The sequence below is a fragment of the Scyliorhinus canicula genome, chromosome 3 (assembly GCF_902713615.1).
Source record: "Scyliorhinus canicula chromosome 3, sScyCan1.1, whole genome shotgun sequence".
Taxonomy (NCBI): Eukaryota; Metazoa; Chordata; class Chondrichthyes; order Carcharhiniformes; family Scyliorhinidae; genus Scyliorhinus; species Scyliorhinus canicula.
Window position 1 is genome coordinate 26,483,602 of NC_052148.1, and position 65,561 is coordinate 26,549,162.

Sequence of the window (65,561 nt, forward strand, 5' to 3'; positions counted from 1 at the left end):
AAGTAGGACAGCTTGTACTCCACAAGGCTCACGGGGGAGATTTATCAGGTCGTCCCGTGGGTCTCGTGGGAATTATAATAACGTCCAATGCCTTGGGTCAGCCGTGATCCTATTGAAGGCAGAGCAGGCTTGAGAGGCTGAATTACCTACTCCTGTTCCTATTTCTTATGATCTTAACTAAGGTTCATGGTGATGTGTTGCAAAATGACAGTCACCTCCAATATCTTGGAAGATGTTTGAAAACTAGAGGTGGACCACTGAATGCTATCTCAGACGATGGCAAATTACATTCTGAAAATTGTGAAATCAGACACGAATCTAAACTCATCATCTCACCCATCTCTACAGTGCTCAGGGTTTGGACAACCTTTACACCCCATATCAAGGGTGTAGAGAAAGATCATCAATGGTGTCTTGGAAGGATCTTGAAAATCATTTAATTCCAAGGTTATGAAAATAGAGTTAGCCGATGTGAAGTGGGGAAATAAATTTATAAGTAAAACACTAGAGAGGCAGAGGGAAATATTTAAGGAGTTGTAAATTTAGGTGGGATAGTAAACGGTGAGAATGACACAAAGAATCTGCAGAGGGATGTAGGCAGGATGGGGAGGCAGTGGAGTTGTGGTATTATCACTGGACTAGTAATCCCGCGATCCAGAATAATGCTTTGGGCATCTGGGGCCTCACGGTAGCATGGTGGTTAGCATCAATGCTTCACAGCTCCAGGGTCCCAGGTTCGATTCCCGGCTGGGTCACTGTCTGTGTGGAGTCTGCACGTCCTCCCCGTGTGTGCGTGGGTTTCCTCCGGGTGCTCCGGTTTCCTCCCACAGTCCAAAGATGTGCGGGTTAGGTGGATTGGCCATGCTAAATTGCCCGTAGTGTAAGGTTAATGGGGGGATTGTTGGGTTACGGGTATACGGGTTACGTGGGTTTAAGTAGGGTGATCATTGCTCGGCACAACATCGAGGGCCGAAGGGCCTGTTCTGTGCTGTACTGTTCTATGTTCTATGTTCTATCTGGGTTCAAATCCCACCAGGGCAGTTGGTGGAATTTGTATTCAATAAAAATCTCTAATTAACAGTCCAATGTTGACCATGAAACCATTGCCAATTGTCCTAAAAAAAATACAACATTGGGCAGCACGGTGGCCTAGTGGTTAGCACAGCTGCCTCACGGCGCTGAGGTCCCAGGTTCAATCCCGGCCCTGGGTCACTGTCTGTGTGGAGTTTGCACATTCTCCCCGTGTCTGTGTAGGTTTCGCCCCCACAACCCAAAAATGTGCAGAGTAGGTGTATTGGCCACGCTAAATTGCCCCTTAATTGGAAAAAATAATTGGGTAATCTAAATTTATAAAAAAAAAATACAACATTAACATCTAGTTCACTAATGTCCTGTAGAGAAGGAAATCTGCCATCTTTATCTGGTCTGGCCTACACATGATACCCCACAACAATGTGGTTGCCGTTTAAATGCCCTCAGGGATGGGCAATAAATGCTGCTCCACCCAGTGGCCACATCCCATGAATGAAAAAAAGAAGGCATTTTGAAAAAGACTTGTTTATTTCTACTCTTTATTTCCTGTCTGCCATTTTCTATCCATCTCAATAAACTATCCCCAATCCCATGTGCTTTAATTTTACACACTAATCTGTTATGCGCTAGTTTGTCAAAAGTCCAAGTAAACCACATCCACTATCTTCCCCTCGTCAATCCACTATTTACATCCTCAAAGAATCCCAGTCGATTTGTCAAGCATGATTTCCCTTTCGATAATCCATGCTGACTCTGTCTATTAAGTTGTTTATCATTTTCCCCACTACTGATGTCAGGCTTACTTTTACCTCCCTCTTTAAATCGTGGGCTCCATTAGATACCCTCCAATCTGTAGGAACATTTCCAGAGTCTATAGAATCTTGGAAGATAACCACAAAGGGTGACTTCCTTACGCCCTCTGGGATGTTTTTTAAAATTCTTTTATGGGATCTGGGTGTGGTCAGGTGGGCCAGCATTTATTGGCTATCCTTAATTGCCCTTGAAGAGGCATTTAACCAAATTGCTGTGGACCTGGAGTTCACGTAGGCCAGGTCAGGTGAGGACAGTAGATTTCCTTCTCCAAAGGACATTAGTGAACCAGATGCATTTTTACAACAATTGACCATGGTCATCATTAGACTTAATTCCAGATTTTTATTCAATTCAACTTTCACCATGTGCCGTAGTGGGATTTTGAACCTGGGTCCCTGGAATATTAGTCCAGTGACAATGATATTACGCCACAGCCTCCCTCCTGGGGTTTTATCAGCCTTCAGTCCCATCAATTTCCCCAACATCATTTCCCTACTAATACTGATTTCCTTCAGTTCCTCCCTCTCACTAAACCCTTTGTTCCCCAACATTTATGGAACATTATTTGTGTCCTCATTTGTGACAAAGGGAAATGAAAAATGAAAAAGGGGCACTAGGTGGGGTGGTGGGGTTCCCATGTAAATGCTGCCCCTGTCCTTCTAGGTGGCAGTGGTCAAGGTTTTGGAAGGTGCAGTTGAAGGATTCTTGATGAGTTGCGACAGTGCTTCTTGTAGATGGTGCACACGGCTGCTACTGTGCGTCAGTGGAATCTGTTTGTGTGTGTTCTCAGACTTTTGTATCTCCTGCCCAATGGAAGAAATTGGAAGAGTGAGTAAGCTGGATGGGAGGGGTCTTTGATTATGCTGCCCGCTTTCCCCAGGCAACGGGAGGTGTAGACAGAGTCAATGGATGGGAGGCAAGTTTGTGTGATGGACTGGGCGATGTTCACGACTGTCTGTAGTTTCTCTGTAATGGTGCAGGAAGTGAATGTTAAGGTGGTGGATGGGATGCTGATCAAGCGGGCTGTTTATGTCCCGGATGGTACCGAGCGTTATGAGTTTGTTGGAGCTGCACTCGTGCAGGCAAGCGGTGAGTATTCCGTCACACTCTTGTGTGGTGCCTTGTAGCTGGTGAGGAGTCAGGAGGTGAGTTTTTCACCTCAGAATTTCAGCCATTGATCAACTCCAAGGCCAAAAGGGCTTTTAATATTCCCATTTACCAACTATTCAGGAAGGATAGAGAGGGAATAAGAGGAAATGTTGTGGTAGTGACGACAAATGATGATCCACAGAATCCTTCCAGTGCAGAAGGAGGCCATTCAGTTCACGCCCATGAAAAAGCACCCTCTCGAGGCCCACTCGCCACTCCTATCCCCATAACTTCGTAACTCCATTGAACCTGGGCAGCACGGTGGCCTAGTGGTTAGCACAGCTGCCTCGCGGCGCTGAGGTCCCAGGTTAGATCCCGGCTCTGGGTCACTGTCCGTGTGGAGTTTGTACATTCTCCCCGTGTCTGCGTGGGTTTCGCCCCCACAACCCAAAAATGTGCAGAGTAGGTGGATTGGCCACGCTAAATTGCCCCTTAATTGGAAAAAATAATTGGGTAATCTAAAATTTTTTTAAAAACTCCATTGAACCTGCACATGTTTGGACTGTGGAAGGAAATCCGCACAGACATGGCGGGAACGTAAAAACTCCACACAGTCACCCAAAGCCGGAATTGAACCCAACTCCGTGGTGCTGTGAGGCAGCAGTGCTAACCACCATGCCATGTGATGTTATAGTTCGAAACAGAAAGAATCTACTCATTGTTTTTGCCCTGAATCTATCTGACCTGAATTGGGGATCAAAGCAGGAGCCGTTACAGTGGTGGGAGTCGGCAAGCACCAACAGTAGCTAAATGGTCAAGTTATTTATTGCATCTCAAAGGCATGTAAGGGAAATATTGGGGCGGCACGGTGGCAGTGATTAGCACTGGGTTCGATCCTGGCCCAGGGTCACTGTCCGTGTGGAGTTCTCACATTTTCCCTGTGTCTGTGAGGATCTCACCCCAACAGCCCAAAGATATTGTCAAAGACATTGGGTAGCACGGTAGCATAGTGGTTAGCACTGTGGCTTCACAGCGCCAGGGTCCCAGGTTCAATTCCCTGCTGGGTCACTGTCTGTGCAGAGTCTGCACGTTCTCCCTGTGTCTGTGTGGGTTTCCTCCGGTGCTCCGGTTTCCTCCCACAGTCCAAAGACATGCAAGTTAGGTGGATTGGCCGTGCTAAATTGCCCTTAGTGTTCAAAAAAAGTAGGAGGGATTATTGGGTTGTGGGATTGGGTAGAAGTGAAGGTTTAAGTGGGTCGGTGCAGACTCAATGGGCCGAATGGCCTCCTTCTGCACTGTATGTTCTATGTCTAAGATGCACAGGGTATGTGGATGGGCCATGCTAAATTGCCCCTTAATTGGAAAAAAATAAACAAAATTTAATTTTAAAAATCTACAACAGAAAGTTAACAGAAATATTACCATTAGGAGAGGTTAATTGCCCTAATATAGATGGGGGGGGGGGGGGGGGGGTGTGGGTGATGTAATGCTGTGGGTAAGTACAGAGAAGAATTTTTAATATGTGAAGGGGAGCTTTCTTGATCAGTATCTCTCAGATTCAACAAGGAAAGAAGCAATTTTGAATCATCTTTCAGAAAGGAAGTAGGGTAAGTGGTGCATTATGGAGATGATCTCGCTCAGGGATTCTCAATTGTGGACCTGCGATCATGTTTCATTGGGCTGCCCAAGCCAAGTGTTCGACAAACTAAAGCTGTTCCTCAACATCCAGAATGGTGCTGTCACCCAGTGGCCCTGCCTAGAACTGCAGCCATAACGATGTCGCAATCTCAGCTTCTGAGCTTCAGTATGCTGATGACACTTGTATGTGTGCTCGTTCAGAAACTGAGCCCCAGGTCATTGGTGACTTCTTCTCCGAAGAACATATGAGGAAATGGGCCCTCCACTAAACAGCTGGAAAACTAAGGCTTTTTTCCAAGCAACGTTCATAGCCCAATGATTGAACAACCATCGAGGAAAATCAATGGCGGGAGATTGGAAATGTGGACTATTTTCTGTATCTCAGGAACCTTTTCTCGATGAAAGGGAATCTTTTCTCGAGTTATTCATGAAGGCCCCGCCTCCTCAACCTTGCCCCTTGCCTGTGAGGTGATACCCAGGTTAAATCACCACCAGTCAGCTCTCCCACTCAAAGGAGAGAGCAGCCTATGGGCATTTGGGACTATGGAAACTTTTGTTCAATTCAGTTTTCTTCCCCCAAGCCAATATGGTCAGCATTAAGGTGCAAATGATGGAAAACCACCTCCGCTGAGCAGTGCATGTCATTCATGTGCCTTATACCAGGTTCCTGAAAGTAACTGTTCTGCTCAGAATTCGGTCACACCAGAAGTCACCCAGGAGGACGGGTGGAAACATTTTTGGTACTCTGCAAAGTATCCCTGAAGAGATCAAATAGTGACTCAGGGGAAACCCTTGCTTGTGACCGGCCAAAATGGGAAGATTTTTTTCAGGAAGACAACAAACACACAAAGAGAATTTGAGTTTAGAAGAGTGAAAGGGGATCTCGTAGAAACTTACGAAATTCTAACAGAATTAGACAGGGTAGACTCAGAAAGAATGTTCCCGACAGTGGGGGATTCCAAAACTAGGGGTCATAGTTTGAGGATAAGGGGGAAACCTTTTAGGACTGAGGTGAGGAGAAATTTCTTCACCCAGAGAGTGGCGAATCTGTGGAATTCGCTACCACAGAAAGTAGCTAAGGCCAAATCGTTGTATAATTTCAAGAAGGAGTTAGATATAGCTCTTGGGACTAAGGAGATCAAGGGACATGGAGGAAGGTGGGATCAGGGTATTGAACTTGATGATCAGCCATGATCATAATGAATGGCGGAGGAGGCTTGAAGGGCCGAATGGCCTCCTCCTGCATCTATTTTCTATTTTTCTACGTTGGGGTCATGCAGAAGTGACATTGGTGCATTGGAGAGAGTGCATAAACCTCCAAACAACTCACTTACTCCCCATTTGGTAGGCTGGGAGGAAAGTGCTGCAAGAGAGTCCAACCTCAGTGGACCCTTAGAACTAATATTAAATGTGATGTGGTACATGGAAAGACAATATTTCCATACAAGTGTCATCAGACAAAGATCTTTAGACCCTTGTACGAACTGTGACAAATAAAGACAGAGGGCGGCATGATGGCACAGTGTTTAGCATGGCTGCCTCAAAACTCCCGGGCAATGGGTTCAATTCCAACCTCCGGTGACTGTCTGTGTGGAGTTTGCATTTACTCAACGTGTCTGCGTGGGTTTCCTCCGGTTTCCTCCCACAGTATGCAGGTTATGTGGATTGGCCACGCTAAATTGGCCCTTCGTGCCAAAAGGTTAGATGGGGTTAGATGTGGTTACGGGGTGAGGGATTTGGCCGAGGTAGGGGGCTCTTTCACAGGTTGTTTTAAACTCGAAGGGCCTAATGGCCTCCTTCTGCACTGTAGGGATTCTATGAGTTCTATAAGGGGCTGGTTTAGCTCACTGGGCTAAATCGCTGGCTTTTAAAGTAGGCCAGCAGCACGGTTCGATTCCCGTACCAGCCTCCCTGGACAGGCGCTGGAATGTGGCAACTAGGGGCTTTTCACAGTAACTTCATTGAAGCCTACTCGTGACAATAAGCAATTTAAATTTCATTTCAGTTGAGGATTTCTACCTCCACCATCAAACCAGGCAGAAAATTACTGGTAGGGTTACTGGGATAGGATGCAGGTGTGGGCTTAAGTAGGGTTCTCTTTCCTAGGGCCAGTGCAGACCTGACGGGACGAATGGCCTCCTGCACTAGGGATTTTATGATTTATAAAAAATATATAAATTTAGAGAACAGTTATTTTTTCCCAATTAAGGGGCAATTTAATGTGGGCAATCAACCTAGCCTGCACATCTTTGGGTTGTGGAGGTGAGACCCACGCAGACACGGGGAGAATGTGTAAACTCCACACGGACAGTAGAACATAGAACATAGAACGATACAGCGCAGTACAGGCCCTTCGGCCCTCAATGTTGCACCGACATGGAAAAAAAAACTAAAGGCCATCTAACCTACACTATGCCCTTATCATCCATATGCTTATCCAATAAACATTTAAATGCCCTCAATGTTGGCGAGTTCACTACTGTTGCAGGTAGGGCATTCCACGGCCTCACCACTCTTTGCGTAAAAAACCCACCTCTGACCTCTGTCCTATATCTATTACCCTTCAATTTAAGGCTATGTCCCCTCGTGATAGCCACCTCCATCCGCGGGAGAAGGCTCTCGCTGTCCACCCTATCTAACCCTCTGATCATTTTGTATGCCTCTATTAGGTCACCTCTTAACCTTCTTCTCTCTAACGAAAACAACCTCAAGTCCATCAGCCTTTCCTCATAAGATTTTCCCTCCATACCAGGCAACATCCTGGTAAATCTCCTCTGCACCCGTTCCAAAGCTTCTACGTCCTTCCTATAATGGGGCGACCAGAACTGTACGCAATACTCCAAATGCGGCCGTACTAGAGTTTTGTACAACTGCAACATGACCTCATGGCTCCGGAACTCAATCCCTCTACCAATAAAGGCCATCACACCATAGGCCTTCTTCACAACCCTATCAACCTGGGTGGCAACTTTCAGGGATCTATGTACATGGACACCGAGATCCCTCTGCTCATCCACACTACCAAGAATTTTACCATTAGCCAAATATTCCGCATTCCTGTTATTCTTTCCAAAGTGAATCACCTCACACTTCTCCACATTAAACTCCATTTGCCACCTCTCAGCCCAGCTCTGCAGCTTATCTATGTCCCTCTGTAACCTGCAACATCCTTCCGCACTGTCTACAACTCCACCGACTTTAGTGTCGTCTGCAAATTTACTTACCCATCCTTCTGCTCCCTCCTCTAGGTCATTATAAATATGACAAACAGCAACGGCCCCAGAACAGATCCTTGTGGTACGCCACTCGTAACTGAACTCCATTCTGAACATTTCCCATCAACCACCACTCTCTGTCTTCTTTCAACTAGCCAATTTCTGATCCACATCTCTAAATCACCCTCAATCCCCAGCCTCCGTATTTTCTGCAATAGCCGACCGTGGGGAACCTTATCAAACGCTTTACTGAAATCCATATACACCACATCAACTGCTTTACCCTCGTCCACCTGTTCAGTCACCTTCTCAAAGAACTCGATAAGGTTTGTGAGGCATGACCTACCCTTCACAAAACCATGCTGACTATCCCTAATCATATTATTCCTATCTAGATGATTATAAATCGTATCTTTTATAATCCTCTCCAAGACTTTACCCACCACAGATGTTAGGCTCACCGGCCTATAGTTACCGGGGTTATCTCTACTCCCCTTCTTGAACAAAGGGACCACATTTGCTATCCTCCAGTCCTCTGGCACTATTCCTGTAGCCAATGATGACCTAAAAATCAAAGCCAAAGGCTCAGCAATCTCTTCCCTGGCTTCCCAGAGAATCCTAGGATAAATCCCATCAGGCCCCGGGGACTTATCTATTTTCACCTTGTCCAGAATTGCCAACACTTCCTCCCTACTCACCTCAATGCCATCTATTCTAATAGCCTGGGTCTCAGCATTCTCCTCCACAATATTATCTTTTTCCTGAGTGAATACTGACAAAAAGTATTCATTTAGTATCTCGCTTATCTCCTCAGCCTCCACACACAACTTCCCACCACTGTCCTTGACTGGCCCTACTCTTACCCTAGTCATTCTTTTATTCCTGACATACCTATAGAAAGCTTTTGGGTTTTCCTTGATCCTACCTGCCAAAGACTTCTCATGTCCCCTCCTTGCTCGTCTTAGCTCTCTCTTTAGATCCTTCCTCGCTTCCCTGTAACTATCAAGCGCCCCAACTGAAACTTCACGCCTCATCTTCACATAGGCCTCCTTTTTCCTCTTAACAAGAGATTCCACTTCTTTGGTAAACCACGGTTCCCTCGCTCTACCCTTTCCTCCCTGTCTGACTGGTACGTACTGATCAAGAACACGCAATAGCTGTCCCTTGAACAAGCTCCACATATCCAGTGTGCCCAACCCTTGCAGCCTACTTCTCCAACCTACACATCCTAAGTCATGTCTAATGGCATCATAATTGCCCTTCCCCCAGCTATAACTCTTGCCCTGCGGGGTATACTTATCCCTTTCCATCACTAATGTAAAGGTCACCGAATTGTGGTCACTGTCTCCAAAGTGTTCACTTACCTCCAGATCTAACACCTGGCCTGGTTCATTACCCAAAACCAAATCCAAAGTGGCCTCACCTCTTGTTGGCCTGTCAACATATTGTGTCAGAAAACCCTCCTGCACACATTGTACAAAGAACGACCCATCCAATGTACTCGAACTATATCTTTTCCAGTCAATATTAGGAAAGTTAAAGTCTCCCATAACAACTACCCTGTTACTTTCGCTCTTTTCCAGAATCATCTTCGCCATCCTTTCCTCTACATCTCTAGAACTATTAGGTGGCCTATAGAAAACTCCCAGCAGGGTGACCTCTCCTTTCCTGTTTCTAACCTCAGCCCATACTACCTCGGAAGAAGAGTCCCCATCTTGCACCCTTTCTGCCACCGTAATACTGTCCTTGACTAGCAGTGCCACACCTCCCCCTCTTTTGCCCCCTTCTCTGACTTTACTAAAGCACCTAAACCCCGGAACCTGCAACAACCATTCCTGTCCCTGCTCTATCCATGTCTCTGAAATGGCCACAACATCGAAGTCCCAGGTACCAACCCATGCTGCCAGTTCCCCTACCTTATTTCGTATACTCCTGGCATTGAAATAGACACACTTCAAACCACCTACCTGAACACTGCCGCTTTCCTGCGAAGTCAAATCTGTGCTCCTGACCTCTCTACTCTCAATCTCTCGCACCCCAAAACTACAATCCAGGTTCCCATGCCCCTGCTGAATTAGTTTAAACCCCCCCAAAGAGTACTAACAAATCTCCCCCCCAGGATATTGGTGCCCCTTAGGTTCAGATGTAGACCATCCTGTCTATAGAGGTCCCACCTTCCCCAGAAAGAGCCCCTGGGGCCGGGGTCGAACCTGGGTAGCACAGTGGTTAGGACTGTGGCTTCACAGAGCCAGGCTCCCAAGTTCAATTCCTGCCTGGGTCACTCTCTGTGCGGAGTCTGTACGTTCTCCCTATGTCTGCGTGGGTTTCCTCCAGGTGCTCCGGTTTCCTCCCACAAGTCCCGAAAAATGTGCTTGTTAGGTAATTGAGACATTTTGAATTCTTCCTCAGTGTACCCTAACAGGCGCCGGAATGTGGCGACTAGGGGCTTTTCAAAGTAACTTCATTGCAATGTAAACCTACTTGTGACAATAAAGATTATTATTATATAATTCAGTTTCAAGTAAAGATTGAAAGAGAACAGAAATATCAGAGGTAAAAAAGCCCGACTGGGTAAGGGCAAATTTTAGCAATTTAAGAAGGGACACAGCACAGGTCAAATAGAAAAGGAGGTTTCCAGGATAAGGCAATATAGTAATGGAGAGCATCCAGGCAAAAGATTATTAGAAATTATTAAGTTGCCTGGTCCAGATGGAATGCATCTTTGGTTTCTCAAAGAAGCAAACATAGAAATAGCAGACACATTGGTCACTATCAAATTCATTTGATACAGGAATAGTATGGGCGGCACTGTAACACAGTGGTTAGCACTGTTGTTTCATTGTGCCAGGGATCCAGGTTCAATTCCCGGCTTGGTTCATTGTCTGTGCAGAGTCTGCACGTTCTCCCCGTGTCTGTGTGGGTTTCCTCCGGATTCTCCAGTTTCCTCCCACAAGTCCTGAAAAACGTGCTTGTTCGGTAATTTGGACGTTCTGAATTCTCCCTCTGTGTACCCGAACAGGCGCTAGAATATGGCAACTAGGGGCTTTTCACAGTAACTTCATTGTAGTGTTAATGTGGGCCTACTTGTGGCACTAATAAAGATTATTATTAGTACCAGAGGAGCTGAAGTTGGTGATTTTTATACACTGTTCAAGAAACGGGAGAGGAATAAACCATGAAACTTCAGGCCAACCAACCTGACATTATGTAGGGGAAGTTATTGGAAGCCTTGATCACAGACAAAACAACCTTCCATTGAAAAGGCATGGGTTCATCAAGGAAAGTTCATATAGATTTGTTAAAAGGTGACAAACTAATTTAATTATAACTCTTTGGTGAAAAAACAGAAAAGGATGATTTAAGAAGCACTTAGATGAACACTTGAAACACTACGGACCAAGTGTTGGAAAATAGGATTAGAATAGATGGGTGCTTGACGGCCAGCACAGTCACTTTGGGCAGAAGGATCTGTTTCTGTGCTGCAAAATGCTATGGGCGGCATTCTGCCGTAATCGGAGGGGCGGGCAACTCCGGCAGGAAGGAGTGACGTGAACCACTCTGGCGTTGGGCCGCCCCAAAGGTCCGGAATCCTCCACCCCTTCAGGGGCTCAGCCGGCCTTGGAGTGGTTTGCACCCCACTGGCCAGCGGGGAAGGGGCTTGGCGTCACGCCAACCGGCGGCCAGGAGACTCCCCGGCCAGCGTGGGTTGGCGCATGAACGGGAGCGCCAGCGTGTGTTGACGCCATCCCTGCGCTTGCACAGAGGGCTTTGTTTTCGCACCGGTCATGGCGGACCGCTACAGCCGCTGGTGCGGAAGAATAGAGTGCCCCCACGGCACAGGCCCGCCCGCGGATTGGTGGGCTCCGATCGCGGGCCAGGCCACCATGGGGGCACCTCCCGGGGCCAGATCCCCCAAGAACCCTGGAGGCCGCCCGCGCCGCCAGGTCCCGCTGGTAAGGACCTACTCTAATTTACACCCTTGGCCCATTGCGGGCCGGAGAATCGCCAGGGGGGCCGCTGCCAGCGGCTGCCAACCGGCCCAGTGCGATTCCCGCCCCCGCCAAATTTCCAGCGCCGGAGAATTTGGCAGCCGGCGGGGCGGGATTCACGCTGCCCCCCGGCGATTCTCCGATTCAGCGTGGGGTCGGAGAATCCTGCCCTATGTCTCTATGTTGATCAAGGTAGTATGGTAGGTGTTGTATGCATGGTCTTTATGAGGCACTGACAAAGTTCCAGACCGGAGTATGGAAACGCACGGAATTAAGGGAAAGGTTGTGGCATGTATGCAATATTACTGAGATGTGATAGAGTGAATATGGAAAAGATATTCCACCTGGTGAGTGTGGCAACAGTTAAAAGACATGGATTTCAAATCACTGGCAAAGGTGAGGCATTTTTTCGCTCAAATGTCGGGATCTGGAACGTTCTACCTGAAAAGTGGTGGCAGGTGATTCTATAAATTTTTTTTTTATAAATTTAGATTAGCCAATTATTTTTTCCAATTAAGGGGCAATTTAGCGTGGCCAATCCACCTACTCTGCACATTTTTGGGTTGTGTGGGCGAAACCCACGCAGACACGGGGAGAATGTGCAAACTCCACACGGACAGTGACCCAGAGCCGGGATCGAACCTGGGACCTCAGCGCCGTGAGGCGGTTGTGCTAACCACTAGGCCACCGTGCTGCCCCTCTATAAATAATTTTAAAAGTGATTTGGCCAGATAATTGAGGATAAGTAACTTAGAAGGGGATATGTGTTGTGTATTTATAGTATTTTCAGTGATTCCTCACCATCAACCTTGCAGCTGAACAGGGGCACTTTAAGAGAATGCTTGCGTGACATCATCGGCCGTTTGCGCGGGGAACTGGGCAGTGTAACATCGCAGCCTGCAGTGTTAACATCTCCTCAATCAAGCTCTTGGTTTCTCTTGAACCTACACAGCCTCCTCAAGTCAGTTCTGCAAACTCCAGCTTTGGTATACAGTTTAGTTCATTTCATCAATAAGTACCTCAAGATTTAAATTTTATTGAAATAAATTATCAGGTAAAGGTAATGTAAAGTCACCACAGTCCCAGATGACCATAGTCTACTTTCCCCTTTGAGGGGGAGAACTGACTGGCGGTGGTTTAACCTGAGGATCACCACACCTCAGGCAAGGGGTAAGTTTGAGAATTTCATGAATAATATGAAAATAATAATTATTAGGTAGGAAAGGCCTCACATATTTTAAAAAGCACCTGGATGATCTCTCGGCACGTCATACCATTCAAGGCTATGGGCCTAGTGCTGGTAAATGGGATTAGGTAGGCATGATGTGGAGATGCCGGCGTTGGACTGGGGTGAGCACAGTAAGAAGTCTTACAACACCAGGTTAAAGTCCAACAGGTTTGATTCAAACACGAGCTTTCGGAGCGCGGCTCCTTCCTCAGGTGAATGGCGAGGTATATTCCAGAAACATTTATATAGACAAAAGACAATAGGTAGGCAGGTCAGGTATTTTTCATGTGTCAGTGCAGACTCGATGGGCCGAAGAGCCTCTTCTGCGCTGTATTATTCTGTGATCCTGTGATAGTATGTGGCTGAAACATGAATAAGTTGTTCAAATTATTCTAATTGCCACAAGAATGCAAACTCATTGACTATTGCTCAGCAAGATGCATCAAAGCCTGAAAGGTACCCAGGAGCTTTGCTAATTGCTCGCCGGGTTTATAATTGAACCAGATTAAGTGAGTGCTGTATACAATTGCAGCTGGCCAACCAGTGTGATCAGATTGTTGATGGGCATTTGTGCTCCATACTGTCAAACCGTGAACATAGATCTTTCAGAGGATGCAGAGGAGATTAATGGAATGGTGCCAAGGACAAGGGGTTTCAGTTACGTCCCCTGCCTGACCCGAAAACATTGACAGACTTCAGAGCGGAATAGTGTTAATTTGTACTCGACTGCAAAACTCTGTGCTCAGAAGCATTCTTAAGTCATGCGAAATGATCAACGAGCTGAAACCACATCATTGACAAACATTGATCTGTTTGGAATTGTAGCAACCACAGCAATTGTGAACAGCAACCGTTCACCTGACACCGGTCATGGTAAAAACCTTGTAGACAGAGCTGAAATATATATATTCCAAAGTGTGTTTACAGCTGGAGTTGCATCTGGTTTCAGTGCTTATTAGTTGAAAAACGAATCGCAGATCGAGCTGCTCTACTTGGAAATGTTAAGTGCGCCTGCAGCAATATCAATATTAGGTAGAATTCCGATATAATTATAACCTTATGTTATAGAATTGATTAAATGGGTTTTAGTTTATTAATATGCAGGGTCCCCCTGTCACCCAACCTCCACCACCCCCGCCCCCAGTCTCCACTCTCTTCCCCCTCTCCTCCCCAGTCCTACTCTCTATCCCCCAGTCCCCCCTCGCCCCCGACCAGTCCCTTCTCTAACCCCAGTCCCCCCTCTCCCCCGACCAATCCCCTCTCTCCTCCCAAGTCCCGCCTCTCCCTCTACCAGTCCACACTCTCTCTCCCCCACCAGAGGGAGATGGCGCAGTCACTGGCTGATGTGACACAGCCCCAGAGAGAGAGGTGATCCACTCCCTGTGCTCCATGGCCGTGAGCATTGAGCCCCTGGTTGAGATGGGAATGGGTCTCCAGGACAGGCAGCACCAAGTGGCGGGGGAGCCTCAGGGGCTGGCTCCGCTCACACTCCCATCCCACGGAGTAGCCCGGGGGCCATTGGGCAACCCAAGGGAGGAGGAGATGATGGGGCCCGTGCCGGTGACTCCTGCAGAGGAAGTGCCAGAACATTGCAGCGCCTTGGATCCCCTCCACCTGTCCCTGGTACATCTGATGGGTGGAGGGCAGAACAGGGCGGCACCACACCACCTGGGATTCCCGAGCAGCAGCCGGGCCCATCAAGGCTCGGCCGCCAATGGGGACCCGGGATGCAGGGCGGGAACTGCAATAGGTCACTTCCACTCCTGACGTACCATCTGGGGATCCACTGAGGCATGGCGTTAGGGCCCGTAAGGCCAGAAAGGTGGACACCAGTTAGGTTGGCAGGGTGCAGCACACAGTATAGCGATGGGGCTGGAGCATAAACCTGTACATATATGTTCACCATTTCACAATAAATACCTGTTCACAATGTTTCAACCAGCCTCTGTGCTCTGCCAGACGGGTGTGAGGGATGGGCTGGGTGGCTGGTCAGGGGATGCTGAGGCGGGGAGGTGATGGGCAGAAGGTGGGAGTGGGCTTGGGCCAGGGACCCCAGTTCAGCCAGCACTCAATGCCCCAGTGCCCCTCCCCATCCCTTTCCAGTCTCTCCCCCCACTTTAACCCCCCACCCCACAATCCGCAACCCCCCCCACCCCAAGGAGTCGATGGGACCGTGTGATGGAATGGCCAGCTCGCATGCAGGGATCACCCAGGAGGACAGTGGAAAGTGCTACCGTGGGCAGGAAGCAGACATTGTCAAACGATGCGGAGCACCAGAGCTGATCGCAGAGTGGGTTGTCATCATCCTTTATCCCATCGACCAGACCCGGGATTACTGCAAACCCAACGCCCCCGGCGCGTAGTGCGGCAGGTAGGAATCACAGAGGGGGTTGCAAGGGGATTGGAGGGGGGTATTTTGCAGGGAAATACTGCCAGGGCTACCATTGACTGGCACTACCGATGCCAGCGATACGTTCCGTGAACCCGTCCAGCGCCCTCCTATAGGGGCTACTGTGGGTGTTGCCATTGCGTGGGCTGCATGCTATCCTGCCTGCGGGTGGCAGCTGTTTGGGGTGGAGAAGTTGTTGGGTGGAGGATGAGGAATGGAATACGGGGGTGGTGGGGTAGGGGCACCCATATGGCCGGTGTCACTCTCCACACCATGGGCTAAGGTGGGTGGTCAGTGGGGTGTGCAGCAAGATGGCTGCAATGCGGGCAGTGGCAATGGGTACCCTGGTCCTGTGGGGAGGGGGGGGTCACCCCGACACCATGGCCCATCACCTGGTTCACCCCCCGCTGCCCCCCCCCTGCTGCCCCCACACACCAGGACCAACCGGACCCCGCCCCCCCTGCCAGCTCTGCCAGTGGCATGACCGGCAGCCCACTATCATACTTCTGCATGTCCTACCTCCTTGTTCACCCTCAGCAGTCACGGCGCCCGCTGCCGATATTTGAAACCACAAATGAAGCACGCCATTGGTAATTCCTCCAAGTCAAGGCAGAGCATCACGGAGCCCCGGAGAATACCGGTCAGGCCCGTTAATGATATGCGAACTGCGTTTACTCTACGTACGGAGTAGAACACATTGATGCCACTGTTGAGGCACCGGAGCGGGAATTCTGGCGGGTGCCCGACACCAGCTAAGATTTGGCCTCCTGACCGATTCTCTGCCCAATCACATTCCCCGATTCTGGTATCGGCCGACAGAGAATCCCACCCTCTGTGTTTCTGTGTTAGGGGCTGGTTTAGCTCACCAGGCTAAACCGCTGGCTTTTAAAGCAGACCAAGCAGGCCAGCAGCACGGTTCGATTCCCGTACCAGCCTCCCCGGACAGGCGCCGGAATGTGGCGACTAGGGGCTTTTCACAGTAACTTCATTGAAGTCTACTCGTGACAATAAGCGATTTTCATTTCATTTCATTTTTCAATGGCAGATCAGATGTGCAATATTTATTCCAGCTCTTTCAGCTCCCGTAGAACGTTCCAGGCTTCTCCCTTTGAAAGTAGTTTCATGCAAATCTCTCACAGAAAAGAACATGCTATTCCTTCTTTGCCGATTGAGAATAGTCCCCCAGGCCATTGTGTCAGAGAGAATAACTCTATTGTTTCCAGTTATCCTGGGCATTAGTGTTAATGACTGGCTTTAGCAAACATTGTCCAAAAGGTTGATGGCTCTGGCCTTTTCTTTTCAAAGCTATACAGATCTATTTTACAGTTAATGGCCAACACTTTAAAAAGTTACATTGCCTTTCCCTCAATCCTTTGTGTGGAGTAAGAGTGAAAAAACTCCTCAAAACTCTTCAAAAATAAACTTAGATTTTATATGGCTGGTGAAGTACTTAATACGGACACTTTTGGAATGTTGCAACACACTGCAAAAATAATTCATCAACCATTAAAGGCCTGGTGAGTTGGAACACACAGAGAATATTAAATAAGGCTGTTCTATTTTGGAACTCATGACTGGGATCTGATGTGGTCAACATGCCCCCATTCCAAAATATCAGGTGAGTCCAGGCCAATAATTATCCCTCAAACAACATCACAAAAGCAGACTTTTAAAAATCATGCTTGCAGAGTATATGGTTCTCACTGGCATGGGCAGCATGTATTGCCCATCCCTAATTGCCCTTGGGAAGGTGGTGGTGAGCTGCCTTCTTCAACTGTTTCAGGTTTTGCTGCATTTGGACATGGACTGCTTCATTATCTGAGGAGTTGTGAATGGTGCTGAACATTGTGCAGTTATCCGCAAAAGTATCACTTCTGACCTTATGATGGAAGGGAGGTCATTGATGAAGCAGCTAAAGATGGTGGGGTCTGTACATCTTTGGACTGTGGGAGAAAAAACTGGAGCACCCGGAGGAAACCCATGCAGACACGGGAGAGAAAGCGCAAACTCCAAACAGTCACCCAAGGTCGGAATCGAACCCGGGTCCCTGGCAAAGTGAGGCAGCAATGCTAACCACTGTGTCACCATGCCGCCAAAGCAAACAACCACAACCCCTGTGACCTACCAGCCCCAGCCTGCTCAACTGCCTCTATTAGTAGTGTGGAGATAATGGCCAAGTTCGACGGGCCAAGATTGGCATTGCCAAATTAGATTAAGTTGGCTAGAAATCTTCACAATTAATGAAGGAGACCTTCATGACATCTTCAAAAAATACCAGGAGGTTTTCCAAAATGAGTAGGCAAGACGCAGGGCCTGAAAGCAAAGATCTATGTGGATCCTGAGGCCACGTCCAACTTTTACAGAGCCCGGCCAGTCCCCCATGCCTTACATGAGAAAGGGAGGAGCAGTGCTCTGAAAGCTAGTGATTCGAAACAAACCTGCTGGACTTTAACCTGCTGTTGTAAGACTTCTTAAATGAGAAGGTTAAGTCTGAACTCAAGCAGCTAGAAAGATTAGGCATCATCAAATCTGTACAGTTTTGGGAATGGGCAGCTCTCGTCGTGCCAGCGGTTAAATCAGATGGAACCATTAGGATACGTGGGAACTACAAGCTAACCGTGAATTGGGTGGCAACATTGGACTGATACCCAAACCAAGAACTGAAGATTTATATGTTAAATTAGCAGGAGGTTTTACTTGCCCTAAACTTGATATGGGCCATGATGGATCATGGTGCAGAAAGTCATATCACCTAATTCCTCGAGGACTCTGACCAATGCTGAACAGATTTACTCGCAAATCGACAAAAAAGGACTAGTATAATCTTTGGAATAAAAAAGTTCCATCAATAGATCTATGGACGAGATTTCATAATAGTTACCAATCACAAACCTCAATTGGGCTTATTTAGGGAAGATAAGACCATTTCTCCCAGGGCTTCAGCTAAGGTCCAACACGTTTGTTGGCAGCTACAAGTATACGTTTCAGCATTGGCTGGGCACACACACTTCAAACGTGGATGCTTTAAACCACCTTTCCCTACCCCAAAATATACCACCTTTGCCAGTACCATTGGAAATTGTTCTTCCTTTAAACTTTCTTGATACATTGTCAGTTCTGACCTTATGATGGAAGGGAGGTCATTGATGAAGCAGCTAAAGATGGTGGGGCCTGTACATCTTTGGACTGTGGGAGAAAAAACTGTCACAGGTCAAGTTTTGGACTCAAAAAGACCTCATATTATCTCGAGTTAAGCCATGGTCCTCCACAGCTGACATCATGGTTGGATTGGATTGGATTATGGGCAGCATGGCGGTGCAGTGGTTAGCACTGCTGCCTCATGGCGCCGAGGTCCCAGGTTCAATCCCGGCTCTGGTCACTGTTCGTGTGGAGTTTGCATATTCTCCCCGTATTTGCATGGGTTTCGCTCCCACAACCCAAAGATGTGCGGTGTAGGTTGGCCACGCTAAATTGCCCTGTAATTGGAAAAAATAAAAGAGAAAATGCTGGAAAATCTCAGCAAGTCTGGCAGCATCTGTCGGGAGAGAAAAGAGCTAACGTTTCGAATCCGATGACTCTTTGTCAACGCTGGGACTCAAAACGTTAGCTATTTTCTCTCCCTACAGATGCTGCCAGACTTGCCGAGATTTCCCAGCATTTTCTCTTTTGTTTCAGATTCCAGAATCTGCATAATTTGCCTTTATTGGAAAAAATGAATTGAGTACATTAAAAAAATTTTTTAAATGATTGGATTGAATTGGATTTGTTTATTGTCACGTGTACTGAGGTACAGTGAAATGTACTGTTGTACGTGACGCTCTGGACACAAGAAAATACGTAATCGAGCAAACATAAAATACACAATGTAAATACAGAGACACAGGCATCGGGTGAAGTATACAGAGTGTTGTACTACTCAATAGAGAAGATGTGTGAAGAAATTAGATCAGAATCACAACATATCTGAGCAGTTCGGACCCTTTCAGATGAGAAAAGACGAGTTAAGTTGTGAAGAAGGCATATTACGATGGGGAGCAAAGGTGGCCGTTCCCACTCCCTCTAGGCAGCTATTATTTTTTTAAATATAAATTTAGAGTACCTAATTATTTTTTATTTTATCCAATTAATGGGCAATTTAGTGTGGCCAATCCACCGAACCTACACAACCTTGGGTTGTGGGGGTGAAACCCATGCAGACATGGGAAGAATGTGCAAACTCCACACGGACAGTGACCCCGGGTCGGGATTCGAACCTGGGTCCTTAGCGCTGTAGTCCCAGTGCTAACCACTGCACCACATGTAGCCCTCAGACAGCTATTATTGCAAGGGCTGCATAGTGCCCATTCTGGGATTACAACGGTGAAATTGCTCATATGCAGTTATGTTTGGTGGCCTAGGCTGGACATCGAGTTAGACAAACCTGGTCAAACAATGTGACCAGTGTCAAATACAGTATAACTTGCCATCTGCATTCTTTAATGCACCTTGGGAGTGGCGAGGTCAACCATGGGTTCCGACTACAGGTCGATTTTACAGGTCCATCCATGGGCTCCATGTTCATCCTCATCTTTGATGCTCATTCCAAGTGGTTGGACATACACAAAATGTAGCCCATGACCACATCAGCAATGGCAGAAAAATTGCTTCACGTATTAGCCACCCATGGGTTGCCCGAGCTGCTGGTCTTAGATAATGGGACTGCTTTTACGAGTGATGAGTTGAAATGAAAATGAAATGAAATGAAAATTGCTTATTGTCACAAGTAGGCTTCAAATGAAGTTACTGTGAAAAGCCCCTCGTCGCCACATTCCGGCGCCTGTTCGGGGAGGCTGGTACGGAAATTGAACCGTGCTGCTGGCCTGCCTTGGTCTGCTTTAAAAGCCAGCGATTTAGCCCTGTGCTAAACCAGCCCCAATTCCAATTCCAATATTTCATGGGAACTAACAGCGAACCGTTCCCTACCACCCTGCTTCAACTAGACTGGCTGAGAGATCCATCCAAACAGTCAAAGCCACCATGAAGAAACAGTCATCAGCCTCTCTACAAACCAGATTGGCCTGTTTCTTGCTCGTCTATAAAATAAAACCTCTTGTCACCACAGGCGTTACACCCACTGAGTTGTTAATGGGCTGATGCATTAGAACACGGTTGGATCTGATATTTACGAATTTGGCGGAGAGGTCAAACAGAACGCACAGAAGAAACATCACAATTCGAGTGAACATTTGAGTTGGATGACTTGGTATAAGTAAAGAATTTTGGTGCTTGTCCCAATTGGATCCCTGGAAGGGTCAAGGCCAGAACAGGTCCAGTGTCCCAATAGTGGGGTCCAGTGCCTATTAGTGGGGTCCACTTCTGACGTTATGATGGAAGGAAGGTCATTAATGAAGCAGCTGAAGATGGTTGGGCCGAGGACACTACCCTGAGGAATTCCTGCAGTGATATCTTGAAACTGAGAGTATTGACCTCCAGCCATCACAACATCTTCCTTTGTGCTAGGTATGATTATAACCAGCGGATGGTTTCACCTCGATCCCATTGACTCCAATTTTGGTAGGGTTCCTTGATGCCATAATCCGTTAAATGCTGCCTTGACCACGTGATGAGGTGTGTAGATGAGGGTAGTGCAGTTGATGTAGTATACATGGATTTCAGCAGAGCCTTTGGCAAGGTTCCACATGGGAGACGAAAGAAGAAATCTCCAAGTCCGGACGAATTGTGTCCCAGGCTGCTGTGGGAGGCGAGGGAGGAGATTTCAGGGGCCCTGATCCAAATTTTTAATTCTTCTCTTGCCATGGGAGAGGTGTCAGAAGACTGGAGAACCACAAATGTGGTCCCACAATTTAAGAAAGGCTGTAGGTATAAACCATGGATCCACAGTCCAGTGAGTCTCAAGTCAGTGGTGAGGAAACTAATTGAGAACATTCTGAACAAAGAACAAAGAAAATTACAGCACAGGAACAGGCCCTTTGGCCTTTCCAGCCTGCGCCGATCCAGATCCTTTATCTAAACCTGTCTCCTATTTTCCAAAAGAAACTATCTCCACTTGGAGAGGCAAGGTTTGATCATGAACAGTCAGCATGGCTTTGTCACAGGGACATCATGCCGAACAAACTTGATTGAATTTTTTGAACACGTGACTAAGTGTGTAGATGAGGGTAGTGTAGTCGATATAGTTTACATGGATTTCAGCAAAGTCCCACATGGGATACAGGGTAACTTGATAAGGTGGATTCAAAATCGACTTATCTGTAGGAGACAGAGGGTGATGACAGACGACTGCTTTAGCGACTGAAAGCCAATACCCAGTGGCGTATGTCATTTATATAAATGACACAGATGATTATGTGGGGGATAGGATCAGTAAGTTTGCAGATGACACAAAGATTGGCCGGGTGGTTGACAGTTAGTTGAGGAAGGCATAGGCGGGATGGTCAAATAGACAGAAAAGGGAGGCAGCACGGTGGCGCAGTGGGTTAGCCCTGATGCCTCACGGCGCCGAAGTCCCAGGTTCGATCCCGGTTCTGGGTCACTGTCCGTGTGGAGTTTGCACATTCTCCCCGTGTTTGCGTAGGTTTTGCCCCCACAATCCAAAGATGTGCAGGGAAGGTGGATTGGCCACACTAAATTGGTCCTTAATTGGAAAAAATGAATTGGGTACTCTGAATGTAAAATAAAAGGCAGAAAAGTGGCAAATGGAATGTCACTCTGAAAAGTGTGAGGTGTTACACTCTGAAAGGAGTAATGTGACAAGGAAGTACAGTATTCAATGTATGGCCTGACACTGGGAAGTTCTGAGGAACAAAGGGACCTTGGTGGGTTTGTCCATAGATCTCTGAAGGCAGAAGGACAGGTTAATAGGGTAGTGAAAAAAGCATATGGTACGCTTGCCTTTATCAATTTTTTTTTTAATTTAAAAAAATTTAGTGCACCCCATTCCTTTTTTTCCAATTAAGAAGCAATTTAGCATGGCCAGTCCACCTACCTTGCACATCTTTGTGTTGTGGGGGCGAAACCCACGCAAACACAGGGAGAATGTGCAAACTCCACACGGACAGTGACCTAGAGCCGGGATCAAATCTGGGACCTTGGCACCGTGAGGCTGCAGGGCTAACCCACTGTGCTACCGTGCTGCCCTTGCCTTTATCAATTGAGGCATAGATTACAAAACAGGGAGATCATGTTGGAGTTGTATAGAACTTTTGTGAGGCCACAGCTGGAAGACTGTGTCCAATTCTGGTCACCACATTATAGGAAGGATGTGATTGTACTGGAGGGAGTGCAGAGGCGTTTCACCAGGATGTTGCCTGGGATGGAACATTTAAGTTATGAAGAGAGGTTGGATAGACTTGGGTAGTTTTCGCTGGAGCAGAGAAGATTGAGAGGTGACCTGATCGAGGTGTACAAGGTGATGAGTGGCAGGAACAGGGTGGATAGGGAGCAGCTGTTCCCCTTAGTTGAAGAGTCAGTTACAAGGGGAAACAAGTTCAAAGTGAGGGGCTGGAGTTTTAGGGGGAATTTGAGGAAAAACCTTTTTAATGAGAGTACCGACAGTCTGGAACGCGCTGCCTGGGGGAGTGGTGTTATGTTCTGTATTGTTGCCGTAGTAAAGAACAACACAGAACATCTAGTTCTTTGACCAGTAAGATGATTTATTAACAAGATGAACACATGGGTAGCATGTGGCACAGTGGTTAACATTGCTGCTTACGGCGCTGAGGACCCGGTTTGAATCCCAGCCCTAGGTCATTCTCAGTGTGGAGTTTGCGCATTCTCCCTGTGTCTGCATGGGTTTCACCCCCACAACCCAAAGATGTGCAGGATAGATGGATTGGCCATGCTAAATTGCTCTTAATTGGAAAAAAAATTGGGTACTCTAAATTTATATATATAAAAAAAACAAGATGGACACGTGGAAAGATAATCAATGAACGATACTCCAATCGGTAGCTATTGAATGAATTCAGTAAAATCTCCTGGAGCTACTGCTAGTCCTCCAGTATGACTCACTACCCAACTGCTGAATCTCTCAAGTCAAATGGTGGATCTCTATTGCCACCTGCTGGTCGGAGGTCATACCTATAACTATGTACATTGATAGATAACTTGCACATGCATATCACCACAGGTTGGAGACGCGGGTTGCCTCATATCCTTTAAAAAGTACCTGGATGAGCACTTGGCATGTCAGAACATTTAAGGCTATCTGCCAAGTGCTGGCAAAAGGGATTAGGTAGGCAGGTCAGGTGTATTTGATGTGTCGGTGCAGACTCGATGGGTCAAAGGGCCTCTTCTGCACTATTCTGTGTGATATCAAGGGCAATCACTCTCACCTCACCTCTGGAGTTCAGCTCTTTTGTCCATGTTTGGCCGAAGACTGTAACAAGGTCAGGAGCTGAGTGGCCCTGGTAGAACCCACTCTGAGCGTCAGTGAGCCGCTTAAATCTGAGTACATGCCGCTTAATAGCACTGCCGACGACACCTTCCGTCACTTTTCTGATGATCGAGAGTGGACCGATGAGGCGTTAATTGGCGGGGTTGGATTTTGTGGTCCTATCACTTTGCTGTCTGTGGCACAGTTTGCAGTGCCCAAATTGTGTGCGGCGTGTTGTATATTACAAGGGTAAAACACCATTTTAAAAACACTTGATTGGCTGCAAAATGCTTTTGGGATGATGTCTGGTGGGCGTGTTGCAATTGTCTATGCGTAACCTCCACCAACAAGAGTATCTTGTGTCTTTGGCAATATGTCTTTAAGGACGAGTGAATGGACCTTTAATGCAATGGGGTCTCAATAAATTCTCAGCACAGCCTTCCAGTTTAACCAGTCGGCAGGTTATCTAAATCTAAACAGTAGCAGTTCCAAAAAGAGTGTTGCCCGCAAGCATTCAACTTTAATGTTTAATACATTGGCGTTGAAAGAGGGTGCAGACTGGGAGCTGTAGTCCTGGCTGTTGTGCAGTGAGGACTACATTTCCCAGGTGGAAGGGAAGGGAGGGGAGTGGATTGAGAGTCACAGCTCCGTCCTTGCCCTGCCCGCTCTGGTCGGCGGTCGGGTGGGTGTGGCAATGTTACTGAGGCTTCCTGCACTCCTGTCCTGGGGGCTGCGGTGTGGCTCCGCGGCAGCTCCGCAGCGACTGGAACTGAAGAGGAAGTTCAGCAAAGGCATGGAGGAAGAGGCGAAAAGGAAAGCTGGTTACATGGCTGTGGATAATCACGTGCAAGTGAGCAGAGCTGCCAAGGAGTGTATCGCAGTGCATTCTGATTCACTGCAGAACTGCCTTTTAATGTTTGCTCCCAGATCCGCTTTGCTCTGGACATTCCGTGTGTTCTCTGCATGGGACGCTGTCCTGGGGTCGCGGGATAGCTTTGACAATGTGCTTCAGACTATTTACTGCTATTTCCATTAACTGAACTGTAGATTTATGGTTAGAAAAGGGGGGGGGGGGGGGGGGGGAGGAACAGGAGCATTGTGCCACTTGGCACACAGCAGATGTGGAAAAGTCAGTTGTGTGTATTTTGTGTGAAATTTTAACGTTCACCTCACCCACTTCCCCTCCTTTTACAGCTGGGTGATGTGCTGAAAGATGCCAGCCTAATATCCAGTCCAAAACTGCATTGGGGTGTCAGTCCCAGAGAGAGAGGGAGTGGGGCTTTACATGTGAAAATAAAATCGCTTATTGTCACGAGTAGGCTTCAATGAAGTTACTGTAAAAAGCCCCTAGTCGCCACATTCCGGCACCTGTTTGGGGAGGCTGGTACGGGAATTGAACCGTGCTGCTGGCCTGCTTGGTCTGCTTTAAAAGCCAGCGATTTAGCCCAGTGTGCTAAACCAGCCCCTTGTGTTCAGTCAGTGAAAACCCTCTCAACTTCAACCTTGGAATACACAAAAGGGGGATGGGGGTGGTTTATTCTGCTGAAATCTCTAGACCCACACTGCTCACAAGGGAAACTGGAATGGGGGTCGTTTGTTTACAGCCTTGAAAGATTGATTGCTTCTCTGAGCTATATTACCTCACTTTATGTAAGTTGTGTGAGTGATTTGGCTGAGGTGAATTATTCAGATGGAGCAGGCTTCTGTACTCTAGCTATCCCAGCCAGCAATTAGTGGCCCCTTATTTAAAAATATATATATATTTGCTAATTTGTGGGATGTGGGCATCATTAGTTAGGTCAGCATTTATTGCCCATCCCTAATTGCCCTTTAGAAGGTTGTGGTGAGCTCCCTTCTTGAACCATTGCAGTCCCTGAGGTGTAGGTACAGGTTCAGGATTTTGAACCAGCAACGATGAAGGAACAGCGATATATTTCCATGTCAGGATGGTGAGTGACCTGGAGGGGAACTTTCAGGTGGTGGGGTTCCCAGGTATCTGCTGCTCGTCCTTCTAGATGGCAGTGGTTGTGGGTTTGGAAGGTGCTGTTGAAGGAGTCTCGGTGAGTTCCTGCTTGCAGCACGGTAGCATTGTGGATAGCACAATTGCTTCACAGCTCCAGGGTCCCATGTTCGATTCCGGCTTGGGTCACTGTCTGTGTGGAGTCTGCACATCCTCCCCGTGTGTGTGTGGGTTTCCTCCGGGTGCTCCGGTTTCCTCCCACAGTCCAAAGATATGCAGGTTAGGTGGATTGGCCGTGATAAATTGCCCTTAGTGTCCAAAATTGGCCTTAGTGTTGGGTGGGGTTGCTGGGTTATGGGGATAAGGTGGAGGTGTTGACCTTGGGTAGGGTGCTCTTTCCAAGAGCCGATGCAGACTTAATGGGCCGAATGGCCTCCTTCTGCACTGTAAATTCTATGATATCTTGTGGATGGTACGCACATTGTCAATGTTCGTTAGTGGTGGAGAGAGCGAGCGTTTGTGGTTGGAGTGCCAAGCAAGTGGGCTGCTTTGTCCTGGATGGTGTTGAGTTGTTGTTGGAGCTGCGCACATCCAGGCACGTGCAGAGTGTTCGATCATGTTCCTAACTTGTGCCTTGCAGATGGTAAAACAGGTTTGAGGACTCGGGAGGTGAGTTACTCATTGCAGGATTCCTACCTCTGACCTGCTTTTGTGTCCACAGTATTAATATAGCTAGTCCAGTTCAGTTTCTGATCAATGGTAATCCCCAGGATGTTCATTGTGGGGATTCAGCGATGGTATTGCAATGAATGTCCAGGGGCGATGGTCATGAATGTAACTTGCCACTTAACAGTCCAAGCCAGGATATTGTCTAGGCCTTGCTGCATTTGGCCGTGGACTGCTTCATTATCTGAGGAGTCGTGAATAGTCCTGAACATTGTGTAATGATTGAACAAATAGAGTACAGCAAGGAACATGCCCTTTGGCCCTCCATGCCTGTGCCGATCATGATGCCCTAATTTTAAAAAAAACTTCGACCCTTACTCTGTCCGTATCCCTTGATTTTCTCCCTGTTCATGTGTCCATCCTGATGCCTCTTAAATGTTGCTGACGTGCCTGCTTCCAACACATCCTCTGGCAGCACGGTCCAGGAACCCCCACGTGTCAAAAACTTTCCCCCTCTCACCTTTAGCCTGTGCCCCCTTGTAATTGACACTTCCACCCTGGGAAAAAGCCCCTGACTGTCCACCATGGCTATGCCTCTCATCATTTTGTAGACCTCTGTCAGGTCTCCCCTCAGCCTCCATCTTTCCAGTGAAAACTCCTAGTTTATTCAACCTCTCCTCATTGCCAACATCTTTGAGACTGGGCAACATCCTGGTAAACCTTCTTTGCACTCTCTTCAAAGCTTTCACGTGCTTCTGATAATGTGGTGACCAGAACTGCCCGCAATGCTCCAAATGCGGCCGAATCAAGGTTTTAGATAGCAGCAACATGATTTCCCAACTCTTCTACTTGTGCCCCGGCTGATGAAGGCAAGCTTGCCGTATGCCTTCTTAATCACCCTGGCCACCTGTGTTGTCACTTTTAGAGTACTGTGGACCTGCAGACCCAGACCCCTCTATATGTTAATATTCCTAAGGGTTCTGCCATTTCCAGTATAATTCGTACCTCGATTTGATCCTCCAAAATGCATCACCTTGCATTTCATAGAATCATAGAAATTGCAGTGCAGAAAGAGGCCATTCGGCCCATCGAGTCTGCACCGGCCCTTGGAAAGATCACCCCATCCAAGCCCACACCTCCATCCTATCCCAGTAACCCTACCCAACCTTTTTGGATACTAAGGGCAATTTATCATGGTCAATCTACCTAACCTGTACATCTTTGGACTGTGGGAGGAAACCGGAGCACCGGAAAACCCATTTGTCCGGAATAACCTCCATCTGCCGTTTCTGTCCCCAAGTCTCCAATCTATCTTGTATCCACTGACAATCCTCGGCACTATCAGCAACTCTGCCAATCTTCGTGTCATCCGCAAACCTGTTAATCATATCACCCACATTTTCCTCCAGATCATTTATATATACTACAAACAACAGAGGTCCCAGTACTGATCCCTGCGGAACACCACTAGCTACAGATATCCATTCTGAAAACACCCTGTCACAGTTACTCTCTGTCTTCTATAACCAAGCCAGTTCTATATCCATCTAGCCAGCCCACCCAGAATCCCATGTGATTTTATTGTACCAGTTTGCCATGTGGTACCTTGTCAAATGCCTTACTAAAGTCCATATAAACTACATCCACAGCCCTGCCCACATCAATTTTATTTATTACCTCTTCAAAAACTCAATCAAGTAGGTGAGACATGACATTCCCTGTACAAAACCATGCTGCCTGTCACTAAGTAGTCCATTTTCCTTCAAATGTGCATATATCCTGTCCCTCAGTATCTTTTCCACCTATGTCAGACTCACCGGCCTATAATTTGTTGGATTATTCCTGCTTTATTTCTTAAACAAGGGAATAACATTGCCTGTTCTCCAGTCCTCTGGAACCTCGCCTGTGGTCAAAGAGGATGTGAAGATACCTGTTGAAGGCCCCAGCTATTTCTCCCCTTGCTTCCTGCAGTAGCCTGGGATTGATCCCATCTGGCTCTGGGGACTCGTCTACCTTAATGCAATTTAGGTTACACAACACTTCCTCCTTTGATGTACTGACATTCTCAAGAGCATTTACACACCTATCCCTGACCTCAACATCCGTCATGTCCTTCTCTCTGGTGAATACCGATACACAGTACTCATTAAGTATTTCACCCACTTCCTGTGGCTCTACGCATAACTTCCCTCCATTGTCCTTGAGTGGGCCTACTCTTTCATTTGCTATCCTCTTGCTCCTAATATATGCATAAAAAGCCTTGGGATTCTCCTTGACGAAGCTTGCTAAAGACATTTAATGAGGGGCAGCACGTTGGCACAGTGGTTTGCATTGCTGCCTCATGGCGCCGAGGTCCCAGATTCGATCCCGGCTCTGGGTCACTGTCCATGTGGAGCTTGCACATTCTCCCCATGTTTGCGTGGGTTTCGCCCCCACAACCCAAAGATGTGCAGGGTAGGTGGATTGGCTAACATGCCCCTTAATTGGGAAAAATGAATTGGGTACTCTAAATTTAAAAAAAAACATTTCATGGCTCTTTTTAGCCCTCCTAATTCCACATTTAAGTTCCTTCCTACTTTCACTGTACTCCTCAAGGGCTTTGTCAGTTTTTTAAGATGCCTAGACCTATCGTATGCTTCCTTTTGATTAAGCTTACAATTTTCCTTGTCATCCTTGGTTCCCGAATCCTGCCATTTCTATCCTTTATTTTTGCGGGGACATGCCTGTCCAGCACTTCAGTCAACTGGCCCTTAAAAGTTTCCCACATGTCAGATGTGAATTTGCCCTCAAATAGCTGATCCCAGTCCACATTCCCCAGTTCCTGACTAATTTGGATGTAATTGGCCCTCGCCCAATTAAGCTCCCTGACTGCGGGCCACTCTTGTCCTTTTCCATGACTACTCGAAATCTTATGGAATTATGGTCACTGAACCCAAAATGCTTCCCCACATCAATCACTTGGCCCGGCACATTTCCCAATACCAAGTCTATTATGGCCCCCTCCCTGTTGGATTGTCAGCATATTGCATCAAAAATCCCTCCTGGACACATCTAACAAATTGCTCTCTATCCAAACCCCTGGTTGTAAGGGATTTCCAATTATTTCTATTTCTGCTGTACCACACCTGCCGAGTGGGCCGTGTGCTCCCCATATCACAATCTATTAAAAGTTGTGGGTCAGGTGAACTCCATGATACACTTTGGGGTTCTCTAAACCCTGGCCCATAACAACACCTAACGGCAAGGAATATAACTTCACTTTAACCTGAACCTGTTGTTTTTATGTCCTAGAATAACCAAGCGTTGGGTATCGGCAGTGGATCCACAATAGTCTATGCTGTCGACAGAATAGGTGGGTGCTGCTGATTTTTAGGAAAACGTGAAGCTACTGAATTAACTGAAATTAACTGAATACTGTATACTGAATGTGGGAGGCACGGTAGCATAGTGGTTAGCACTGTTGCTGCACAGCGCCAGGGTCCCAGGTTTTATTCCCGTTTGGATCACTGTCTTTGTGGTGTTGGCAAGTTCTGCCCCTGTGTGCACGGGGTGCCTCTGGGTGCTCTGGTTTCCTCCCACAAGTCCCGAAAGAAGTGTTGTTAGGTAATTTGGACATTCTGAATTCTCCCTCGGTGTACCCAAACAGGTGCCGGAATGTGGCGACGAGGGAATTTTCACAGTAACTTCATTGCAGTGTTAATGTAAGCCTACTTGTGACAATAATAAAGATTATTATTAACTTTCTGTTTTTGTCTGCAGATTAATCTGCAAGAAACATTGTTTTATAATTCTGATCCCCACGATCCCTTGGTGAATTTACCCAGTGAGTTACTGAGCTACTGTTTAATTTTAGGGAAGTTTCAAGTTTGATCTGAGAGAGCTAGAATCGTATAGCACGGAGGGAGTCCGCCATGATCGTGCCAGCTCTTTTGAAAGTTCGAGCCAATTAGTCCTATTTCTCTGTTATTTCCCCATTGCCCAGCAGCATTTTTAATTGATAATTACTTGGGTAAGTGATAAGTACTTACCCAAGTAATTACTGTTGACTCTACTTCCATTCCTTTTCAGGCAGCGCATTTTAAATTGTAAGAAAAGATTCTCCCCCTCTCCCCTCTTGATTCTTTGGTCAATCATCTTACATCTGTGTCCCTCCTGCCCTTAGAAAAGGCTTTTCCTTATCGAACCCACAAAGTGTTTTGTGATGTTTCCACAACCAGCTCCTGCTGTAAGGAGAGCAGCCCGGGTTGCTCTGAATGCTTTTCCCGTCGTAACTGATGTTCCTCACTCTGGTGCCTGGTACGTTCTGGTGCTTGGCCGGTCAGAATAAGTGCACTGGAGCACGTCTAGTTCTTGACTAGACTAGTTAAATGTTTATTGTCAAACAATAAAGTGGGTTCGATAACCATAAGAAAATTATCAAAAACTACTAACTATTATAAATTATCCAAGAACTCCTACAAATATGACTATCTCCAGACTCCTTGAGGTAAATGTCACGTGGCTGTTCTCTACTGCCGCCTGCTGGTTGGAGGTTGTATACATTATTATTTACATGATTGCTTATGCATATCATCACAGTGCCATTCTGGTTAATCTCCTCGGCACCCTCTCCGAGGCCTTGACGTCCTTCCCAAAGTGGGCTGCTCAACATTGGACACCATATTTTTAGCTGGGGCATCCTCACCAGGGATTTTATAAATGTGCACCAATAAGAGTTCCATTAGGCCACATGGCCCATTGGAGTTACGTTCAAATCCCATGGGGGTGACTGGGGGTTTAAATTCTGTTAGATTAATTAAATACAAAATACAAACTCTTATTGAGAATGGAGGCCTTGTAACTATGTATTGTCGTTTTAAAAACCCATTTGGCTCACTGTAATGAAGATGGAATGATTTCTAAAGGGGACTGCCCTTGCAGCTTCGACACTGAGTTTCACAGCACTTGTTGGAAACTTTGGCAACAACATTGCATCACCTCACTGCATACTCTTAAAAAAAAAAAGGATTAGTGGATCAATGTCCTTATTGCAACACATGAACTGAGACCATACTGCAGTGATGTGACAAAACTTTCTGGGCCCCAAGGTGAAATATGCATGCTCTTAGAGATCAGTTTGAGCCACATTTTGTGGTTAAGCAACATCAGGTAGCTAGCTATCTGTGTTGGTGGCAGGCCTAGTATAAATGGATCTCAGATTTTTATGCACCTTTTTTCTCTACTTCTCCCCTTCTTGTCTGAAGATGTTGCCTTGTGCTCCATCTCCAAGGTTACAATTCCTAAGTGACCCATGACAGTGAGAGTTAGTGGATTGTAGGTGAGGTAAAGTCGCCATAGTCCCAAATGACCATATGAGGGGGAGAGCTGACTGGTGGTGATTTAACCTGAGGATCACCACACCTTCGGCCAGGGGAAAGGTTGAGAAGGCAGGGACTTCATGAATAACCTCAGCCGGTAAGGGGATTGAACCCGCCCTGCTGGCAGTCTGCATCACGAACCAGCTGTCTAACCAAGTGAGCTAAACTGGCCCGTATAGGCTCATGCTGATTATGGGTAGGGAGGATAATCCAATCCTGTCCTTGCATTGATGCACATACTTGCCAGCAAGAGTCAGCCAACAGCGATCAGGAGCAAAAACCTGGGCTAACGCTTCCCTTCCCACTCTGGGCATCGGCACTAACTCTGCAGAATAACTGTTAAGAGTCACAGAGGCCGACAGCACAGAAAAGGCTCTTCGGCCCATCATGTCAGCTCTGGTCAAAAACAACCTCTTGACTATTCTAATTCTATTTTCCAGCATTGAGATATAACCTAGTCTGCCTTGGCATCCAAATACTACGTAATGTGGGTCTCTGCCTCCACCACTCTTTCGGGTCATAGATTCCAGTCTCCCACCACCCTCTGGGTGAAAGAGCTGATCCTCACATCCCCTCTCAACCTCCTGCCTTTACCTTAAATCTGTGTCCCCCGATCATTGATCCCTCCACCAAGGGGAAAGGTTTCTTCCTGTCTACTCTATCCATGCCTCTCATAAATCTATACATCTCAGTCGTGTCCCTTCATTGTTTTCCCTGCTCCAAGGAAAACAATCCCAGTCAATCCAATCTCTCTTCCTGCCACGCAGCCAATTCTGGATCCAATTTGCCAAATTTCCTTGGATCCCATGGGCTCTTAACTTTGCTACCAGTCTCCCATGTGGGACATTCTAACATTCCTGATTATCTGTTAGAGTTTATCCCTTCGTGGCTATGCAGTTGCAGGTTTAGACCTCTTGGCAGTGAGACCTCTATAATTAGTAAAAGATTTTCCCGCAGGTTAGGAAAACGCAACTGGGTATTTTGAATGGAGGTTTAGCAGGGCTCTCGATCCAGTGGGATAAAAGTGCTTGATCCAAATAAATATCTGTGTAATGTTGACATTCAGTATTGGCGACAACCTCAAGAGAGCCAGAGGGAAACCAGCTGAACTTTTGGCTCCCTGGATTCAACAATGCCTCATTATTTATACTGAATGAATGTGTATCTTAAAGTCTGTGTGCTCCATCCCGGAGGCAGACCTTGGTCAAGTCTGTGCACACATTTTCACTGGATATGAATCAGAAAAAACTATTCTTAGCTGGGCTAGACTGCAGTGGCCAATGTAATTCCTACTGCTGCACTTTTATAAATTATTGGCATTTTAAATTAAATGATTTTTGGGATGTGAGCATCTCTGGGAAGCCAATCCTTCTTGACTCCCCAGAATTATTCTTGAGCAGGTGGTGGCGAGCTGCCTTCTTGAACCGCTGCAGTCCACGTGATGTAGTCACACTCCCAGTTCTGTTCAGAAGGGAGCCCCAGAATTTTTGACCCATTGACAGATTCACAGCACTTGTTGGAAACTTTGGCAACAGCATTTCATCACCAGATGCAACCAAGGAATGTTGAAAGCGTTCCAAGTCTGGAATGGTGTGTTGCATGGAGGGAGACTTGCAGCGTGTGCTGTTCCCGTGCATCTGCTGCCCTTGTCCGTCTCGGTTGTAGATGCTGCAGTTTGAAAAATCACTTGGTCAGTAGCAGCACTGCATCTTGCAGATGGTGCACACTGACAGCAGTGTGAACCATCAGGTGTCAGTGTGCACCATTGCTGGTGGATAGGCTGCTGATCAAATGAGCTGGTGACGTCGAGCTTCTCAAGTGCTGCTGGAGCTGCACTTCTCCAGGCAAACTGAGAATATTCCACCCCACTCCTGACTTGTGCGTTGTAGACAGGCTTTGGGGAGTCAGGGTGTGAGTTAGTCTCCACAGAATTCAGAGCCTCTGACCTGCTCTTGCAGCTGCAGTATTTATATGGCTGGTCAGTTGAATTTCTGGTCAGTGGTAACTCCCAGAAGGGGATTCAGTAATGGTAATGCCATTGAACGTCAAGGGGAGATGGTTAGATTCTTTCCTGTTGGAGAGGGTCATTGCCTGGCACTTGTGTAGCATGAATGTTGCATAGTCTAGTAATGAGCCAGTAACCCAGAGACTGATAAATCCAATCTCACCCTGGAAAGTTTAGCAATTAAGTGAAATAAGCCTGTTCCACATTATTCTTTCTTTATTCTTTCATAGGTTGTGGGCGTTACTGGCAAGGCCAACATTTGTTGCCCATGCCTAATTTCCCTTACACTGAGTGGCTTACTAGGCAGAGAATCAACCACATTGTTGTGTGTTTGGGAGTCGCGTGTAGGCCAGACCCGGTAAGGACGGCAGATTTCCCTCCCGAAAGGACAATCGCAAACCGGATGGGTTTTGACAATTGATTTAAAAAAAAAAAAAAATTTAGGGTACCCAATTCACTTTTTCCAATTAAAGGGCAATTTAGCGTGGCCAATCCACCTAGCCTGCACATCTATGGATTGTGGGGGTAAAACCCACGCAAACACGGGGAGAATGTGCGAACTCCACACGGACAGTGCCCCAGAGCCAGGATCGAACCTGGGACCTCGGCGCTGTGAGACAGCAGGGCTAACCCACTACGCCACCGTGCTGCCTTTGGGTTTTGACAATTGATGATAGTAACCTGAGCCTCTGGATCACTTATCCAGTGACTGTGCCGCGACACCACCATTTCCCCATATTGACCAGGTTCTCACTTGATGGAAGGCCTTCCTGGCATGCATCATATGGGCGGCACTATAGCACAGTGGTTAGCACTGTTGCTTCACAACACCAAGGTCCCAGGTTCGATTACCGGCTTGGGTCACTGTCTCTGCGTAGGCTGCACGTTCTCCCTGTGTCTGTGCTTTCCTCCGGGTGCTCTAGTTTCCTCCCATAGTCCCGAAAGACTTGCTGTTAGGTGAATTGGACATTCTGAATTCGCCCTCTGGCGCTGGAATGTGGCGACTAGGGGATTTTCACAATAACTTCATTGCAGTGTTAATGTGAGCCTACTTGTGACGCCAATAAAGATTATTATTATTATTATATCCATTTTATTTTGTCGGATTTTCTATCTCCCTTGTCATCCAAAAATGCTAATTTGTTTCAGAATACATGGGAGGTTATTGGACATGAAGATCTCGAGGATTATAGAAAAGAGCCATGGAAAAAGTGTGTTAATTTACTGGGATGATACCAAAAATAGGAAGATACAGTTAAAGGCTAGATTTTAAAAACTAGGTTTGTAAAACTAGGATTGTGTTTATTAGAGCAGAGTAGGTTAACAAAGAACAAAGAAAAGTACAGCATAGGAACAGGCCCTTTGTCCTTTCAAGCTTGTGCCGATCATGATGCCCTAACTAACCAGCAACTTACCTAGTCCCACTCGCCCACCTTTTCACCCTGGCAGATATTTTCTTTTCTGATAATCATCCAACTCACTTGTGAAGATCTTGATTGAATCTGTCTCCAGCACGGCAATGCATTCCAGATTCTAACCATGTGCTGCTTTAAAAATAAAATTCCTCCTGTCCTGTCGCCATTACTTCTTTTGTCAATTGCCTTTGGTTCTTTATATGTCTGCCAACAAGAATGGTTTCTCCTCCTCTAGTCTGCCCAGTCTCTCATGATTTTGAGCACTTCTATCAAATCGCCTCTTCATCTTCTCCATGAAGAACAGCCCATTCACTAGGTAGATCAAGTTCCTTATCCAGGAACCATTCTCGTGAATCTTTTCTCTCTAATGCCTTTACATGTGTCCAAATTGGACTTGATATCCTAGTTAAGGCTGAACCCCAATTTCATGGAGGCTTTATCATAATTTACATGCTTTTTGTACTCTAGGTCCCTGCTTCGAAAGTCCAGGATCCCATATGCATTGTTGACCACTTTCTAAACCTGCCTTGCACAGTCAGTGATCTATGTATATATATACCCCCAGGTCCCTCTGCTCATGAACCCCCTTTAGAGTTTGTCACTTTGTACTTCCCTGTGTTATATTTCATCTGTCAAGCGTTCATCCACTCCACAAACTCCTATTTTCTCCTGAGGTTTATAACCAACCCCCTCACAGTTTACAATACTTCCAAGTTTGGTGTTAACATCCAACTTTGAAATTGTGCCCTGCACACCCAAGTCTTGGTCATTAATATAAGTGAAGAAAAGCAACGGCCCCTGGGGAACTCCCCATTCCTCCAGTCCGTTCACCACGACTGATTCCTAACGCTCAGCTATTTTCATAACCCTTCCAGTGAAATGAAATGAAATGAAAATCGGTTATTGTCACAAGTAGGCTTGAAATGAAGTTACTGTGAAAAGACCCTAGTCACCACATTCCGGCGCGTGTTCCGGGAGGCTGGTCCAGGGATTGAACCGTGCTGCTGGCCTGCCTTGGTCTGCTTTAAAAACCAGCTCTTTTGCCCTGTGCTAAACCAGCCCAGTGTATTGAACTGTTCACAATTGTGCACTGGCTTTAAAGATTAATTAATGTAGGGTTAATTTACGGGGTTGATTGGTGTGCATTTATTTATTTGTAGTTATTGAACAAAATAAATTATCTACCGTGTTCTACGGCCCAATTTTTTGGCCACCCTCTTATGTGAAGAGTACAGATTGGACTAGATTTCTGCCACCTTCTCCTCTGTTCTCCTTTTGTTTCTGTTCTCTGCAGCTAAACGGGTTCGAGACGAGAATCTGAAAATAGTCTGTGTTCCTACCTCATTCCAGGTGAGCCTGAAGTTAATATTCTCAAATACCAGCATTCTCTGTACTGTGCGTTTGCCCTAGCGACATGTGAAACAAATGACCCGATAACAAAGGTTGACTTGCGTTTATATAGTGCCTTTCATGGCCATAAGACATCCCAGACACTTTTATGGCCAGTGACTGACAAAAATTTCCACCCTTCAAAAGCAGCAAATTTACACATGACAAGATCCCACAATGTGATGATGACCCAGCTAGCTTTTCTTTTAAGCGATTTTTTTTTTCTTTAAATTTTAGATTAGCCAATTATTTTTTCCAATTAAGGGGCAATTTAGCTTGGCCAATCCACCTACTCTGCACATTTTTGGGTTGTGGGGGCGAAACCCACGCAGACACGGGGAGAATGTGCAAACTCCACATGAACAGTGACCCAGAGCCGGGATCGAACCTGGGACCTCAGCGCCGTGAGGCAACTGTGCTAACCACTAGGCCACCGTGCTGCCCTTTTAAGCGATGTTGATTGGTTGGTAAATATTGACCAGGAAATTTGAAGAGAATTTCCACGCTCTTTTTTTGAAATAGTGAGAGAATAGACTTGGTTTGACATCTCGTCCAAAAGGCAGAACTTCTGACAAACATTCCCACAGAACTACACTGGAAAATGCCAAGCAGAGGTTTGGTGCTCAAATGCGTGGTAGATGAAATTGGGTGTGGAGAAATGTGACATGATGCGTATTCGTGTGAAGATTAAGGGACAATATAAACAGAAGGATACAATTCTAAAAGGATCGCAGGAACAGCGGGACATGGGGGTTTATGGGCATAAGTTATTCAAGTGACACAGGCAGAGAAAGTGGTCACAAAACACACACTACAAAAACCAAGGAGGTTTAGTGGGTAGCACAGTGGTTAGCACTGCAGCTTCACAGCTCCAGGGTCCCAGGTTCGATTCCCAGCTGGGTCACACTCTGTGCGGAGTCTGCACGTTCTCCCCGTGTCTGCGTGGGTTACCTCCGGGTGCTCCGGTTTCCTCCCACAGTCCAAAGACGTGCAGGTTAGATGGACTGGCTATGCTAAACTGCCCTTGGTGTCCAAAAAGGTTAGGAGGGGTCATTGGGTTACGTGGATAGGGTGCAAGTGAGGGCTTAAAGTAGGTTGGTGCAGACTCGATGGACCGAACAGCCTCCTTCTGCACTGTATGTTCTATGGTGAACCATTTGTAAAACCCTGGTTTCTGCTGAAACTGAGTATTGTGCCTAATCGTAGCCTCATCAGGTTGGATATGAAGGTTTTGGAGAGGGTGCAGAAAAGTATAATAAGAATGGCTCCATGGATAAGGAACTTGGGATAGATTGGAATACCCGAGCGATTTTCCTTCGAGAAGGGAAGGAAGATTGAGAGAAGGTTTGATAGACATGCTCAAAATCACGAGGGGGTTTAGACAAAGTAGTTAAAGTTTAACTGTGCTTTCTGGTGGGAGGGTTGAGAACCAAAGGGGGCAAATTTATGGTGAATGGTAAAGGAACACACAGTGGCAAAAGATACAGTGAAGTTACCGATGAACATAGGAGCCGAAGTAGGTCACTCGGCCCCTCGAGCCTTCTCCGCCATTTGATGAGATGTGGCTGATCCGTTTGTTTTTTGAATTCCAGATTCCCATCTTATAATAATAATAATCTTTATTGTCACAAGTAGGCTTTCATTAACACTGCAATGAAGTTACTGTGAAAAGCCCTCAGTCGCCACATTCTGGCGCCTGTTCGGGTACACAGAGGGAGAATTCAGAATGTCCAATTCACCTAATATCACGTCTTTCGGGACCTGTGGGAGGAAACCGGGGCACCCGGAGGAAACCCACGCTGACACAGGGAGAAGATGCAGACTGCGCACAGTGACCCAAGCCGGGAATCGAACCTGGGACCCTGGTGCTGTGAAGCCATAGTGCTAACCACTACCACCTTGTCTACCTCCAATAAACTTTGAATACCTTGCCTAACAAAATCTAACCACTTCTGCCTTAAAAATATTCGGTGATCCCGTTTCCCCCGCCTTCTGGGGCAGACAGTTCCAAAGTCGCACCATCCTCCTGAGAGGAAAGAATTCTCCTCAACTCTGTGCGAGAAGGGCGACCCCAACTTTAAATAGTGCCCCCGCATTCTGGACTCACCCGCATAGGGGAAGCATCCTTTCCACATCCAGCTTGTCAACACCGTTCAGGATCTTATTTACAGGTCACCCGTCTAAACGCCAGTGGAAATGAACCCAGATTGTCCAATCTTTTCCTCAGGGAACAACCTGAGTCGTTATCGCAGAATTGTTATGGCGCTAGAAAGAGGCCCTTTGACCCATCGTGTCTGCACCGGCTCTGCAAACGTGCATCCATGTCTTAATGCCATTCCCCTTCCTTTTCCCCGTACCCCTGCACATTGTTCCTATTCAAATAATCATGTAATGCCCTCTTGAATGCTTCCATTAAAACTGCCTTTGCCGCACTTCCAGGCCGCACAATCGCTCAGTGTGAAGTAGTTTTTTTCTTACATCGCATTTGCTTCATTTGTAAATCACTTCAAATCTGTGCCCTCTTTTTTAAAAATTCTTTTATTTAGTGGGAACAGGGGCAGCACGGTGGCTCAGTGGGTTAGCCCTGCAACCTCACGGCGCCGAGGTCCCAGGTTCGATCCCAGTTCTGGGTCACCGTCCGTGTGGAGTTTGCACTTTCTCCCCGTGTTTGTGTGGGTTTCGCCCCCACAACCCAAAAAGATGTGCAGGTTAGGTGGATTGGCCACACTAAATTACCCCTTAATTGGAAAAAATGAATTGGGTACGCTAAATTTATAACAAAAAGAAAAAAAAAAATTAGTGGGAACAGATTCTCCCATTCTACTTTGTCCAGCCCCCTCATGGTTTATTTATTTATTTATTTTAAAATAAATTTTAGCATGCCCAATTCATTTTTTCCAATTAAGAGGCAATTTAGTGTGGCCAATCCACCTACCCTGCACATCTTTTGCGTTGCGGGGGCGAAACCCACGCAAACACTGGGAGAATGTGCAAACTGCACACGGACAGTGACCCAGAGCCGGGATCAAACCTGGGACCTCGGCGCCGTGAGGCAACAATGCTAACCACTGTGCCACCGTGCTGCCCAATCATGGCTTTATCAGTATCCGGAATGCACTGCTGGAGAGAGGCAGATTCAATCGAGGCTTTCAAAAGAGAATTGGATAAGAAAGAAAATTTCCAGGGCAACGGGGAAGGGGAATGGGATGAGCTGACTTGTTGTTGCAGAGAGCTGGCAGGGACACATCCGGCTGAATGGAGTCCGACTAGACGGTAACCAATCTGTGACCGCCTTTTGACAAGGTGCCGCATGGGAGATTGTTAAATACGTTAAGAGCCAATGGTATTAAGGATAAGATCCTGGTATCGATAGAGGATTGGCTGACTGGCAGAAGGCAGAGTGGAATAAAGGGGTCTTTTTCAGGATGACAGCTAGTGACTAGTGGTCTGTGCCTCAGGGATCAGTGCTGGGACCACAACTTTTCACAATATACATTAATGATCTGGAAGAAGGTACTGAAGGCACTGTTGCTAAATTTGCAGACGGTATAAAGATTTGTAGAGGGACAGGTAACATTGAGGAAGCAGGGGAGCTGCAGAAGGATTTGGACAGGCTAGGAGATTGGGCAAAGAAGGGGCAGATGGAATACAATTTGGAACAGTGTGAGGTCATGCACTTTGGAAGGAGAAATGGAGGCACAGGCTATTTTCTAAATGGGGAGCTGCTTAGAAAATCAGAAGCACAAAGGGACTTGGGAGTCCTTGTTCAAGATTCTCTTAAGGTTAATGTGCAGGTTCAGTCGGCAGTTAGGAAGGCAAATGCAATGTTAGCATTATGTCGAGAGGGCTCGAATGCAAGACCAGGGATGTACTTCTGAGGCTATGTAAGGCTCACGCCAGACCCATTTTGGGAGTATTTTGAGCAGTTTTGGGCCCTGTATCTAAGGAAGGATGTGTTGGCCTTGGAAAGGGTCCAGAGGAGGTTCATAAGAATGGTCCCTGGAATGAAGAGCTTGTCGTATGAGGAACGGTTGAGGACTTTAGGTCTGTACTCGTTGGAGTTCATAAAGAGGGGGGGGTCTTATTGAAACTTACAGGAAACTGTGAGGCCTGGATAGAGTGGACGTGGAGAGGATATTTCCACTTGTAGGAAAAACTAGAATCAGAGGATACGATCTCAGACAAAAGGGACGATCCTTTCGAACCGAGATGAGGATGAATTTCTTCAGCCAGAGGGTGGTGAATCTGTGGAACTCTTTGCCGCAGAAGGCTGTGGAGGCCAAATCACTGAGTGTCTTTAACGCAGAGGTGGCCTAATTCTGCTCCTATGTCTTCTGGTCTTATGGACCGTCTCTTTTGGGTTGATGCTGTAATGCAGTCCACATTTCATAGAATTATAGCACCAAAAAAATGCCATTCAGCCTGCTTTGTGCACCAATATGGCACAGTGGTTAGCACTGCTGCCTCACAGCGCCAGGGACCCGGGCTTAATTCCAGCCTTGGGTGACTGTGGAGTTTGCACGTTCTCCCCGTGTCTGCGTGGGTTTCCTCCGGGTGCTGTCTTCATCTCACTGTCCAAATATGTTTTTTTTTTAAAGTGTTTTATTGAAGATTCTCGTTTATATTTATAAGAGGGGAGAAAAAAGCATATTGACAGTATAATCCAAATACACAATTGTGACAAACCTACCATAAAGTTTAAACAGGCTACACTATTATCGTGAACATAATAGAAATATGATCAAAGTAACTAAAACGTAACAGAGAAATTGCTATGGCAACATAAGTAAGTCTTTTACATCCTTCGACCCCCACTAAACACTATGCGGTTAAACTATTCACCGGTGCTGCACATTTTGCTGATGTGGTTTATGTTGGTGGATTGTGCCCAACCTGGAAGCTGGAGTCCCAGCTGTACACTGTGGTAATATATCTATGTGTGTGCCTCTATTAGGGGATGTACAACAGTACCTGCTTTTACAGGTTTGTCGGTAAGCCCCTGCATAGTTTGTCGGTAAGCCCCTGCCGGCTAGCTCCGCCCACAGGGAGCAGTATAAATATCCATGAGGTCTCCTGAGCTGCCATTTTACAGCTCCACTTGAGGGAATAACATCTCACGGTAATAAAGCCTCTTTTGTACCGTTTCGTGTTTCTGTGTGCAATTGTTAGCGCATCATACACTATATGAAAAAATTAAATGAAAATTGCTTATTGTCACGAGTAGGCTTCAATGAAGTTACTGTGAAAAGCCCCTAGTCGCCACATTCCGGCCCCTGTCCGGGGAGGCTGGTACGGGAATATTGAGGCCCACCATGGGTGGTGAGGCCATGTCAGGAGAACTTGCTCTTCTTTTGGGGGGCATGTCTCTGTAGTGCTGCTTGTGCCCCGCCAGTCTGCGGCCTTGGGTGACGCTGCTGATCCCCACCCGAGCAGGCGTCTCCGGTGGTAAGCTGAGAGTCCAAAAGATGTGCAGGTTAGGTGGGGTTACGGGGAGGGGAGGGGGTGGTTGGGCTTAGATTGGGTGCTCTTTCAGAGGGTCGGTGCAGTCTTGATGGGCTGAATGGCCTCCTTCTGCACTACAGGAATTCTAATTGTTGAAGAGGCCATTCTGCCTGTTCTGTCCATTCTGGCTCTTAGAGTGCAGTCCCACTGCCCTGCCTTTTCCCTGTATCCCTGCTGCAAATTCTTTCTGTTCAGATGATTCTATTTTTTTGAAGTCCTTGATTGAGTTTGCTTCGATCATTTGTTCAATTGGATGTCAAATACCCCATTGCGTCCTTGAAGCTGGGAGGTGTGCTTCACTCTTCCTCACCCAAAATCAAACAGTACATTAGTTGGTCATTCATATCTGTCCTGTTGTGGGATCTCGCTGCAAGCACGATATACAGCATAGCTGACCCGAGTGGCATTTTCATTCATTGCAGATGTAGGGCTTAAGTGTCGTTCCTAGGAAAGTGATGTTTTTGTAAATCCACCACTTTGTCTTAGAATTCCCCCTATACCAAAAAGGGCCGATATTCCAAATGGTGAACAGGGATTCTCACTCCCTGACTCTGATGCAGGCTTCAGTGGGTGCCATTCAGGTCAAACTATATTTCCAAGTTATTCCCCGGTATAACCCATACCTTCACCGAAGAATTTTACCTACTTACCCCTTAGTAGCATCGATGTCCTGGGTCCTGCGTTATTAAGGAAGTGAAGTAAGCTAATAACCACTTTTTCAGGTTAAATTATTTTATTATTATTATACTTTTTTTTTATAAGTTGCAAACACTTTCTTTACAGAAAGGAAAAACGATTAGTGATTCTGGATGCTGCTGGTTTGTTGAAGGGACCTTCAGACTCTCTCTCTCTTTTAGTTCTCCTCCCCTTCTCTCCTGTTGCTGTTTCTCTGTTTTCTCTGTTCTCTGTGATCTGTCCTCCCCATTGCTGCTGGTTTCTCTCTCTCTCTCTCTTTTAGTTCACCTCCTCATTCTTGCTGGTTGCTGCTGCTGGTACACTTCCTTAGATTGGGCCAATTTTATTTCAACCTTGCCCTTCATAGCCTGAGCTTTCTTGGGATCAATAACTCTCCCATCAAGTTTGTGCTCCCCATTCAATACCCTGTCTACTCTTTCAGGATCCATTTTAATTAAGCAGTCTACAATCTCTCCACCTCCAGAAAAGCAGTCCCTTAAATCTTTCTTACTTGTTTCCCAGCTGAGTCCACCAACAAACATCTTCCTCTCATCCTCCTCATTCTTGCTGCCGTTTCTTTGAGCCTTCCACCTCCTTGAGGGGAGCGGAGCTCCCCCGGGCCGTCAGCTGTTCTTGCCTCGCGTTCTGCTGCTCTCTTCCTCTGAGCTCCGTTCTGACCTCTCCAGCTGCTGCTCCCTCGCGTTCTGCTTTTCTCCCGATGGCTGCTGCCTCGCACGTGGGGGGAGGAGCGAGGGAAGCCCGCGCTTAGTGATTTTTGGCGGGAGATCGGGACCTCCGATAGGGAAAGGACTACGGGGCTTAAAGGGGCAGTCCATTACAATATTTCAACAGCACAAAGAAATGTATGCAAACTCTGTTTTTTTCTTTTTCCCTTTTTCCTGCTGCAGGTTGTAATAACAATTCTGACAGACTGAAATTGACTGCATTTTTGACAGAAGAGCTGGCCACAGTTTCTGCTCTTTTCAGCTGCCACCAACCTCTTGTGGGATCTTTCCCTGCACTCTCCCAGACCAGATATTGGCAGACCTCTATGTTTCAAATGACACATTCTGTATTTTCCAGAACAGTGATCAGATGTTATTCTAATGGTGGACCTTTCGCCACCAAGATTCCTCAGTAAGATGTTGCCATTTTTGTCTTAAATGCAGCATCTTTTTGTACAAGTAGCAAAATAACGATTGGGAGCCTGTGTTATGTGTGCGTGTGCGTGACTCCTCAATTCGGCAGTCACTTTTAACTTCTCAGTTGCTTAGTCTGTTTATCAACCTATTCCTTCATAAAGTGGATCACCCTCTTTATGACGCCAAGTATGAGTGATTCTTCATAACTACAAGAGACTTGTCGGTCTATAGTGCCTCCTATCTTTTGAAGTTTTGTGTGGATCATTCGATTATCAACAGACCTTTTTATACACGAGAGCCGATGTTCGGATTTTCTTTAACACTAAGACTGCAGCCTATCTTACTAAATGTGGATGCGCCTGTTCAAACTGTTATCTGTTCTGCTCCTTCAGGCTCGTCAACTAATCCTGCAGCACCAGTTGACTCTCAGCGACCTGGACAGACACCCTGAGGTAGGGCGCCTTTACCTGTCTTTGTCGTGCTGCCAGTTCTGATTTTGGAGGACTGTGGGTGGGAATAGAGTTCCCGTACGAAAGCAAAATGCTGTGGATGCCAGAAACCTGAAATAAAAATAGAATATTGGGAACACTCAGGGCAGCCTACGTCTGTGGAGAGAAACACAGTTCATGTTCCAGGGTGAGATGGGCCATCATAAGAACTTGTGTTAGTTCTGACGAAAGGCCATCGACCTGAAATGCTAACACCTATTCTCTCTCCAGATGCTGTCTGACCTGCTGAGTGTTTGCTGCATTCTCTGTTATTTTAATCAAAATGGTCGCTCAGGTAGCTAGTAGAGTTCAAGCTGGGCAAAGTCGCAAGACAGGAGCACTCCAGGCACCTGAACGTGGGACGAGATGTCCATTAACCCATCCACCGGCTCAAATATTCACTCTCTCCAACATGGTGGCGGCTACTATCCACCAAGGTGCACTGCAACAAGTTTCTGAGCAACGTCTTCCAGGCCTGTGACCTCTACCACCGAGAAGATCAAAGGCAGCAGCATGAGAACGTTCCCCTCTAGGCTGCACGCCATCCTGACTTTAAGAGCAACTGGGGATGGACATCAAATGCTAGCCTTGTTAGCGTGACCCACAGTCTAATCACAAATAATTCATGTGGTTGCATAATATGCTGGCCAGTGTCAATGTGGGCATATTGTTGCATATTTACTGGACTGATTTACTTCATTTTCTCCTTTTCGTTACCCTACTAGCTCGATGTGGCTATTGATGGTGCGGATGAGGTGGACTCGGACCTTAACTTAATCAAAGGTGGAGGGTGAGTGTTCCACAAGAACGTGATACATCTTTGCTCCTTTGGGAAATTAGGTATAGAAAGAACTTGCATTTCTGTAATGTTTTTCACAATCTCAGGATGTCCTGTGGAAACAGCACAGGTTGCTCTTCACTGGATCAAGGACAACCCACTCTATCCCAATCACTGAACAATTTAACTGGGGATTTTGGGAGGGGGGGGGGGTGTGCTGGGGTCTGCACAGTGCTGCTCGGCGCCTCCAAAATATTGATCACATAATGCACAAAAATAATCCACCAGTGGTCGTCTAATCTTCTTAGCATGAGTTTTCCAGTGATTGTTTTCGTTTTTGGTCTCCCGTTTCTGAATCTGTCCAGAGCTTTTAGTGTGGCGCTCTGCCAGTATGTTGCACAGTACGAATTCTCCATACTTATCAAGGCTTGGGAGTCAACTTTTTTTTTTTTTTTAAATAAACAATTTTATTGAGGTAGTTTTTGGCTTTATAAACAGTTACAGACATCATCAAAAAGGAAGCAAAAAAGGCAAAAATGTGCAAACATCCACGTTCTTTCAATACTTCCACCGTAACATATTGCACAAGCCCGCTCCCCTCCCACCGGTACTACCCGCCATATTTTCCCTCCTACTCTACTCTAACCCCCCCCCCCCCCCCCCCCCCCCCCTGCTGACGCTCACTCTCCCGCAAAGAAGTCAATAAATGGTTGCCACCTCCGGGTGAACCCCTGCACAGAACCCCTCAAGGCGAACTTGATTTTTTCCATCCCCAGGAAACTCGACATGTCCGCAAGCCACCACTCCGTCTTCGGGGGTTTTGAGTCCCTCCACGCCAATAGTATTCGTCGCCGGGCTATCAGGGAAGCAAAGTCCAGCACATCGGCCTCTTTCTCCCCCTGGACGCCCGGGTCTTCCGAAACCCCAAAAATTGCCACCCCTGGGCTCATCACCACCCTTGTTTTTAGCACCTGGGACATGACCCCCGCAAATCCCTCCCAGTACCCCCTCAGCTCAGGGCATGCCCAAAACATGTGAACATGGTTCGCTGGTCCTCCCGCGCACCTAGCGCATTTGTCCTCTATCCCGAAAAATTTGCTCATCCGAGCCACCGTCATATGGGCCCGGTGAACGACCTTAAATTGGATCAGCCCGAGCCTAGCACATGTCGCGGTCGAGTTTACCCTACTCAGGGCCTCTGCCCACAGCCCATCCTCCATTTCCCCGCCTAGCTCCTCCTCCCATTTAAGTTTCAGTTCCTCTGTCTGGGACCCTTCCTCCCTCATGAGCACCTTATAAATACCCGAGACTCTACCCTCCCCTTCATCCCTCCCAGAGACTATTCTGTCTAGGATCCCCATTGGCGGGAGGCGCGGGAAAGATGGGACCTGTCTACGAACAAAGTCCCGCAACTGTAGGTATCTAAAATCATTTCCCCTTACCACCCCAAATTTCTCCTCCAAGCTCCTCAAACTCGCGAAGCTCCCTTCCAGGAACATATCACCCACCCTTCCCGCCCCTGCTCGCCGCCATACTCGGAACCCCCCATCCATACTGCCGGGGGCAAACCGATGGTTGTCGCAGATTGGCGCCCAGACAGACGCCCCCATCTCCCCCACATGCCTCCTCCACTGGCCCCATATCCGCAGGGTCGCCACCACTACCGGGCTGGTGGTGTACTTGGCCGGCGGCAGCGGTAGAGGAGCCGTGACCAGGGCTTCCAAACTGGAGCCCCTGCACGAAGCCGCCTCCACCCGCTCCCAAATAGACCCCGTACCCACCATCCACTTCCTTATCATAGCGATGTTGGCCGCCCAGTAATAATTGACCAGACTCGGCAAAGCCAGCCCTCCCTCGCTGCGGTTCCTCTCCAACATCGCCTTCTTTACCCGCGGAGACTTTCCCGCCCAGACAAAGCTCATGATCAGCCCGTTAACTCTTTTGAAGAAGGACTGTGGGATAAAGATCGGGAGGCACTGAAAAATAAACAAAAATCGAGGGAGGATTGTCATCTTTACAGTCTGCACCCTCCCTGCCAGCGACAGCGGGAGTGCATCCCATCTCCGAAACTCTCCCTTCATTTGCTCCACCACCCTGGCCAAATTTAACTTATGCAGCCTGCCCCAGTCTCGTGCCACCTGGATTCTCAAATACCGGAAATTTTCCTCAACCAGCCTAAACGGTAGCCCTCTCAATCTGTTCTCCTGGCCCCTTGCCTGGACCACAAACATTTCACTCTTGACCGTATTTAATTTGTATCCTGAGAACTGGCCGAACTCCCTCAGCATTCCCAGTATAGTTCCCATCCCGGCCACTGGGTCCGACACGTACAGGAGCAGGTCGTCTGCATAAAGAGAAACCCTGTGTTCAACCCCGCCCCTCACCATCCCCTTCCAACCCTCTGCGGCTCTCAGCGCCATCGCCAGAGGCTCTATGGCCAGCGCAAACAGCAGCGGGGAGAGCGGGCAGCCCTGCCTGGTCCCTCGGTACAACCTAAAGTACTCCGACACTTCTCTGTTAGTCCTGACGCTGGCCCTCGGGGCCTGATATAATAATTTGATCCAATCCACCAATCCCTCCCCGAACCCAAACCGTCCGAGCACCTCCCATAGATAGTCCCACTCTACCCGGTCAAAGGCCTTCTCGGCGTCCATTGCCACCACTACCTCCACATCTCTACCCGCCGGGGGCATCATTATCACGTTGAGCAATCTCCTCAGATTGGCCGCCAGCTGCCGACCTTTAACGAACCCAGTTTGATCCTCCCCAATCACCTCCGGTACACAGTCCTCCATTCTCCCCGCCAGTACCTTTGCCAGGAGCTTGGCGTCTACATTAATCAGGGAGATTGGCCTGTAGGACCCGCACACCTCCGGGTCTTTACCCCGCTTCAATATCAGAGATATGGTGGCTTGTGACATTGTCGGCGGCAGGGTCCCTCTGTCCCTTGCCTCATTGAAAACCCTCGCCAAGACCGGGCCCACCAGCTCAGAGAACTTCCTATAAAACTCTACTGGGTATCCATCCGGCCCCGGGGACTTCCCCGACTGCATGGCCTTTAGGCCCCCCAATACCTCCTCTACTCTAAACGGGGCGCCCAGCTCTTCCACTTGCCCCCCCCCAACTGTTGGGAATGTTAACCCGTCCAGAAACCTTTTCATCCCCTCTGGTTCTTCCGGCGGCTCCGAAGTATACAGCTTACGATAGAAGTCCCGGAATACCCTATTCAATTCTGCCGGATCCTCCACTTTGCGCCCCCCCTCGTCCCTCACTCTACCTATTTCCCTGGCCGCCTCCCTCCTCCTGAGTTGCTGCGCTAACAGTCTGCTAGCCTTTTCCCCATACTCGTACACCACTCCCCTCGCCTTCCTAAGCTGTTCCACGGCCCTGCTCGTGGATAGTGCCCCCAGTTCCGCCTGTAGCCTCCGCCTTTCCCTGAGTAAAACCTCCCCCGGGGACTCCGCGTGCTCTTCATCTATCCGGCCCATTTCCCTGACCAATCTATCCATCTCTGCCCGGTCTGCCTTGGCTTTGTGGGCCCCAATTGAAATCAGCTCCCCCCGAACTACTGCCTTTAGCGCCTCCCACACGGTCGCCGCTGAGACCTCCCCAGTGTCATTCACCTGCAGGTAATTTTTTATACATTTCTGAAGCCTCTCGCAGATCCCCTCCTCCGACAGCAGTCCCACATCTAGCCTCCATTGCGGGCGTTGATAACTCGCTCCCCCGAACTGCAGGTCCACCCAATGCGGGGCATGGTCTGAAATGGTAATTGCTGAGTATTCCGTGTTCTTTACCTCCCCCATACAGTCCCTGCTTATTACAAAGAAATCTATCCTGGAATATACTTTATGGACGTGCGAGTAAAACGAGTAGCCCCTTCCTGTTGGCTGTCCCTCTCTCCAGGGGTCCACTGCCCCCATTTGCCCCATAAACCCTTTCAGCTCCCTTGCCATTGCTGAGAGTCTACCCGTTCTGGGACCCGACCGATCCAAAGTCGGGTCAAGGACCATGTTAAAGTCCCCTCCCATTATTAGCTTGCGAGAATCCAAGTCCGGGATCTTCCCCAGCACTCTTTTAATAAAGTCCACATCATCCCAGTTCGGGGCATATATATTCACCAGCACCACCCTTCTCCCCTCCAGTCTGCCCCGTACCATCAGGTATCTGCCCCCCCTGTCTGCAGATATGCCCTCTGCCTCAAATTGCACGCGCTTGTTGATCATGATTGCCACCCCTCTGGACTTCGAGTCCAAGTCCGAGTGGAAGACCTGGCTAATCCAGCCCTTCCTTAGCCTGGTCTGGTCTGACACTTTCAGATGTGTCTCCTGCAACATAATTACGTCCGCCCTCAGGGCCCGCAAGTGCGCGAACACCCGCGCCCTCTTAACCGGCCCATTCAGTCCCTTGACGTTCCAGGTGATCAGCCTGGTCGGGGGGCACATCCCACCCCCCCCACCCCGCCGGTCAGCCATAACCTTTCTCGGGCCGGCCCCTGACCCGTGCGTCGCGCCATTCCTGGCCCGCCCTTTGGCTGCCTCCACCCTCGACCTCCTTTCCAGTGCCTATTTCAAGTCCCTCTCCCGTCAGCAGAACAACCCCCCCCTCCCCTAACCCCATCCCCCGATACCCCCACCCCCGCCATCTACTGGCTGTTACTTTCCCCCCCCATCTGACTTCCTTGACTAGCCAATCTGCTAGCCCGGTGACTCAACACTCCGGCGCCTTCCTGTCCCATTCCCCTTGTTTCCCCGCCCTCCTCCCCACCCACTGGGGCAAGCCGGTTCCAGTGTCTTCCACGAGCTGCACAAAAAGCCCAAACAGGAAAAAAAAAAACCCCATAAAAAGGGAAAAAAACCACAGAAAAGAGAGAAAAAGCACATAAATGTCCATGAACAAAGGAAAGAGTCTCAAATGTTCCGCTTGGCCCCTTTGGCCCAGCAAACCGTTGAGCAGCGGTCCAGGCACATTCGGCGTTCCTTCCCACAAAAATCCTCGGGCCCTAACTCGCGTCCTTGTGGCCTCCTTTCGGGACCAGCCCCAGGTCCCTCACAAAATCCATCGCTTCTTCGGGCTCGGAGAAGTAGTGGTGTTGACCCTGGTGCGTGACCCATAGCCGGGCTGGGAACAGCAGACCAAACTTCACGTGCTTCTTGAACAGCACCTCCTTGACATTCTTAAAGGCTGCTCGCCGCCGAGCCACCTCCTGGCTTAGATCCTGATAAATGCGGAGAACACTGTTGTTCCACGTGCTGCTCCTGGCGCTCTTTGCCCACTGCAGCACCCGCTCCTTGTCCACGAACCTGTGGAACCTAATCACCATCGGGCGGGGGGGTCCGCCCGGCCGCCCCTGCCTTGCCTGCACTCTGTGTGCCCCCTCCAGCTCCAACGGTCGTGGAAAGGCTTCGGCTCCCATCAGCTGCTTCAGCAGGTCTGCTACAAACGCTGCAGCATCAGCTCCCTCCGCCCCCTCCGGGAGGCCGACCGTCCTCAGATTGTTCCTGCGGATTCTATTCTCCAGCTCCTCCACTCTGTCCAGCAGTCTTCTCTGCCGCTCTTTCAGGCCGTCCACTTCTACCGCTGCAACCGTTTGCGCATCCGCCTGCTCCTCCACCGCCTCTCCCAGCTCCTTAACTTTCACATCCTGGGCGTCCATCCTCTGGTTCAGCTGATCCACCGCTTTCTGGATTGGGTCCAAGCTGTCCCGCTTCAGCGCTTCAAAACTGGACTTCATTACCTGGAGCATGTTATCCAGCGCCAACTGGATTGCTGAGTCCGGGGTCCGTGTGTCCGCCATCTTAGGTCCCAGGTAATTTTCTTCAGGTCCTTGTCTCTGTCCCTTTTTCTCCTTCTTCTTCTGCCTTCTGGAATCCCGCTGTTCCATATGCCGCAGCCCGCTCCTCAGCGCCTCCGCTGCCGCTTTCCTTTGCCCAGCACCTTAAATTTTTACCCCCTCCTGGGCATCTGAAGTGGGTCCAAGCTGTCCCTCCTCAGCAACTCCAAACTTTTTTTTCCCTTTGTCCTGGAGGAAGGAAGGTCCGTGGGTCCGCCATCTTACCCTGCAGGTCAGCTTCCTCCTTGCCTCCGTCTCTCTCTCTTTCTTCCTCACCTGCTGGCCTCCCACACTTTCATTTTCTGCAGCCCGCTCTCCTCTTCTGTTCCCGGCAGCCTTTCTGCCGCCTCCGTGGTCCCGCTATCGCGGGGAAACAGCTGTTCAGTCCCGCCGGAGTGAGAGCCCACCGAATGTGCGGCTCACTCGGACATCGCCGCCACCGGAAGGGGAGTCAACTTTTGAGATGGATCATAGAGGCAAAAAGTTTCGGCTCGCTTTAAAACAACAGTTAGCAGTAAGTGGCTTGTGGTGGGGAATGAGCCACTTGGCCAACCTCATCCATCCAGGAATTATCAAGTGGTAAATGCGGGATGGTAGGTCCGTGTGTTTTGAGAGTAACACTGTTGCCTCTCCTACTCCAACAGAGGTTGTTTGACTCAAGAGAAGATTGTTGCTGGCTGTGCCAAGGAATTCATTGTTGTTGCAGATTACAGGTGAGCTGGATCGTTTGCCCTTTTAAGTAAGCATTGTTGGAAAATATGTAACGGAATTCATGCAATCTTTTAGTGGTTCGAAGTCTTACATTCTCTGGATTCAGATGAAGACAACCTTTCAGGCAATTTGAATGGGATCCTCAAAAAGATTACCCGAACCTATTTTCCTACTGCAGCTTGAAGCACAGGCAGGCATAGTCCCAGTTTCATGTTCCATCTGAAGGACCACACCCATGGCAGCACAGGACAGTCCATCAAACGTGACTGAAAGTGTCCGTCTGTCAGACTGAAGTTTTTTTTTGATATGGTCACCACAAATATTCAAAGTTAAACGGTGCAGACAAACTGCTGGACTTCACGCGCTAAAGATTGGCGAGATATAAAAAGGGTGTTTTTTGGGCGTGTTTGGTTTCCGTGTCATGATGATGAATACACGAACTGTACGACAACTTGGTGACGTGTGAGCTCGTCGTCTTTTGAGTTCCTTTTAATTTTTGTTTAGGAAGGATTCCAAAAGCCTTGGGGAGAAATGGAAAAGGGGCGTTCCAATCGAAGTCATTCCAATGGCTTATGTGCCAGTTACCAAGGCGATTGCTGCTAAGTTTGGCGGGGCAGCTGAGTTACGAATGGCTGCAAATAAAGCTGTAAGTACACAACTTAGCGGGAACTCTCGTTGGTGGCCACGCCAAAACTTTCTTTGTAGATCAGAGAAGACCTGTTGGTTAAGTGCGATGTAGTGTGGACTCGGGAATAGAACAGACTAAGCAGACTAGAGCATGCATGTGTTCGTGTCCCTCCCCTCCCACAGATCAGTGCTGAACTAACTAATGCTAGCTGAGGTGGGAGTTGGAATGCTGAATTTGGTGAGCCCTGTGCGAGCATTCCTGCTGCTAAACAGTATTCAATGATTCCTGTCGGAAGTACCATGTATCTGCGCATGAGTTGTAATACTGTATAACGGCGCAGATGGAGACCGTTCAGTCCATCAAGTCCATGCAAATTCCCTGTGCAGCAATCCAATCAGTCCCATTCACCCACTCTGTTTCCGTGACCTTTCAACTTTATTTCCCTCAAATGCCTATAACTCGTTTTCATTAGCAACACAATCATGGAGACCACATGGAAACAGCCAGACTCCAAGAAAGATCGTTATCCCCAGACACCCAGGCAAGGGGAGGCTGTTCGCACCTTCCCAGAACTGAAACTTTCTTTTGACATGCTAAAGGCTGTCAGAAATCGTCTGGAGATGTGATTATCAGGACTGTTTCAAACAATGCCTGTACTTAACAAAATTATGCGAACCATCCGGCTTTCAGTAAAACAAATCAATATGTTAATATTACTGATTTTCAAACTATCTGTATTCAGTACACAATTACCATATCAATGCGGAACCTTACAACATTGAACAGTATAACTAACCATTGCAATGTGCAATCTGGGGAGAACCACGGACTCTGGGAAAGCTGCATCTTTCAGGGCCAACCTCTGTGTGTGTCTCCCACATGCATGTGAAACAATAAAGATTTTCTTTGAAGCTCAACACAGTCTCCAGAACTCGTCTTTAATTCCCCCCAACAGTAAGCAAAGTCCCCATAGACCCCAGATGACCATAGGCTGCTTTCCCCTTTGAGGGGGAGAGCTGGCTGGTGGTGATTTAACCTGAGGATCACCACGCCTCGGGCGAGGGGAAAGGTGGAGACTTTGGGCCTTCATGGATAACCTTTTTTGTAATCATTGATTGTCCCCACTTCCACCACCATCTTAGGCAGCGAGCCTCGGGTCATTACCACCCTCTGTGGTACAAATAAAACCTCTTCCTCACGTCCCTCCCCTTTTTCTCTTTCCCAAAAACTTAAAATCTGGTGTCCACACATCCTTGTGCCATCAGCTCATGGGGATAGTTTTTCTTTGTCCATCTTATCAGAGTTGGTAACGCTCAGCAGGTCTGGCAGCGGCTGCGGAGGGCGAAACAGAGTTAATGTTTTGAGTCCACACGATCCTTCTTCAGAACTCTTCTTTTTTCCCTCTCCACAGATTCTGCCAGACCTGCTGATTGCACCAACTCATTCTGGTTTCAGTTCAGAGCTCCAGAATCTGCCGAATTTTGCTTTTGGTATCTTAAACCTGACATGACCATAGTCACTTAAGTGAGGCTGCTCCCAACGTTCAATAAGATCATGGCTGATTGTGATTCTAACTTCCCCTTCACTTCCTGCCTACCCCTGATGATCCTTCATTGTCTTGATGATCAAGGATCTATCTAGCTCTGCCTTAAAAATATTCAAAGACTCTGCTTTCACTGCCTTTTGAGGGGGAGTTCAAGAGACTCTCAACCCTCAAGAGAAAGAATTTCTGTCTTAAATGAGTGACACCCTAGTTCGAGATTCTCTCAAGTAGAAACATCCTCTCCACATCCATCCTGACCCCCCCAGGATCTTGTAGGTTTCAATCAAGTCACCTCGTACTCTTCTAAACTGCAGCGGATATAAGGCTAATTGTCTGATCTTTCCTCATAAGACAACCTGCCCATTCCTGGTATTAGTCTAGCAAACCTTCTCTGTCGTGCTTCTAATCCATTTACAACTTTCCTTAAATAAGGAGACCTATAAAGTACATAGCACTCCAAGTGTGTGCTCCAGCACTCCAACTGAAGCGTAACCTCCTTACATTTGTATTCAATTCCCCTCGCAATAAACAAGAACATTTTATTAGCCTTCCTAATTACTTGCTGTACCTGCAGACTAACCTTTTCCAATTCATGCTCTAGGACACCCAGATCCCTCTGCATCTCAAGAGTTCTGCAATCTCTCATCACTTAGATAATGAGCATCTTTTATTCGCCATTCGCATTTCCCCATATGTCACATCTTTGTTCACTCTTCTATCCCCTCGTAGCCTCCTTATTATCTTCTTCACCACTTACTTTCCTACCTATCTTTCTGTTGTCGCAGCAAACTCTCACGAACAGCAATATAACCATGACCAAATGATCTGTTTGTGCTCCACGGGAAAGCGTACCCAGGGCCTTGGTTTAACATCTCATCCATAAAACTGCACCTTCAACAATGCAGCCCAACCTCAGTACTGCACTGGCCTGTACGCCTAGATTTGGGCTCCAGTCCCTGGATTGGGTCTTGAACCCCTAATCCTTTGGCTCAGAGGTGAGAGTGCTATCCACTGAGCCGTGGCCGACACCTATTCAACAGATAGTAATGTGGCAGGTTAGCATCTTTTGAGGGTTGATGGGAACCTCTTTTCCCCATGTTGATAGTGAGGGAATTGAGGTGTTCTAAAGTGTTGCTTTATTCCAGGGACCAGTGGTGACGGATAACGGCAATTTCATCTTGGATTGGAAGTTTAATAACATTTCCGACTGGAAAAATGTGAACGTCAGCATTAAAATGATTCCAGGTAAGAAAATTGTTTCCATTCTACATAGAAACGAAGAAAATAGAAGCAGGAGGAGGCCATTCAGCCCTTCGAGCCTACTCCGCCATTCATTATGATCATGGCAGATCATTCACTACCCTGATCCCACGTCCCCCCATATCCCTTGATCCCCTTAACCAAGAGCTATATCTAATTCCTTCTTGAAATCACACGTTTTGGCCATAACTACTTTCTGTGGTAGTGAATTCCACATGTCACCACTCTCTCTGGGTGAAGAAATTTCTCCTTCCCTCAGTCCTAAAAGGTTTACCCATTATCCTCAAACTATGACCACTCGTTCTGGACTTCCCCACCATCGGGAACATTCTTTCTGCATCTACCCTGTCTAATCCTATTAGAATTTTGTAAATTTCTATGAGATCCCCGCTCACTCTTCTAAACTCCAATGAATATAATGCTAACTGACTTAGTCTCTCCTCATATGACAGTCCTGCCATCCCAGGAATCAGCTTAGCAAATCTTCGCTGCACTCCCTCCATAGCAACAACAACCGTCCTCAGATAAGGACACCAAAGCTGCACACAATACTCCAGGTGTGGCCTCACCAATGCCCTATACAATTACAGCAAAACATCTCTACTCCAATACTCAAATCCTCTCGCTATGAAGGCCAACATACCATTTGCCTTCTTTACTGCCTGCTGCACCTGCGCGCTTACTTTCAGTGACTGATGCACGAGGACACCAAGGTCTCGCTGAGTATCCACCTCTCTCGATTTACACCCATTCAAATAATAATCTGCCTTCCTATTTTTGCTACTGAACTGGATAAGCTCGGTTTATACTGCATCTGCCATACATATGCCCATTCACTCAGCCTGTCCCAGTCTCAATGAAGCATCTCTGCATCCTCCTTACAGCTCACCCTCCCACCCAACTTTGTATCATCTGTGAATTTGGAGATAATATATTTAGTTCCCTCGTGCATCATTAATATATGTATTAGCCACTTGACAAGCCAGCGTTTAGAACTGACCTTTTTTTTTAATAAATTTAGATTACCCAATTATTTTTTCCAATTAAGGGGCAATTTAGCGTGGCCAATCCACCTACCCTGCACATTTTTGGGTTGTGGGGGCGAAACCCACGCAGACAAGGGGAGAATATGCAAACTCCACACGGACAGTGACCCAGAGCCGGGATCGAACCTGGGACCTCAGCGCCGTGAGGCGGTTGTGCTAACCACTAGGCCACCGTGCTGCCCTTAGAACTGACCTTTAACCTATTGGGAGATGTTCACTGTGGTTCCTTAAATGTGGTGGTCAAATTGTAACCTGCTTTTCAGGCCAAGGTTCAGAAGCTCAAAGGTGTTGCTGAGGTAACTCTTTCTTTAATGCCGAGGAGTGGGCTGTGAAGGAAAAGGGAGAGGAGAGCTGGCCAGGTTCCTCATTGGGTATGCTGTCCATTTAATTCTGCTGGAAGAGACATTTGAGCAATGTATTAATAGCTGTAGATAAATACTCACATTTCCTAGGCTATCTTTGGGGAAGGCACTGGTTGCTTGTTGATATCTGCAGTGCCGTGGGATGTCTTGTTACCTTCAAGGGGAGAGGGGTAGAAAGCGCAAGGGAACATTTGTCGCCTTCAAGTTCGCCCCCAAATCTCTCTCCATCATGAATTGGACATGTATCGCCGTTCTTTGACTGTTGCTATGTCAAATGCCTGGACCTCCCTCCCTCCCTAACAGCACCGTTGGTGTAACTACGCTTTGTGGGCTGCTGTGGTTCAACAAGGCGGCTCACCACCACCACAATCTCGAGGGCAATTAGGGATAGCCTATATGCAGATAGTCCAACTAGGGGCTGTACTGGACCTGGTATTGGGGAATGAGCCCGGCCAGGTGGTAGAAGTTTCAGTAGTGGAGCATTTCAGGAACAGTGACCACAATTCAGTAAGTTTTAAAGTGCCGATGGACAAGGATAAGATTGGTCCTAGGGTGAATGTGCTATATTGGGGGAAGGCTAATTATAACAATATTGGACAGGAACTGAAGAACCTAGATTGGGGGTGGATGTTTGAGGGTAAATCAACATCTGACATGTGGGAGGCTTTCACATGTCATTTGAAAAGAATTCAGGATCGGCATGTTCCTGTGCGGAAGAAGGATAAATACGGCAAATTTCAGGAACCTTGAATAACGAGAGATATTATAGGCCTTGTCAAAAAGAAAAAGGAGGCATTTGTCAGGGCTAGAAGGCTGGGAACAGACGAAGCCTGTGTGGAATATCAGGAAAATAGGAAGGAAGAAGCAAGGAGTCAGGAGGGCTAGAAGGGGTCACGAAAAGTCATTGGCAAACAGGGTTAAGGAAAATCCCAAGGCTTTTTACATGTACATAAAAAGCAAGCGCGTAGCCAGGGAAAGGGTTGGCCCACTGAAGAATAGGCAAGGGAATCTATGTGTGGAGCTAGAGGAAATGGGCGTGGTACAAAATTAATGCTTTGCATCAGTATTCACCAAAGAGAAGGAATTGGTGAATGTTGAGTCTGGAGAAGGGTGTGTAGATAGCCTGGGTCACATTGAGATCCAAAAAGACAAAGTATTGGGCGTTTTGAAAAATATTAAAGTAGATAAGTCCCCAGGGCCTGATGGGCTCTACCCCAGAATACTGGAGGAGGCGAGAGAGGAAATTGCTGAGGCCTTGACAGAAATCTTTGGATCCTCACTGTCTTCAGGTGATGTCCTGGAGAATAGCCAATGTTGTTCCTTTGTTTAAGAAGGGTAGCAAGGATAATCCAGGGAACTACAGGCTGGTGAGCCTTAAGTCAGTGGTTGGGTAATTACTAGAGAGAATTCTTCGAGACAGGATCTACTCCCATTTGAAAGCAAATGGACGTATTAGCGAGAGGCAGCACGGTTTTGTGAAGGGGGGGTTGTGTCTCACTAACTTGATAGTTTTTCGAAGAGGTCACAGATATCATTAATGCAGGTAGGGCAGTGGATGTTGTCTATATGGACTTCAGTAAGGCCTTTGACAAGGTCCCTCATGGCAGACTGGTACAAAAGGTGAAGTCACATGGGATCGGGGTAAGCTAGCAAGATGGATACAGAACTGGCTAGGTCATAGAAGGCAGAGAGTAGCAATGGAAGGGGGCTTTTCTGATTGGAGGAATGTGACAAGTGGTGTTCTGCAGGGATCAGTGCTGGGACCTTTGCTGTTCGTGGTACATATAAACGATTTGGAGGAAAATGTAACTGGTCTGATTAGTAAGTTTGCAGACGAAACAAAGGTTGGTGGAATTGCGGATAGCGATGAGGACTGTCAGAAGATACAGCAGGATTTAGATTGTTTGGAGACTTGGGCGGAGAGATGGCAGATGGAGTTTAATGCAGGTAGGGAATATACAGTGAATGGTAGAACCCTCAAGAGTATTGACAGTCAGCGAGATCTAGGTGTACGGGTCCACAGGTCACTGAAATGGACAACACAGGTGGAGAAGGTAGTCAAGAAGGCATACGGCATGCTTGCCTTCATTGGCCGGGACATTGAGTATAAGAATTGGCAAGTCATGTTGCAGCTGTATAGAACCTCAGTTAGGCCACACTTGGAGTATAGTGTTCAATTCTGGTCGCCACACTACCAGAAGGATGTGGAGGCTTTAGAGAGGGTGCAGAAGAGATTTACCAGGATGTTGCCTGGTGTGGAGGGCATTAGCTATGAGGAGAGGTTGAATAAACTCGGTTTGTTCTCACTGGAACGACGGAGGTTGAGGGGCAACCTGATAGAGGTCTCCAAAGTTATGAAGGGCATAGACAGAGTGGATACTGAGAGGCTTTTTCCCAGCGTAGAGGGGTCAATTACTAGGGGGCATATGTTTAAGGTGCGAGGGGCAAGGTTTAGAGGAAATGTACGAGGCAAGTTTTTTTTACAGAGAGTAGTGGGTGCCTGGAACTCGCTGCCGGAGGAGGTGGTGGAAGCAGGGATGATAGTAACGTTTAAGGGGCATGTTGACAAATACATGAATAGGATGGGAATAGAGGGATACGGACCCCGGAAGTGCAGAAGATTTTAGTTTAGACGGGCAGCATGGTCGGCAAAGGCTTGGAGGGCTGAAGGGCCTGTTCCTGTGCTGTACTTTTCTTTGTTCTTTGTTCTCTTTGTTCCTTGTTCTAATACATTTTGGCCTGATCCCATTTTCCAAAACTTTACTCTTCTTTTAATTCTTACCTGAAAAGCTTGTGAATATTCTGTACTTCTAAACACTTGTGTCCCTGCAGGAGTGGTGGAGACAGGATTATTCATTGACATGGCAGAAAGGGTTTACTTTGGCCTGGAGGATGGATCAGTCTGCTTCCGTGACAGACATTCACATTGACGAAGAGCAAGAGCAACTGAGGCTTCTCAGACCTGTGGAGATCACCTTGCCTTAATTGTCCTGCCAAATATCTTAGGTTTTTAAAAAAAATTGTTATATTTCTTGTTTATATATCCCTGCTTTGGACACGCGATTATGGAATAATTAATTGAGACGTAACAATCTGCAGAATGTGGTATTGTGTACCATAAGTTGCCCATTTCATACTGTGCCAAGGAACAGGATCACTGAGCAGGGTTACTGTATCCGATAAAAGGGGAGCGGCGGGGGAGGTGTGGTACTGTGGATCCAGAGGCTGAAGTGGGGGGAGGAGGGCAGGTCCTGTGGATCCAGACTGTATGTGTAGTCACCCAGGTCTTTCTCATTACTGAATTCTGTGACTCAGCCAGTCTACATGTTGTCACCTTTTACATAATAGTCTGAAGGAAGGGAATTACCCTTGTTTTGTTTACTCGAGGGATGAATCCTGATGTTGGCGACACAACCTCCTCCTTCCGTTCCTGCTTGGTCCTCTTAGTGCGCGTGCCAGCTCGCTGGGAGTGTAGGGTGCCTGGATTGAAGGGAAACCTGCATGTTAGTTTTTGGCGCCTATTCAATACACTTCGAGCCAGCAATTGAAATTTACAGACGTTCACCGTTTGTCTTAAGCCTATTCGAGCTGGTTAGCTGTGTGACTGCCTTAAAGCACCGATCGCCTTAGTTACACTCTGTGTTAAACACTCTGTGACACCTGCCCCGACAACTGTTCTATAGTTGGTGCGTTTTCTGGGGATCCCCAGTTAAACAGGTTCGGCAAAAGTGAAATACTTTTCTTTTGAAGATGTGAAAATGTATTATTTGGGACCTGCGACTTTGTTTGTTTTATTTTGGTGCGTCACTTTTAACTGGATCAGTGAAAGTATTGTTTATACGTCTAATAAAAAGAATGTGACCTTATTTACCTGGCTTTTAAGGGTACCTGCCTTTTATTTCTACATTTTAAGTTGAATTAAAATGCCGTGGTGCGACTTGAACCTGCATAACTGTATTGGCGTTACTAATCTAATAACACATCAGATACTTCCCGACCTAATATGTGGCCATTCCTTCATCGTCGGGCCCAAATCCTGGAATTCTTCTGTGGGAGCAACTTCCCGCGTTGCCAGCAGTCCAAGATAAAGGCTCTCCACCACCTCATCCAAGTGCTACAAGGGGCAGGTAGTGAATGCTAGCTTTGCTTCTGGTCTGGGGAGGCCGGGAAGGTGGGGGGTGGGCGGGGTGGGTGGGGTGGTGGGGGGTGTGGGGTGAGTGGTGTGGGGGGCGGGGGGGGTGGGGTGGGGGCGGGGGGGAGAGGAGAGAGAATGTGTTGGCGGGTCACTGCTGTGATTAGAATAAATTTTCCACAACCCATTGCTACAGTGAGCTACACCTTGGTGCAGTCAGTCCCTTGTGTTGACTGTCTTGATAATTTTTGAATTACTGTGTTTGTTTTAAGACATTGAGGGTACTTGAAATGAAATGAAAATTGCTTATTGTGAAAAATGAAAATCGCTTATTGTCACGAGTAGGCTTCAATAAAGTTACTGTGAAAAGCCCCTAGTCGCCACATTCCGGTGCCTGTCCGGGGAGGCTGGTACGGGAATCGAACCATGCTGCTGGCCTGCTTGGTCTGCTTTCAAAGCCAGCGATTTAGTAGTACGTTTCAGAGTTTGTATCGATATGACACTTTTAGGGGTGTTTACCCTCCAAATTCACTTCATATTAATTTGTTATTTTGAGACTTTGAACATTCAGGCAATAGGAAGCAATCTAAAAACTCGGGAAACATTTATTAAGCAACAAAAGTAATTCTTAGGCAGCGAATTTCGTGGCTCAGGTTGGACAGTGGTTAGCACTGCACCCTCAGCGCCAGGGATCCAGGTTTGATTCCAACCTTGACAATTGTGTGGAGTTTGTGTGTTCTCGTGCCTGTGTGGGTTTCCTCCGGGTGCTCCAATTTACTCCCACAGTCCAAAGATGTGCAGGTTTGGTGGATTGGCCATGATCAAGTTTCAGGGAAATGGGGACAATTAGCACACCATCGAAATTGGCTTGACAAACACAACGCTTTGATATTGCAAACAGGTACACAGTGTAGTCCAGGAAACAAAGCACACAGGACAATGGATCCGCATAATGTGATCAAAACAAGTGTAACAAATTCAAAGTGACAATATGATGACCTAATGTAAATGTAATGCTTTAACGCAAAAAAAAGGGTATAAGAATATGTAAGAATCTTTGAGGAGCAGAAGCAAACTGGAATTGCAGCTGCGAGTTTTGCTCTCCCTCAGGCATGTTGTATAAAAGCCGTTTTTGTTGAAGCTCGATACTGTCTCAAAAGACTCGATTTGTTTAAACAAAGACCAAGCTAATTCTGACCAATGTCGAATCTTGCAGTTGTTTTACTTTACACAGGACCCAGTCATGTGACTTGCTCGTGTCCTGTGTTGACGACTATTCAGCAAAAGATGGTGTTGAGTGAATTGATTAATGTATAACCAAGTTACAAACTAACAGTGAAACCTCTGCTTTTCTGCACCTTTCACAACCTGAGCTGGCCACCAAGTGCATTACAATCAATGAAATACCTTGTAAGCCCAGTCCTTTTGTTTTGCAACACTATTCATTAATGTTAGGAAACAAGGCAGGCAGTTTGCATACGCAAGATCCCCTGATGTGGAGATGCCGGCGTTGAACTGGGGTGAGCACAGTAAGAAGTCTTCCAACACCAGGTTAAAGTCCAACAGGTTGTTTCAAACACGAGCTTTCGGAGCACTGCTCCTTCCTCGGGTGAATGGAGAGGTATGTTCCGGAAACATTTACGTAGACAAAGTCCGAGATGCCGGACAATGCTTGGAATGCGTGTCTGCTTTTCTGCATCTTTGTAGAAACTTAATGTCAGTGTCTATAGGCGCGATCTTCCTGGAGATCCTCTCCACTTTGAGCCGGCAGTTTGCGGTGTTGATGGTAGCCATGATGTGGAGATGCTGCCGTTGGACTGGGGTGAGCACAGTAAGAAGTCTTACAAAGAAGTCGCATTCCAAGCATTGTCCGGCATCTCTGACTTTGTCTATATAAATGTTTCTGGAACATACCTCTCCATTCACCTGAGGAAGGAGCAGTGCTCCGAAAAATCGTGTTTGAAACAAACCTATTGGACTTTAACCTGGTGTTGTAAGACTTCTTACCAAGATCCCCTAACCAGGGTGAGATTAATGTTGGTGATGGATTGACAGGAACTCTGTGGGGGAACATCCTTGCTTTTTGGGATAATGTAAGATCATTTTCATCCACATTAAAGGGTCTGTGACTGACATCTGCAAGAGAGGGCAGCTCTGACTGTGCAGCATAACCTCCATACTGCACTGTCAACTGAGGTTATATGCTTGAGAATTGAACCCATAACCTTCTGCATCAGAGGCCCGAATGCTTGGCTGAGCTAAGGTCACTACCTTAGTTTACAATTATTGCTGTTCCTGAAATGTGGCATTAACCCTGTGCTTACCACTGTTCATGAAGAAAGTGGTGGGGGAACCAGCGTGGAAATGTCAGTGCAATGAAATAGCTGATGGAAACATTTGGCTCGTGAGATAGATGTGACAGTTTAGGAATTTGGTGTCCTGTGAAAAAAAGACTGGAGCTGTTGAGATTGCTCCAGAATTATTAGTAACATAATTGTGTTGCAAACTCGAGAACAGGTTGGTGATGGTAATACTATTATAATGCCACCTGGTGGCGCTATTGGGGCCATTAGCTTCTGCCAGCTCAACAGCACCACCAACTGATGGATTTTGGTATTTGCACACAGTTTTAATGTGATATTTTTTGATTTATGAAATGTATTGCTTTGCCCTGCCAATGACATTCCCGGCTTGTGAGTGTTTGCAATAATCCCTGACAACAACAGCGGCAGACTATATTTTGCACAAGTCTAGCAGCACGGTAGCATGGTGATTAGCATAAATGCTTCACAGCTCCAGGGTCCCAGGTTCGATTCCCGGCTGGGTCACTGTCTGTGCGGAGTCTGCACGTCCTCCTCGTGTGTGCGTGGGTTTCCTCCGGGTGCTCCGGTTTCCTCCCACAGTCCAAAGATGTGCGGGTTAGGTGGATTGGCCATGCTAAATTGCCCGTAGTGTCCTAAAAAGTAAGGTGGGGGGGGGGGGGGGGGTTGTTGGGTTACGGGTACAGGGTGGATACGTGGGTTTGAGTAGGGTGATCATTGCTCGGCACAACATCGAGGGCCAAAGGGCCTGTTCTGTGATGTACTGTTCTATTCTAACCCAGTCACAAAATTCCCTGCTGCCAGCCTTAATGAAAGTGGATGTGAGATGCTCAGCCAGGATTGCCTGTATCGCTGTGATAGGCTGTCAATCATTGCAATGGCCTGTCCCCCAAGTATACATCACCTTCATTGCAACAGCAACTGCACTTCAAAAATATTCAATTGGCTGTAAAGCCCTGTGGGTGCCCTGAGGTTGTGGACGACACTTGTTGGGGTGTTCTGCCTGAATGTGGGGGTTACAGCGGGCCAACCAAAGATCCAGCGGCTTGACTTCCGGTGGCGCCCTCGAGGAGACAGGTCGCAGGTCGGATCGCTCCCGCCCGAGATGGGCAAACGGACCTTTGTCAACGGACTTTTTCGGGACCTGGCAGCCTGAATCGGTGGAGGAGACGATAGGGAAGAGGCTTCCTTTCCGGGGTATGGGCAGCTGGACCAGAAGTGGTCGAGTGGAGCGGCAAGGATCGAAGCGGGAGCAGCAGGGACCCCAGGCCGGGCGGCCAAGCATGGCGGACGGCGGGGACCGGGGAGCGGAGGCTCACTGGCCAAGGGAGGAGCAGATGGAGTTCTTCAAGAACTGCTTCGCCGAGCTGAGGAGGGACACGCTGGACCCGATGAGAGCGGTGATGGACCGAATGGTCGAGACACAGGCGGCCCAAGGGAAGGCGCTCAGGGAGGTTGAGGCGAAGCTCTCCAGTCAGGCGGGCACGGTAACGGAGCTGGAGCACGAGGTGGAGGAGCTGAACGCCCGTCAGAGGAGGATGCAGGAGCAGCTTGAAGAGCTGGGGAACAGAGCCAGGAGGCAGAATTTACGAATCGTTGGCCTCCCCGAGGGCTGCGAGGGGTCAGATGCGGGCGCATACGTGACGGGTATGCTTGAGGCGCTGATGGGACCGGAGGCCTTCCCTCGACCCCTGGAGTTGGATGGGGCACATAGAGCCCCCGCAAGGAAGCCTAGGACAGGCGACCGACCGAGGGCCTTGGTGGTCCGCTTTCACCGGCTTGCTGACAGGGAACGTGTACTGCGATGGGCCAAGGCGGAGAGGAGCAGCAGATGGGAGAACTGCGAGGTGCGCATTTACCAGGACTTGGGAACGGAGCTGGCCAAGAGGCGTGCAGGATTCATCAAGGTAAAGGCAGCCCTCTACAAAAAGGAGGTGAGGTTTGGAATGCTATATCCTGCAAAGCTTTGGGTTACGTTTGAGGAACTCCACTACTATTTTGAGACACCAGAACAGGTTTGGACTTTTATTAAAGACAAGAAGCTGGACGTGAACTAATGAGCACTTAGTTCTTTCAGTGCTGTACAGTGGCGGCGGACTGTTAACTCAAAACTGCTCTGATTAGGACTTGTACTAAAAGAAGAAGCTGGACTGGAACTAAAGGACTTGGGGCTCTCAGACCTTTTGTGTGGCGGCGGTTTGTTAAACTATCCTGTACTGTAATGTTTTATCCAAGATTGTTTTCAGCCTGGACAGAGAGTGGGGGCTGGAGGGCGCACTGCTTAGGGTCCTTTGGGGGGGATTGCAATGGGGGGGGGGGGGGGGCCTGTGTTTGGTACTTTTTGGCGCGAAATCGGGGCCTCTGATAGGGGGATGGGCTAGGGGCTAGTCACGGGACTTGAAAGGGCACGGTGGGATACAATTAGGTTAATGGGTCCCTGGCGTGTGGGGGGAGGGCCTGAGCGCTAGGACGGGAGACAGGTAGGCGCCAAGGGCAGGGGTCAGTGTGGCTAGCGTAGGTCAGGGGGCACCAGGGAGATCGGAGGGGGGCTAGGGCCAGGCGCAGGGCTGACCTGGCAGGT

The 65,561-nt window shown here is 47.7% G+C and overlaps 1 protein-coding gene across 1 annotated transcript; it reads left to right on the forward strand.

The window, feature by feature from the left end:
* Window positions 1-24,361: 24,361 nt before the first annotated feature.
* Window positions 24,362-60,403, forward strand: rpia (ribose 5-phosphate isomerase A (ribose 5-phosphate epimerase)). The gene is made up of 9 exons (XM_038793231.1): window positions 24,362-24,617; window positions 29,685-29,745; window positions 36,465-36,520; window positions 44,271-44,330; window positions 45,092-45,156; window positions 51,622-51,690; window positions 52,193-52,334; window positions 55,005-55,104; window positions 59,360-60,403. The coding sequence occupies exons 1-9, from the start codon at window positions 24,462-24,464 to the stop codon at window positions 59,455-59,457; spliced, it is 807 nt and encodes a 268-aa protein (XP_038649159.1). The 5' UTR covers window positions 24,362-24,461; the 3' UTR covers window positions 59,458-60,403.
* Window positions 60,404-65,561: the final 5,158 nt, after the last annotated feature.

What these genes read in the sequence shown, in the direction of transcription:
- rpia (XM_038793231.1), top strand. Translation starts at nt 24,462, where the DNA reads ATGTTACTGAGGCTTCCTGCACTCCTGTCCTGGGGGCTGCGGTGTGGC. An exon ending in CTGTGGATAATCACGTGCAA is followed by an intron (nt 24,618 to 29,684) that starts GTGAGCAGAGCT and finishes TTTATGTCCTAG; the next exon opens with AATAACCAAGCGTTGGGTAT. An exon ending in CTATGCTGTCGACAGAATAG is followed by an intron (nt 29,746 to 36,464) that starts GTGGGTGCTGCT and finishes TGTTCTCTGCAG; the next exon opens with CTAAACGGGTTCGAGACGAG.